This window comes from Cynara cardunculus (assembly GCF_001531365.2).
Source record: "Cynara cardunculus var. scolymus isolate 2C chromosome LG 3, CcrdV1, whole genome shotgun sequence".
Taxonomy (NCBI): domain Eukaryota; kingdom Viridiplantae; phylum Streptophyta; class Magnoliopsida; order Asterales; family Asteraceae; genus Cynara; species Cynara cardunculus.
The window spans coordinates 39,554,928-39,605,709 of NC_037530.1; the positions used below are offsets into that span (position 1 = coordinate 39,554,928).

At 30.9% G+C, this 50,782-nt stretch overlaps 4 protein-coding genes across 5 annotated transcripts; 3 read left to right on the forward strand and 1 right to left on the reverse strand.

Moving 5' to 3' along the window:
• The first annotated feature begins 6,475 nt into the window (after nucleotides 1–6,475).
• Nucleotides 6,476–7,643, forward strand: LOC112510074. Its single transcript, XM_025115358.1, has 2 exons — nucleotides 6,476–6,795; nucleotides 6,908–7,643. Exon 2 carries the CDS (start codon nucleotides 6,910–6,912, stop codon nucleotides 7,423–7,425), a length of 516 nt encoding a protein of 171 aa, XP_024971126.1. The 5' UTR covers nucleotides 6,476–6,795; nucleotides 6,908–6,909; the 3' UTR covers nucleotides 7,426–7,643.
• A 13,280-nt stretch (nucleotides 7,644–20,923) lies between these two features.
• On the forward strand, nucleotides 20,924–25,089 carry LOC112510343 (guanine nucleotide-binding protein subunit gamma 3-like). 2 transcript variants are annotated; one of them, XM_025115740.1, is made up of 5 exons: nucleotides 20,924–21,222; nucleotides 22,892–22,944; nucleotides 23,250–23,294; nucleotides 24,571–24,618; nucleotides 24,718–25,089. In XM_025115740.1, exons 1-5 carry the CDS (start codon nucleotides 21,073–21,075, stop codon nucleotides 24,944–24,946), a joined length of 525 nt encoding a protein of 174 aa, XP_024971508.1. In that variant the 5' UTR covers nucleotides 20,924–21,072; the 3' UTR covers nucleotides 24,947–25,089. The 2 variants fall into 2 exon arrangements, with proteins under 2 accessions (XP_024971508.1, XP_024971509.1); XM_025115741.1 differs by having other exon boundaries at nucleotides 24,574–24,618.
• A 713-nt stretch (nucleotides 25,090–25,802) lies between these two features.
• LOC112509462 (RING-box protein 1a-like) lies at nucleotides 25,803–30,071 on the reverse strand. Its single transcript, XM_025114433.1, has 5 exons — nucleotides 29,850–30,071; nucleotides 29,709–29,759; nucleotides 29,575–29,634; nucleotides 26,504–26,575; nucleotides 25,803–26,144 (listed from the first exon to the last, which is right to left on the reverse strand). The coding sequence occupies exons 1-5, from the start codon at nucleotides 29,995–29,997 to the stop codon at nucleotides 26,107–26,109; spliced, it is 369 nt and encodes a 122-aa protein (XP_024970201.1). The 5' UTR covers nucleotides 29,998–30,071; the 3' UTR covers nucleotides 25,803–26,106.
• Nucleotides 30,072–33,992: 3,921 nt separating this feature from the next.
• LOC112509780 lies at nucleotides 33,993–34,830 on the forward strand. Its single transcript, XM_025114924.1, has one exon. The coding sequence runs from the start codon at nucleotides 34,111–34,113 to the stop codon at nucleotides 34,477–34,479; it is 369 nt and encodes a 122-aa protein (XP_024970692.1). The 5' UTR covers nucleotides 33,993–34,110; the 3' UTR covers nucleotides 34,480–34,830.
• The last annotated feature ends 15,952 nt before the right edge of the window (nucleotides 34,831–50,782 follow it).

The window sequence follows — 50,782 nt, forward strand, 5'->3', positions numbered from 1 at the left end:
ATCGACTGAGATAAAGAATAAAAAAAAATATTAAAATCATGATGTATCTCGCTGCATTGCGCGAGTACGCTTCTAGTATATATAAAATGTATGTAACACATAATTAATGGATTGGGCCAAGAAAATGTGGTAGTAATAGAAGAAGAAAGTTGATGTAGAAGTCCCTTTCAAAATGAATGCAAAATAACTATCAAAATCTACAATCAACATAATGAAAATAGTTATATGCATATTTATGGAATTTCAACAAAAAAAAAATGCAATATTGTGTTCTTTGTTTTCTTTTTGGATAATAGTGGGTTTTCAGATCAGCTTACACGCATCGGTTAGTCTCTCTAGTGACCACGGATGGCCTAGAGTCGTTGCTGGTGAACAACCACAAGGGTATTGACAACGTCTGGATTCAAACTCGGGAAAGATGAGAAATCCCATGAGCCTTAAATGTTGTTTTCTTTATTTTGAACGATGGTTTTTTGAGAAGGCAAACAATTCTCCAGTTATAATTAGAGAATTGCTTGCCTTCTTAGTTTTCATATTGGTACCAAAATTTTAGGAAACAACTGACTTCCTTTGTGGACCAGTAAGCAATTTGCTAACCATGAACGATTTTCCAAAATCCAACTTACACAAATGATAATCAACACAATATTGTGATTTTATGGACTTTGTAATATTATGAAACTCTGGGAATTTTTGGAAGTATCACTTCGATTGCATAATTTGACTTTGTTCTATTGGCAGCTAAAGAAAACGCCTAAATCTAGCATTAATACAGGGCGGTATAGTCGCTCATCACAGTAAACCAGGACCCAATGGGGGCAGGATATGATCAAGGTAGCAAAAAGCAACAATCGATCAAGGGAGTAGGATCCAATATGGGTAGCAGGAGACAGGAGATGAACAACGATGTAAGGAGAGAAGACTGAATCTATGATTGGGCGAGAACAAGGTTGAAAAAAAACCCGAAGAGAAAATGGTTGAACGAGGACGATGCATCCATTCTAGCTCATCTGGCTCTTTTTTGTCACTGTTTATCATTAGGATGTGGACAAACATCAAGATACGCTTAGCGAATAAGCAATCCAGACCATTATGTCAGCAAGTTAAAAAAACAACCACCCTTGACTTTATACGGTATAACGACATGTTTATTTTTAAAATAAAATGCTTTAACAATTGAGAGAAAAGGCACTCTTAGGAAGATTAAGAGGTTGTTTAACAGTTGTTGAATGGTTTGGTATACAATGATTAAAAAGCTCTTATAATACAGTGCAAAATGAGATATAATTTTTTGATAATTATTCAGAATGAAATTAAAGTGTTGAATGGTTAAGAGATACCCAAGATACAAAATCATTCAAGGTTTTAGAACCATTAAGGACAATTTTTTTTTTTTTGCCAAATAAGATTCATATTTTAGCGATTTAGAGGTTGTCTCTTAATGGAACTATTGAGAGGTAAACAAACATTTCGTAACATGAACCACAAAAGAGATTTTTAGTTTTTAGCATAATTGAAAATATGAGTTTTGTATCATGATATCGTGAATAACATGATAATTACTAGGGGTGAGCATAGACGGGTACCCGTCCTTTTTGACAGGAACCGGAACCGGCGGTTCTTGAGATATTAGAACCGGAACCGGAACCGGAACCGGTTAGAGCGGTTCTTAAATTTTTGGAACCGGAACCGGAACCACCGGGAACCGGTTCCGGGTACCCGCTTCTTAAAATATTAAAATTTTATTGTTTAAAAATAAAAAATAAAACATTGCCAAAACACTAAATAAATAAGCAAGAATACAAATTATATAAAATAATTGTTACAAATATTGTTTAACGATTACAAACTATAATAGACTAATAGAAAATATTCAAAGTTTAACGATTACATATTATAATGGTAAATGTTCAAAGTTTAACGATTACTAGTATGAATCCAAGTGAATACACAATTTGAAAAAATACGAATCATTTTATATGGAGAWTTTAGATGAAGAATGAAAATGACGACGTGCTTTCAAGATGTAAACCTAATATAAATTTGGTATTAAAAAATAATAATTATTTTTTTACTTGAAAAATACCGGATACCCGGCGGGTAACGGTTCCGAAAAATTGAGAACCGGAACCGGAACCATTCTCAATCGGTTCCGTATTTTAGGAACCGGAACCGGAACCATTCTCAATCGGTTCCGTATTTTAGGAACCGGAACCGAAACTACTCATATCGGTTCCGGTTCCGGAACCGGCAGTTCCAAGGCGGTTCCGGTTCCATAACCGGGTACCCGGTTCCGCTGCTCACCCCTAATAATTACCGTTGTGTCAACCCTTAAGATTTTAGTAATTCGTTAATTAGGCATAGCAGCGTTTTTCTTTTTATGTTTTAACAATTACAAAACTAACATCGTGAAAAACAATGTTTTACAAGCATTTATGCTTTCATAAACCAGATAAATTTATAAAAGCAGGTAAAACGACAGTAACATTTGATTTTGATGTTTTTATGATTTACCAAAAAGACAATTCATCTCATCGCCTGTTTAATTGTAACTGTAAGATAATAAAACTTGCAACCCTAACAAAACAAGGGTTTTTCCTTCGTAATTTCAACCTTTTTTAAGAAACACAACTCTCAAACCAGCTTCAATTTTGTTTTATGACAAAATTCATAACTTTAACCACAAGGGTGGTGCCTGATTGGTTTGAACTTAGCTCCAAAAGTCAAAAGTACCAGAAGGTCCCAAGTTCAAATCCAAGGAGGAATAAAAAAAATCCTCTTATGGCCACGGAGGTTCAAATGCGGTGACTCCGGGCTATCTGCAAAACAGGTGGTCGCCCAAGAATTAGTCGGTTCACATAGCGGGTTGGATATCCAGGTTAATAAAAAAAAACATAACTTTTTTCACATGATATAATTTTAAAAATAAAAATAAATGATATCAAACAAATAAAACAGTAAATTATTATTTGTATGATTGATCGTTATATGATAGCAACGGCATGGTCACTCACTCTGATTCTATGGCAACGCAACGCCCCTACGCCCCCACCTATTTCTTCAATCATACTCCACGACTCCACGTACCGTCATTGCCCGTCTCTCGTTTTCCAGTGTTACAAATAACAAGTTATTATTCATTCAAACAAATCTAGAAAGTACGATTCGTTTCTTTCACTTTATTATTTAATAAAAAAATATTTTCAGTACAAATTCATAATTCTCAGTACTTTTCCCCATAGGGTTAATAAATTTTGTACTACTCTTTTTACAGATTTTCTACCCACGTCACTGCATTTGTACGATTAATTTTTTAGTCAACTGTTTTTATTTTTGTAACAGGTATTCAATAAGTTTGTATATATATTAGGCATGGTTTTTATTTTTATTTATAAAATAGAAAATTATTAATGAGAAATAATATTTAATAAATATTTATTGTTTATATTTAATTTTAAAAAATAAATTAAATGACATGAAATTCTACATAACATGACACATTGGCTATAAAAGTCCATATACATTAAAAATATTAATTATAATAAATTAAAATGGAAAATATAATTAAATATAACAACTTCCAACCAAATCATTACTAGAATAAATATGATTGGTTATAAAGTAAATGCAAGTATCATTAAATACATACTACTTTTATAAATACAACATTTTATGGTCAAAGAAAATATACAAGTTTTTAATTGGCAAAATAAAATCAATATTTTTTTTATTAAAAAGAATTTGTATCAATAGTTACATTGTTGTACTTAGGGTCACGTGAAACCAGCTTGTTTTTGTGAGATCCGTGAGACTATTTTTTTACACTTGATACTTCACAGCAAAACACTGTAAAGGTAACATTCATAGTGTTTTTGTTGTGAGGATTCAGTTTTTTTTTTATCTTCACAGCGTTAGGCTGTGAAGTTTCAAATGTAAAAAGTGGTCACGAAAACAGTCTGGTCTCATGTGAATCCAACCATATATAAGACTAGAAATGAATAAGAGTCGGATAGAGTAATAACCGTTCTTCATTTTGAAACGTGAGTTCAGACTGATATTTTGATCCTTAACCACTCCTAGTTAATATATTATAAACTTTAATTTTAGATTAATATGAGCTTTTATATTGTTAATCATGGGTGTTTCTTTTTGAAGTATATAATATTTATATATGACAAATGCAACAAAAAAAACTCGCACACTCTCCTCACATTTGTTGAGGTTTGAACCCCTGACCTTTTAGGAGAACAAAAACTACGATACCGCTAGGACAAAAGCCATTTAGTTGTTTATCATGGGTGTTCGGGGAAACTTGTGCACACCTTGACTATTTCCAAAGGCCTTGGAGAACAGTCTGAAAGATCTTCAATGGTTTTACAATACTTGAACAAATGACCTCTGAGGATGATCCCTAAAAGCCCGATCCTTACTGCCACTTGGACCATTGACAAACTTATTAACTGGGCTTCGACCATACTTCATAATAACTGGTCCTTATTCGATTCTCCATAATAAAAAACACTTCATAAGTCGGTACCGGTCCTTCAGTTTATTTGTGTATTTTTAGATCAATTAATCATAAAATAAAAACATGGCTCTGAAATCGACCTAAATTACAGTTGATAAAAATCAAATTAGATTTTCAAAAACATTTATTTGATTATAAGTTGTTGTGTGACGACTTAGGATCACATCAACCCACCGTGTTTTCATAAAACCTATATGATCATTTTTTTACACTTGAAACTTCACACCAAAAAACTGTGAAAGTAACATCCATAATGTTTTTGCTATGAAAGCTTGGTTTTTTTACTATCACAGCGTTTTGCTGTGAAATTTCAAGTGTAAAAAAATAGTCTAACGAAAACAAGTTGGTCTCACGTGAACCTAACCCGTTGCGTGAATCCATTAAAATCTGTAATTGATAAAACGTACAACACAAAATATCAAAAGATTTGATAAATATATAATTAATAATAAATTAATTAATTAGAGAAAAATAAGGAAATAGATTTAAATTGCAATTATAAAAATAGAAAGATATCGTACATTTAAAATATGCTAAATCATGGCTTAAAAAATAACCAAATGGTATTATTATTTATTATTATAATTATTGCCACCAAATAATAAAATAATTTCCTAAAAAAATAGTTGTCATGCTGAGCTGGATAACTGGATGTACACGTTGGCTATGTCCACGTGGCTTTAAACGAGTGGAAATTAGGTAACCAAAATGGAAGGAAATCTCCCATAACAAACAATACATTCACTGAAATTACGAATTTATCCCTGGACGCGGTACTTATACAACTGGCAAATCTCTACATTTATACAAGCGTAATTTGACAGCCCCTATTTGTTGACGTGGATTTTATTCTATTCCCATTTTCCAAGTGGAATATACTCCCTTAATCATTGAGTATTTTTTTAGTATATTACGTATTTAGTCCTTATGGTTTGTTAAAAGTTGTGATTTTCGTCCTTATGATTTTAAAATTGATAAAATAGAAAATTTAAACAAATTCAGACATTTATCAGTTACATAAACAAACAGTCTTATTGATTCATATTTCAGACTTCAACACCACCTCTTATTAATCAGAAATGAAATAAAAGTTTAGACTTCAGCATCACTTAAAAAACAAACGTCACCTAAGTATCCACCTTCAAAAGTAATGTTTACTTTCTTATTTACCATTAATTATCAGATGGATAAAATCTTTTCTCTATAATTTAGGTTAAAATTAGTTTTTTGTTAGTTAAAAAGTGAATTAATTACAGTTTTTCTAAAACCGTGTCTTTTACATTATGAACATTTATTTTGGAAATAAGGAATTAAATCATAAAAACAAAAAAACATCGAATTGTACTGCGTCTCAAAATAAATGTCCGCGGTAAAAGTGACAGTTTTAGAAATATGTGATAAGGGTGGTGCCTGATTAGTTTGAGCTTGGCTCCAAAGGTCAACAGTACTAGGAGGCTCCAGGTTCAAATCCAAGTAGGAATAAAAATTCCCTTGTGGCCACAGAGATTCAAATGTGGTGACTCCGAGTTATCTGCAAAGCAAGTGGTCGTCCTGGGATTAATCAGCTCACATAGCGGATTGGATATCCAGGTTAATCAAAAAAAAATATTATACTTTTCAATTAATCAAATGACACTGTTACCTTTGATAACAGAGAGATAAATTTTTTCCATCTCTTAATTAAAGACAGAATGAGAAAGCGTAAAACTTATTCTGTCATAATGATGAAAAACATAAATTAAAAAAATACAGGGACCAAAATAGAAAGTTTTAATAAACTACAGAGACTAAAAACGTAATTTACTCCTTTGTTTTTCATTTCACACCCCTCTACAAAAAAACCCACCATAAATTTATATCTCTCTCTCTCCTATTCCAACTATTTGCCTACGTCCCCCCCCTCTCTCTCTCTCTCTCTAAAACTCCCCTGTTTTCAGTCATCGTATTGTCTTTGGTTGATTCAGAGGTTGATATTCAGATTTAATATATTGGTTTTGATCATCGTGTTGAGATACAAGTTGGTTAAGATTATCTGAAATGTCTTTCAGATTTTTCTTTCTTTTTCCTAAGAAATCCAAGGTTGAAGAAGGAGATTGGGAAAAGAAGAGATAACTCAGTGTAATCGTTGTTCTTCAACACGAATTTTGGTTGTGCTATATATATATATATATATACATACACATCGATATAAGTATATATACAACTGTTTTTGTATATCTGAAGTGAAATTGTTGCTGTTGATCCATCGAACTTCTCTCCTTCTACTGGTAATTTGATTTTGTTTGTTGTATGTATTTGATTTTGAATCTGGAATTTGGAATTTGATGTTAGGTTTTGGTTAATGTTGATGATGATTTTGTGGTTTTATTTTGGTTTTAGGGATGTCGACTACGGTTATGAGTGATGCGATGATGATGCCGGCGACGGAGTCGCCGCCGGTGACGGCGAATCTGAGTTCTCAGACGACGGAAGTAGAGTTTGCCGTTTGCGATTGCTGTGGATTAACGGAGGAGTGTACGCCGGCGTACATGGAGAGGATTCGAGAAAGGTATCAAGGAAAATGGATCTGTGGATTATGTGGAGAAGCGGTGAAAGATGAAATCGTTAGAAGTGAAAGGCTGATCAGCACCGAAGAAGCTATGAATCGCCATATGACGTTTTGTAGAGCTTCTAGATCATCAGGTCCGCCACCTAATCCGGCGGTGCATTTGATCGCCGCCATGAGACAGATTCTCCGGCGAAGTTTGGATTCACCTAGATCTCTAAGGTCTATGCCTAGTAGTCCAACGAAGAACATCGATAGCAGTTCACTTTCTCGATCTGAAAGCTGTATGCCAAATCTAACCCTAGCTGTTGATTCATCCTCGTATCCTGAATTGAAAGAAGCTGATGAATGATCCAACAGAATCCGCCATGGACGAACAATGTAAGCTTCAATTCCTTGATCAAAAAAATCCGCCATGAATGAACAATGTAAGCTTCAATTCCTTGATGCTGCAAACAGGATTTGGGAAAAATTAGATGATTAATTTAGATTGAGACAGTAATTGTACCCAAAATCATCATAATTACTAGAGATTAAGAACGGTTTCATCTTATATTGTTCTTCCTGCAACTTCTTTCACTTGAATTTTTTCTTCCATTTTTGAAATTTATTTCTTCAAATCTTTTGGGTACTAAATCGCATACTTCTTGCATCAATCCAAAAAATACCCAACTGATTTCATCGAATATGTGTCACAAATCACTGCAATTTTCGATAAGATTTTGTGCTAAAATTTAGTGGTTTAGTTAACAAAATAGGAAGTCTACACATATTTACAACATATTGAAATTTTGCATTTAATTTAAGATATTTTAAACATTTAATTTCAAGATTTTTTACTGGTGAAATATAATAAAGAAATTATTTATCTGTTTTGAAGAATCTTTTGTTGAAGATGCTCTGATAATCTTCAAACGGGAATAATCTTTTTGGCTTTTCTTGGACATACATTTTGCCACGAGATGAGATTCTTCAATTTTTCTTACCGTCCGGATTACAAGCTAATTACGTTTCATAAAAAGAGGTGGAAAGACGATGAACAGTGGTATTTGTAGATTCATATTTTCGACCACATTTAACCGAACATATATGCTTTAAAAAATATTAAAAGATAGTTATCGGGTAAGAATTTGTATTCTATATGTATGTAAAAGACAAGAAAGTGTGTCAAAAAACCCTTGAACTACATGGTAATATGGGAGGTGGTATCATGCCAAAAGATGTTTGTTTGGAATCTTTATCGGACCCTTTTTATCGTACATCTTGTGACAAGGCTAGAAATGTAATTTGAGATCGAGTCGTATAGCGGAAAATCACTATTCGGATTTAAAAAATACAGATTGGAAGATATCTATGCTATATTATAAAGCATTTGACAATTACTTTTAAAAACCATTTTTTATGTAAGAAGTATTGTTTATTGATGTATATTACTTAAAATTCAAGGTTACAAGTAAATTGTATATAAGTACAACTTATTAAAGCTACATGTTTGAGTTCGTGTAACTATGTATAGATAAACATAATCAACTACAGAATAAACATCTCATTTTAAATATAAAAAATGTAAAATATAATTAAGATAATTATTGAGTTATGCTTATAACATAATACATAATTATTATCATTATAAAAAATTATATTATTAAATCAAAATAAATTACTTTGTTATTAAACCTATATTAAATTACCTCGATCTATCTCACTGCATTGCGCGAATATCCTTCCAGTGCAAAAAAATGATTATAAGACATGTAAAGATATAAATTTTGTAATCCGTGATATCAATTTAGACTGTGATGCCAACTCTTCGGTTCTTGATCAAAAAAATGGTGATGGTTGTCAAGATAAAATCAAAGGCGAACTATATATAAATAGAAAAGCTATCTATATATCATATCACAAGCTTAGATAGATGCAGAGGCGGAACGCAACTTGACTGGATCAGCAATAGTGGAGGGACCCAAAATAATTTTATACTTAACACCTTAATGGACCGGAGATGTTTCACTCTATTGGGAAAAAAAAACCCACGGGGCAAGGTCCCTAAAGTCCCCTGAATAAAAGAGAATCAAAGGATATGTATCTAATATCTTCGTAAATAGAATAAACAATAAAAAAAGTATCTTTAATCCATCCAATCGTGCATACATGACTATATATATAAAGACATCCACCATCAGACAAAACTGCACACATACAGCTTTCTTTGAAATATTTTCTCGATTGTCTCTCTAAAATAACCCTATAACTACGACACTGGAATATCAATGTAGAAAGGGTTTGGAAGAGTCTCGTGGCAAATGCGACATGTTCGACATCAGTAGTCAGCATGTACCTTTAATCCATTCAATCGTGCATACATAGATAGATAAATAAAGACAATCACTACCGTTCAAAGCTGTACACATACAACTTTCTTTGAATTATATTTTCAACATTCTATTTTAAAAAGAAACCTTGTACCTCTAATACTGGAATATCAACACAGAAGGGTTTTGGAAGAGTTTCGTGTAAAACCCCGACAAATTCATCGACAGCAGTCGGCAAGCATCCCTTTAGGAGACACATAAAATCGTTATCGAATTAATTCGAGTGCAAGAACATCAAGATGTCTATACTATCTTATAAAGCAAATTCAACAAAAGTCTTAAAGTCTTGAAATACTAAATGACCAATATAACTTTTATATCACTTTTTCACCCCATCCTCTTCTCACATACACTCACCCTCTCACAACCCATTTTTTTTTTTAAATTATAATTTTAAATTTATATTTTATACCCCTATAATTAGTTAATTAATTTACATTACGTCCTTTACTTTTAAATGTTTCATTTTAAACTTTTATCAATTAATATACATAATCGTATATCGATTAAAACATGTTTAAAAAATACATTTTTATTTTAACAAGTTACACCATTATAATCGTCTCGTTAATACCTTCGAAATGAGTCCAATATTGAATAGTTTTTTACGTAATTATATTATTATATATTATATATATTGTGAAAAAATATTTTTAATATTTACGATTTATACTTTTATAGTTATTTTATATATATATATATATATATATATATATATATATACTATATATTTTGGGGTTAGGCTGTCCAAATTGCACTGTATAATATGTTCTAAATTAATATGTTATTGGGTTTTTTTTTTTAAATATATATATGTACATGTATTAATTCAACCTTAATCTGAGTTTCTGGACAAGAAAGAGGGTAAGCAGTTGAAATTTCATTCTAAAACCCATCTTTTTTTGTCTTTTCATGGCTTATGATCTGTTAAAATTGTAGTTTTCTTTATTGGTTTTGAGTGTTTATCTTAAAACTCAAGTTTCTTGGTTCTTTGCTCTTTGTGTAAATCGAACACATTTGTGGAGTCGTTTAAATATGTTGGATTTTAAACTGTCATACAATTTTTTTTCATCGATAGTCTGTAATTGGAACCATAATTCTTATTTATTCAAATTGTATTAATATGTAAAGACCAAGTGTAACATATATCATCGTTAAATCTTATCTTATAAAACCAATGAAACTTCAAAATCGTTAAATTCATAGCTCCCGTCGCATCGCACAGTTACACAACTAGTGTATGATATGAAATATGACATGAATTGCAATGAAAAAGTAAAGGTTGAAAGAATGCAAATAGTTTTTGTTTGTTTGTGTAGGAAGGGAAGGCCAATGCATGTGATGCCAAGTACAAAGGATCCAAAGAGTGCATATGAGTGGATCTAGACAAGGCCCTACTCTTATGTATAATTTCATTTATTATCGGTTTTTTACTGATTGTAAACTGGTTTATATTTAATGTATTAACTGTCTGGTGTTTTCGATGATTGTAAATTAGGGGTCGTTTATCAAACACTTACTCGGTAAGCGTTTGCCGGTAAAATTTAACACTATCATTTACTTATCGGGTAAGATTTTAGTCCAACAAAACGACATCATATACAACCATTTACCCGGTAAGCACTTATCATGGTAAGAGTTGTCGTCCTCACTTACCGGATAAAACTCTTGGTCTTTGTCTCACTCTTACCGGGTAAGATTCTTGATCCTTAACATATTCATTCGATAAGGTAATGTGATTTTGGTAAGCGCTTATCCGGATATGCGTTTGGTAAACGGCCCCTAAGTGATATATAATAACGTTAATTTTAGAAACGTGTATTTTCGACAAGTTGGTTTTACAGAACTTGTACTTAGTAGTTGTATCGGCCACGGGTTTTGGCATCATCATACAGAACTACAGGTGATGACAAATCTATTTATTTTTTTAAAAAGAGTATTTATTTCGAAAAGTTATTTGTTTTTCTATAGGAAGAATAAGGCAGCGTTTATTTTTTAAGAGGTATTAAAGTCTGAAATCTTATTTCACTTCAAATTTATAAGAGGTGATGCTGAAGTCTGAAATCTGAATCAATAAGATTGTTTGTTTTTGTAGACTGATAAACGTCTGAATTTGTTTAAATTGTCTATTTTACCCATTAAAAGTTATAGTGTTGAATTTATAGATAAATTTATACAATTTCACATATTTATTCATCATCATTACTAATTTTACATATAAATTATATAATTAACATTCATTTAAACGAAAATATGTCATTAACGATATTTAACACATTTACATCTTATTAAAATACATTAATTGAGAGAGGTGAGAATTGGTTTGGTGATGATCTACTGAGAGAAATAATCGATTAAGACTAATCGATTGAGAAATGCTGTTGTTGAGAATTTGAAGAACAATAAGAGGTTGGTTTACCTCTTACCAGATAAGAGTAAAATAAGATACAAGTTCCTCGAAAAAATTGAAAAAAATAAACAGTCTGAATGACCTTACCTCTTAACGATTCAACCATAAAAGGGTGATAACAATTTTTTTATGAAAAACAAACAAGGCCTAAGAAAACAAAATCAATTAATCAGTTACGATATAAAATATGTAAACCAGATATAAAAAGTTGTACTGTTTTATGTCATGGTACTCTAGGCATGTAGTAGGTCAAAAGACTAAGAACTATACCAAGACCATGTTATGAATAGTTGGATAAGTTTATACCTTATCATCGAATATCAGTTCTGTTACAACTGGAAGTGCTCAAAAACCCGATCAACCCGGTTAATCCGATCAACCCAATTCATTAATTTTACAACAGTGGTTTGCTGTTTGTCAAAATAGGATCTGTCAAATTTTATAAAAAAATGATTATTATGATTTTAAGCTTATTTGCAACATAATCGAACATTTATTCAATTCTATCAGCGAGTTTATATCTGTATAAATAAGTCAACTCAGATATATATTTTTTGCATTATAACTGTATTCATTAAATTTTTGTCCACTCATACAACAACCCAATAATTGGGGGATTTGGTTTTTTCTATTGTCACTATGCCAATAATTGTCAAATTAACTATTCAATTTACACTAATCAACCTGTGTTTTATTCATTATTTTTTGTTGTTTTGTTATTATTGAAAGTATAAATCAGAACCGTTTGATTGCCGACCAATCATTGAAAAAGTAATACTAAAAAACGTGAAATAAAGTTTTCAATCTTATAAAAGTAAACGATTTTTATATAAACTAAGACAGAGTATGCCAAACTCCAATCTGCGTTTAATCCTCAGGGCATGCACATTACAGATGTTTGTCAATCGTGATGTAACAATAATAAGATTTTGGGTCCCTTTACCAATGTTTACTAAGTCATATTACCTTACTGGATGAATATGACAAATACTAAAAATCTTACCCGGTAAGAGCAAAGTCATGACCATGGGTCTTATCCGGTAAGTGAGTGCGACGACTCTTACCACGGTTAGCGCTTACCCGGTAAATTGTTGCATATGAAACCAATTTGTTGGACTAAAATCTTACCAAGTAAGTAATAATGTTGATTTTGCCGATAAACACTTATTCGGGTAAACATTTGGTAAATAGCTCCTTTTATGTCTTTCTAAATCCAGATATATGTTTTTAATGGGTGCTGTTATTTATACTCTTTTTAATAAAACGAAGTTATTGAAAATATAAAAAAACACATTTTTATTTGAGAAAAATTTATTAAAATGATATTCAAATAAAAAAGCACAGTTTTATATGTTGAAACTCTAATCTGCGTTTAATCCTCAGTGCATGTACATTGTAGACTTTTGTCAACCATGACCTGACAATAACAAATTTTATGTCTTTCTAAATTCAAATATCTGTTTTTTAAGTATATAATATTTATATACGGCAAATGCAATAAACTTACACATTTTGCTTATCTTTGATGAGGTTTGAATCTCAACCTTCTAGGAGGTCAAAAACTACAATACTACTAGACCAGAGACCTTTTGGTCAAATATCTGTTTTTAATGGGTGGTGTTATTTTTACTCTTTGAAAAAAAAAAGATTTTGGAAATATTAAAAAACACATTTTTATATGAATTTTTTTAATAAAATAAAAAATAAAGAGAGTACCAATTTGGGTGATTATTTTGAAGATGGAGGTGGATGGACCATATGTATATGGTTAGGACAATGAGTCTAAGCCATGGGTTAGGTGGTGTGCACCCAAGGACCAATGAGTCACCACACCTATATGGTGGCATGGTCCGCACAAGCTATGTTCAATTCCATTCAGTACGAGTGTACTTGAGCTTACAAATTTTACCCCCTCCCCTTACCTATCTATCTACAGACACATACAGTAGAAGGTACTTTTGTAATGGAACGAGATATATTTTGATTTTAATATTTTATTTTATTTTTTATCTCAGTCGTTGTTATAATATGGTTTTATATGATTTTGAAAAAACGATGATGTTTTTATTTTTTAATAAAATATAAATTTGAAGATATCATAAAAATTTGATAAAAATATATTGATATTAGTATCAAATTAACTATTTAAAATTCATATTTTTTGTATAATTTTTTAATTTACTTTTTTTATTATAATTTAGGTTCAATAACAAAGTAATTTATATTTGATTTAATAATATAATTTTCGTATAAAGATAATAATTAATTTTTTTATTAGAACTCGATAATTATTCTAATTATATTTTAGATTTTTTATTTTTTAAAATGAGATGTTTTTCCGCAATTAGTTACACGAATTCAAACATGAAGCTTTAATAAGTTGTACTTATACATAATTTACTTGTAATCTTGAATTTTAAGTAATATGCATCAATATACAGTACTTCATGCATAAAAAATGGTTTTTAAGAGTTTTTGTCAAATGCTTTATAATATAGTATAAATTACAAGCCGTACAAAACCATTCAATCGTTCGTGCAAATCATCAAATCAATGTCAACGACGTGGATTAAACCGGTTCCAAAATTTGCTCTCAACATTATCTGCAACTGATTTGATAACTGCCTACAAATTTCAAAATACACATAATCAAGAGGCGGAATTTTTTTGTACAGTGTGCTTTAGGCAGTTTGCGATCAATTTGTCCTATATGCTTTAGTTGAACGGGTGCACCTTTAAGATGAATCAACAACATGCAAAGTCGTCCGATATGTTTTTAGCCGAATTTTATTGTCTTGCGGATTTTTTAAGTTGCTTAATTGATTTCTAGAGATTTTTAAGTTTTTTGGTTGATTTCATAGAATTTTTGGGTTCTTTTTCTTGATTTCGTTAGAATTTTTGGGTTTTTCTGGTGGATTTTTCGGAAGATTCTTTTCCCTTTTTTTGTTTGAAGCGTGAGGCTGATCCGTAACACCAACTACAGAAGAATGCAGTTATAGTTGATGAACAGGAGAAGGCCACAACAGATATTCCTTGTATTTTCTAAGATTCCGGAGCACCCCTCAAAGTCCAGACCGCATTTAGGGATTAGTAGGTCCACTTTTAAGTTTTTTCATATTGTAAAACAATGCATGTGGTTATACTGTGTTTTCAATCCGAAACAAAAAATCACAGAAAATATACATTAAAAAGATTAATATTAAACGACAAAACTGTATTTTCATATGCATTGTTTCACAGTCTGAAAAACATATAAAAATTGGTTTTCACGATCCTCAATCTCTTTTTCCAAGTTAAAAAAATAGGTTCTTAAAACATCTCCAACAAATATGTTATATTTTTTCTTGATTTTAAAATAAAATTTAACATAACTGTTGTAGCAAATCTTTTATAAATCTGCAAAAAAAAAAAAAAAAATTAAATAACAAAACCGGTGAAGATACTTTTTTTGATTCACCTGGATATCCAACCCGCTATGCGAGCCGACTAATCTCAGAGCAACCACCTGTTTTGCGGGTATCACGGAGTCACCGCATTTGAACATCCATGGTCACAAGGGGTTTTTATTTCTCCTTGAATTTGAACCTGAGACCTCCTGACACTTTTGACATTTGGAGTCAGGGATGGACCCAGATTTTTTTTTTCAAACGGTGGTACCATTTGGCTATAAGAAATAAATATAGGGGGGAAAAATCAAATTGTGACACCATTTGACTATAAGAAACAAATATAAAAAAAAAATTCAAAGCATAACACCATTTTCTAAGAAAATGACACTATAAGATTCAAACTCATGTTCTTGGATGAAATAAAAGTCTTGCAAACTAACTCTACCAAAGAAAACTTGTTTGCATTGTAGTTTCAAAATACATACGGTGACATGCAACAAATTAATACCAAAGTATCAATCCGACCAGGGAAGGGTGCAGTGGTTTAAAGGAGGGGGAAGGGACCCCAGTCAAAAACTCAAAAAAAAAATTCATAAGTTAAAATTTAGGTTTTACATGATTTACCTTTCACTTCCTCCCATTATATTTTTCCACGGGCCCCAACCCCAATTGAAACTGTTACTCTAACAAAAAAAAAATCTGTTGAAATCAATCAAAAAAACAAAAAAAGTTATTCGAAATCGACAAAAAAACTAAAAAAATCCTTCGAAATCAAGCAAAAAACTTTAAAATTCCCTCGAAAACATTGTAATTAGGTTAAAAATACATCGAAGGATTTTGCGGGTTTTTAGTCTACCTTAAAGGTGACGCCACTGAACAAAAATCCTGAATCCGCCACTGAACCCGTCCAACCTGTACGAGTTGGGTTGGATTGAGTTGAGTCGGGTTAAAAAATTTCAAACCGTAAACATTGAATTGAGTTGTTCAAATGTTTTCAATCCAACCAACTCAACCCATATACATCCCTAATCATCTTGACGAAATACTTTTGCATGCATTAAAAATGATCTGAATCAAATCTCTTGTGTCTTAATTATGTTCTGAACCTGAAGATGATAGCGACTGTAAATGATGGTGAGGGTGAGATGGTAATCAGTGCCAACTGAGTTGAATTCTTGTTCAGACATGAAAAAACATTCACATGTCTCTTATATATATATAGGGAATGGTTCAAACGAGAACCCCTGTGATTTACGAGAACGCAAGAACAACCCAATAACCTCATATTGTGATAAAAAATAAAATTAAAAGATTTTTAAAATTAAAATTAAAATTTAAAAAGATTCAAAAAAATTTAAAATTAAAAGGGTAATAATGGAAATGATATCATCAAATCTTTTAAACACGATCATTATCTTTTAAACACTCATTATTATCATTATATAGTAAAACGGTTACGAAATAGGTTAGGATTATACTAGGTGTGATAATCATGTGATATAGGTGTGATAATCATGTGATAGAGGTGTGATAATCACCATTATACATCACTTGGGTTATCGTTTTGGTTAATAAGTTAAAATTTTGGTGTAATCATGTGATAGGGGTGTGATAATCATGTGATATGAGTGTGATAGGGGTGTGATAATCACCATTATACATCACTTGGGTTAACGTTTTGGTTGATAAGTTAAAATTTTGGTGTCATCATGTGATTTGGGTGTGATAATCATGTGATAAGGGTGTGATAATCACTGTTATACATCACTTGGGTTATCGTTTTGGTTGACAAGTTAAAATTTTGGTGTAATCATATAATATGGGTGTGATAATCATATGATATGAGTCTGATACTTATGTGATAGAGGTGTGATATGAAGAAAAGATGTTAACGAGAAGAAGAAGATAACTACCAAGAGTAAAACGTGGAACGTGAAAAGATAATTATGGTTAATTAAAATAAAATATAAATTATAAAAATTACTTAATTACATTATTGTCCTTATTAAATTATTTATATATAATAAAAGTTAATTTATTAATTAAAAAAGTTTGAGGTTACTGGGTTGTTCTCGCATTTCGTAAATCACAGGGGTTCTCGTTTGAACCTCCACCTATATATATATATATATATATATATATAATTTATTTTAATATTTATATAAGAATATAAAATAATATTTATTTTAATTTCTCTTATGAACATAGTTCTGGAAACCCATCTCATCCTTATTCATAAAAAAATGAATACATTTTATCATATATAATCATTTATGTAAAAATACAATATGAGTTTTTAAATTAATTTTATAATTTTGTTCTTTATTTTGTAAATGTGGGTTTTCAAACCAGTTTAGAAGTTTATGTGCACTGATTAATCCTTCAGACGACCATAAATAGCTTGGAGTCATTGCATTAAACCTCCATAACTATAACCTTTGACAACACTTGAATTCGAACCCGTTGTAGATAAGAAGATTTCCCTCTACATCACTACGAGGGTTAAGTGGTGCGACACAACCCAACTCAGGCGGATGTAGTGGAAATCTCATCTTTCTTTTGATTCGAATCATGGCGTTGTTAAAGCCCTTGTAGCCATAGAACTTTACCTACGATGACTCTAGGGTTCAGGCCATCTACGATAACTCGGAGAGTTTAGGGACCGTTTATCAAACACTTACCTAGGTAAGCACTTGCCAAGTCACATTATCTTACCAGATACATATGGTAAGGACTGAGATTCTTACCCGGTAAGAGCGAGACAAGGACCATGAGTCTTACCCGGTAAATGAGGACGACGACTCTTACCACGGTAAACGGGTGAATTGTTGTACACAATGTCGTTTTGATAGATTAAAATCTTACCCGGTAAGTAAATAATAGTGTTAAATTTTACCGGTAGGCATTTACCGGGTAAGTGTTTGGTAAACGGCCCCTTAGTCAGTACGCGCAAGATGACCTGGATGACGATGTTTACCAAGAAAAAATATTTATTTTTTCAAAATATTCAAAATAAAAATATTTAATTTAAAAGAATTATCCCTTTTTTTTAAGATTCTAATATTGATTTACACATCTTTCTAACAAGATATATATTCTGTTTGTAATTATGATATCCAATATCTTTAGGATAATGTTATATGTTTCAAATCATGTGGTACCAGCTTGTTTTCGTGAAATCCGTGCGACCATTTTTTTACACTTGAAACTTCACAGCAAAACACTGTGAAGGTAACATTCATATTGTTTTTGCTGTGAAAGTTCGGCATTTTTACCTTCGCAGCGTTTTATTGTGAATTTCAAGTGTAAAAAAGTGATATCAAGGATATCACGAAAATAGACTGGTCTCACGTAAACACAACCCTAATGTTATATGTATTTATTTTTATGTCAAAATCAGGTTAAATTATACATTAAAAATGTAAAAAGTAAATCTTTATATTAATGTGTATGAAAAAGAAACTAATAAGTAGGGGCGCATTTAACCCGCCCCGATTTTTTTAATCAAATTATACAAAACCCACGTATAGACCGGAACATTTCGTCCATTAAAACGTAAAGTCTTAAACCAAAGTTCAAAATTGGGGTAAAAATTAATAAAGACCAGTAAAACCGGATAATTAAACCGAAACAGAAACAATTATATTCAGTTCATTCATAGCTTTGCTCTGAAAACTAGTTTCCGATATCTTTTGGTCTCGATCAAGTTCCGATCGAACCAGGTCTTTTCGATCTAGTTCGAACTCAAACTCCGGTTTTATGTAGGAGTGTAAATTATACGAGATAACTCACGAGCTACTCGAGATTGACAAGGCCAAATCTTGATTCAAATAGGCTCGGCTCGGTATATTAACGAGTCGAGTCGAGCTACCAAGTACTCGATTAAAAAAAACTCGTAATCTTACGAGTTTTTTTTATATATAATTAGTTTTAAAATATAATCGGTTTTATAATATAATTAATAAAATATAATATAATAAAAATGTCTTATATTTTTAGATATTTAAACTTTTAAACCGTAACTAATCAATTATCTTTTTACTAAAATCATAATTTAAAAAAAAAATAAAAAAAAAACTACAAAAATGTCGAGAAATTGTTGCATATTGGAAGAGAGATTATAAACAGTAGAAAAGTGAATGGAGCTTCTAACTTTGTCTTTTGACGAGGAAGTTTGAGGTGCGTCTCTTTAGTTTATAAAGTTTAAGAGAACACCTTTATATTTTATGATTCATATGAAGGCCATAAAATTTCATAAATTTCAACGGGTGAATTTGGTTCGAGTTTGATTCGAGTTCGAGATTGGTTTTAAAAATTGTAATCGAGTTCGATTCAAGTTTAGTTCTCAACTACTCATGAGTTTTCGAGTCGAATTCGAACTTGAAAAATAACTGTGAAATTTGAATCGGGTATATATTTGAGCTCGACTGACATTAGAGGTGTACAAAAAATTGTCAACCCGTAAAATCCGCCCAACCCAACCTGCTAACAACTCAATTAAACTCAACCTGCCAAACTATCAAACCGTTCACCCATCAATTAAGAGGGTTGAAATTTGGTTGGGCCTAGCTCAACTCACCCAACCCGTCGTGAATATATAATTTTTATACAATTATGTATATATATATGTTTGTTATGTATATAATATATATTAATAGTGTATAAATTTTATATAATTTTTATAGATATTATGTTTGTATTTCATTTTAGCTAAATCGTACAGGTTATAAAAAAAATTCAATCAAATAATGATGACAGATAATCTAATTAATAAGAGAAAAATATTGAAATCTTTTTTTGCAGCAACAATAAAATATGTCAAGAATATAAATGATATTGATAGATATTTGGTTGACAAATCAATCAATCTAAATATCTCGTCATTTTATGTTGTACTTTAGCGGAAAGAAAATGCTTAGTTATAGCAATTTACTACAAGAACATTAGATATTATAGGATACTTAAAATGTCTAAGCGTCCTAATATGATATTTTATAAGACAAAACAAGAAAAACGTTCTAAAAAAGCTACAATATGTTTATGGAATGATTTTGGGCGTCTTAATAAATTATACGACGCTTTTAATATAAAGTGTTGTATTAGTTATTTTATACGACACAACTTGAAAAAGTGTTATATGAACATAAGTGTCTTATAAATCGATGAGTTTATGAGACATTTCTCAAAATGTTTCTATAAAATAATTAATATGACATTTTATTTAATAATCATTTTAAAAAACTTGTTGAAACGTTCAAAAACGTCTTATAAAGTATAAACCTATTATAACCTTTTTAGATAAGATCCTTTATAGTATGGTCTATAAACTTAAGTTTTATGGATTATTTCATTCGACAAATTTATGTAACTGCTAACCCGTCAACCCAACCCAACCCGCCTCAACCCGCAAGAGTTGGGTTATACTTTTGAATGAATTGGGTTGAATTGAGATTTTTCCAAACCATCATAGTTAAATTGAGTTGTAAAAATGTTACAAACCGTCCAACCCAACCCGGATACAACCCAAACAATATCATTTACACGCGGGGTTTGAATCATGAATGCTAATTGCAGAAAAGAAAAGACGAGGCGAAGCACGTGACCCATGCACATGGCCTCGAGAAGAAACAAAGCTGAACAAAAAAAGCTTCAAATAAACCTCTCCAGTCTCCACTACCTTCTCTTACATCTCATCAATGGCGATGGTAGGTATCCACCATTTCTGACATAGATTCACTCACCTTTCAAGCTCAATCACACCACCACCACCACCTGCTGCTGCTATTTTGCTGAAAAAAACAAGCTAAAAAATGGCGTAGTAGATTCGAATGGGCGGGACTTCAAATGATTCATCTTCTTCTTCGTCTTCTATGTCGCCTCTTTCATCTCCTTCTTCGATCGTCTATGTCGATTTGTACGGGAAACGACGTCAAATTGCTAAAGTTCAGGTGCTCGAGAGAGAGATTGGATTGATTCAGGTATTGATCTTGTTCATATGCTTGATTTAGTATCGATTTTGGACCATATTTGATGGAAATGGTGGTTATATTCGATTATCGTATTGTTCGTAACGGTTGGAAATTGGAAATTAGGGTTAACTGGTTGAAAATGTGCAACTCGATTCGACATTTTACCCCCAATTCGCTAGGGTTGAATGTTTTTTGGTGGTATATCGGTTTATGATTTCATGAAAACCACATATTTAGGTTTAATATCCATAGATTACTTAGTTTTGCAGCTGGTTTAAGGAATTTGATGAATACTGCTCACCATGCTTGCATTTTTAGGTACGAAACTGGAGGTCTTTGTATTTAACCAAACAACTTCTTGGTTAGCAGTTTAATAAGTTTAATAGACTCATAGCTTATACTATTGATTATACCTGTTTGATAATGGCTTAGGAGGTGTTTGGGATTGTTTATTTTAGGTGTTTTTTTTACTTATTCTAGTCTGACATCAGTGATAAAGCTAAATGTTATAAATGCTAATGTTTAGATGAGGAAAAATAAAACTGCTTATATCAGTATCAAACCAGTAATAAGCAGTTTTTGATAAGTTAATCCTTCCTGACTTATGGAAAAACTGTTTATTACCAGTTTACTATTTTAACCATGTTTTATTAATATTTGTTAATTATTAATCTTATTGATATAAATTTTTGTCAAAAATATTATTATAAATGTTGGAAAATATATTTTTACATGTTAAAAAATCAAATAAGTTAATAAGCAATCACAAACACTCCCATAATTCAATAATACGGAAGATTGTCTTTTTTGGTTCTTTTACATATATAAGCAAAATTTGTCAAATACAAAAAAACAACTTATCAGCTTATTGTTTTTTGGTACCGTTATAAGCTAATCCAAACACTTTTTACAAAACTCCGATTTGATACCACATAAGTTAATAAACACTTTTACAAAAAAAACATAAGTTGTTTTAAATAAGCAATCCCAAACACCCCCAAGTTTTTATGGGACTGCAGAAACCCAAGTTTCTTTTCAAACATGCTCCTCTCGATTAAAAACCACGTTAATTCCAAACCTTCTTGATCTATAAAGGCTCCATAATTTGAACAAATTCATAAACCGGTTTATAATATGTGAAAATACAGTGTTTATACAAAGTTGTTTCATATATGAAACGTCCAAAACTGTTTTATTCACACACAAGAGTCCAAACTTGATTAGACCCTTTTTCAACCCTAAAGCCCGGTCCAGCTTGAGGAAAGAAGGCTTTGCCTTTTTCTTGTCACTAAAAACGGGCTTAAAAGGCCCGTCACTTGGTGCATCTTTCGTTAAATTGCATGTTTTTTCTACTTGAAACATGATCTTAGGGGGATTTTTTCATTTTTATAAGTAGGTGAGAGAAGGTGAAAGTACCGAAATATTGTGTTTAATGTTACATTATACTGTGTGAAGGTTGTAACCTTCATATGACCATCAAATGTGTATTGAAACGATATACTGTATTTGCGTGAAGGTGGTAACCTTCACAAAATATAAGCGTTCCTTCACACAGTGTAAATGCATTTTCACCTGTTTTCACGTTCGCACGAAAATGGGTTATTCTCGGTTCTCACTTCTCACCGAAACCCAACTTTTTTCTACTGATGGGAATTTTGTTAACATTGTTGGTTAACAGGAAGAGATAAAATCACTTGGAGAGGTAGAACTTGCATCAAGATGCTGCAAAGAGTATGCAAATCTTCACTCTTTTAATCAATTACTTATGAAGTGTTTGGTTCAAGCAGGGAAATGAAAATGAAAATGACAGAGAATTAAAATGGAAGTAAATTTTCATTCCCCTAATTTAACCGAAATAAAAATTTGGGCATATAAGGGAACAGGCTCATTGTATTATATAAAATCAAACAGTTTCTTTTATTTTCATTTTCATTAGTTACTGCTTAATATTCTAACCATACACCTCCTTATACATGATCATGCCGAATTAATATACTTTGCTTTGTTCAAACTCGTGTTGATGGGAAAACGTACAGAATTGATGAATATGTAGAGGTGACGCCGGATCCGCTAATAGCACTGTAAGATTTCTTCACCCATAACCCTTGAGTTGGAATCTTGTGAGAACACTTTTGAGTTTTTTGATGAGTTTTTTTTTATCTAACGACTCGCAAGAAATATGGACCTTTATTTGATGGCTTGCAAAAAACCTATGAACCTTCATCCACCTTCACGAACTTTTACGTTCGTTTACACCTCAAATTGTTACAGTTTCAGTCATGGTAATAAAAATAGGAAGGGGAAAAGTTTTCAATATGGAATGATTAAGTTTCTAAACTTTTTTTTGAATAAATAAATAACTAAATTTTTCCATTTTGAATGATCAAGTCCTTGAACATTTCTTTTTCTTATTATAAAACCAGTAACTTTTTTAAGTTAAAACAATGTAGTAAACCAATTTCTAAAAGCTTGATAGTTTATTTATTGAAAAGAATTCATTCATTCATTCAAAAAGGAAAGTTTAATTATTTATTCATTCCAAAAAAAATAGTTTAGAACATCTTCAACAAATTCTACAAAGAAAATTTATATTCCATCTTCAATAACTTCTCCTTTTTTCGGAGATTTACAATATTTTAATTATATTGTTAAAGTATTCAAATATCTTACATAAAATATTATTTTTATCCCCTTTTAATAGATAATTATTTTTCAAGAGTTCTCCACATTCGGAGAAATGGAGAATTTTATTGTTTTTTACTCTCCTATTTTATCTAGTTTGAATATTTTAGATATAAAAAAAAGATGAATTTTAGATTTAAAAAAAAAATCTATGTCACTAATCACGTCAGCAAATAATATTGAGTTGGATACCATATCGCTCGCCACATCAATATAATAACCGTTTAATGCTTTAACCGGTTACTCGGATACTTAAAATGAAAGTTTTAGAAGTATGTTACCCAAAATGAGAATCAAGTTAACGTACGTTACTTTTTCATGCAATTTGCCCTACGGAATAAGGTTTACCCAAAATATAAATCAAGTTAAAGTACGTTACTTTTTCATGTAATTTGCCCTTTGGAATAAGGTTTTGGAAATCTATTGGAGAAATATTCCAACATCTTCATTTTGTATAATCTGTTGGAGATGGTATTAAACTAGGATTTAATCATCTAAAATGGAAAAGTTTAATTGGAATATCCTGAACTTTTCCCAATAGGTGAACGAAGGTGTGAAAATGCAGGTGGATGAAGGTCTGTGTTTTAAAAAAAAAAAAGTGTTCTCACGTGTTCTCGACCAATGAAACTTGATGTTAATAGTACGTTGACGCATTTTTTCATCCACGTCTTCAAGCAGAAATCAGATTCGTAATCGATCCAGAAACTTCTGGAAGAATCTTCGGTAAAAATTATGTTGGATCTTTCATTGATTGCTTAGATTTGATTCAAACAAGCTCCCTTTTATCCTAAATCTTCTGTTTGAAAAATGTTATAAAAGCAGGAGAAAGATTGGTTCTATGTTGTGTTGTTGTGGTTGTTGCAAGACAACAACAATCTGTTGTTCATGCCGCTCGGCGGCAGACGGTGGATGTTGTTGCTGCTCGGGTCACCAAGAGAAAACACGTACCCCGGAACGTTGCAATTGTCCCAGGATTTCATGCCACTGCAGTTGCAAACCGTCATGTCCAAAATGTTCGGTTTGTTGTTGTAAACCATGCTCATGCTTTTAAGTGTATGATGAATGTATCGATAGCACCCAGATACATGTAATGGGTTATTATGAGTAGGGGTTTGAACGATTCCAGTTTGTAACTAGCTACTCGAGGTCGAGCTCAAGTCGTTCTCGAACACAAAACAAGACTCGTTTAAATTTACAAGCCGAGCCTCCTAACACCAATGTTCGACTCGGCTCATTCGAAAACACAATTAAAATTTTCAAGTCGAGTCGAGCAATTCAAGGGTACACTTTTTCGAGACAAACATGTTAATATGTTCATAAATGATAAAAAATAATATGAATATTATCGAGCTCGACCAATAAACGGGTCAATCGATCACAGATTTGAACCCTTAAACGAGCTTGAATCCTACATTGAAAAAATTAATCGAGCTTGAGTCGAGTCTAGCTTGACCCTTGTAATGTTTTTCTGGCCAAGCTTAAGTAACCTACCACTCAATATGAACCCATTCACAGTAGATTTCTAGTTTATCACGTAATAAATGATAATCTAGAGAGCATTTGTTGATGTCGTTTAAGGTTTGCTTACCTATGCATTTAGGATGCGTTTGGTAAACAGGCACGACAAAAATTAGATAGAACAAAAACATGTTATCCACGTTTAACGCAGTAATTAGACCGGGACCTGGCTGAGTGAGACAAAAATACCATTTTTTTTGTACCACCAAAATAATTGAAATAGGACAAGATGGATAAATTACTAAATTACCCATATCAAATTAAAACTTCCTACAATTTTTTCACCTGTGTACCTCATTTTCGTCTGTCCCATCCAATCATGTCCGGTCGTTTACGCCTACCAAACACACCCTTACGGTCCTACTTAGACGTAAAGATGAAGTTATGTACACAACAATTTGGACAAGGATTAAATTGAACAAGTCCCTCAATCGTTTAACCAAACACTAAAGAAGAATCACCAAATCCATCTAAGAAATATACTTTCGTAATCATAGAACATGATACACGTTCCGACGATATTCCAGTATAACTTTAAGAAACGAACACGATCCCAGAGTCTTTCCTTATAATTCCTTATAATTTCCAGAAACTCGTAACACGAAATTAACATAAGTGTCTCTTTGTTCCATGTTTACCTTAGTTTGCGGAATTCCATCGACAGTAAGAATGTCCCTAGCCCGATACCATTCTCTAGTGCCCGTATTTCTGGAACTCCCACTCGCTATTATCTGCAGAGAACCGAACACCCAACCGATTATCCATGTTGCAAAGATTGTTACAAACAGAGGATGATAGTTAAAAAAGTAAATTACGATTTTTGTCTCTGTGATTTAGATATTGCAATTTCCATCCATATGGTTTGCAATGTATCATTATTTTCGTCCCTGAACTAATTCCTTACCTTTTACAAGTACAAACGACGAAAATAATAAAGAATTGTAAACCACAGGGACTGAAACAACAATAGATTACAAACCATAGGGACGAAAACCGCACTTTCTAAACCATATGGACAAAAAGCGCAATTCTTAACAAACCACAGGGACAAAAAAGGTAATTTACTCTAGTTAAAAATGCAGTTGTATACCTAGAGGACAAACTTGACGAGTCTTCAGCCAGCGGCTGATGCAGTGGAAATGGAAAGCATGGTTGCAGACACCTGAGAGAACATATAATCCATTAGAGATGATAAGATGAATTATGCACATGACAAGAATGATCGATAATGACCGAAAGATCATTGGCTCAGAAGTATCCGGGTTACTGGTAAATCCTGGACTCCTAAAAGTCATGGGGTTCAAACGTTAGACGTGACCAAAAGTTTTTGGTTGATTTGGTTAATCTCGAGACTTTTTTCGGTTTTTAGTTGATATTTCTTGTAATTTCTAATATCCTGAAGCACCCCTCAAAGTTTATCATGGTGCACCTTTCATACCCCAAAAGAAATCTACTTGTGGAAATTGGTTGAGCAGGTGCATAAGACCCCTCTCAGGCCTTCATAGACCCGTCCCTGTCACCAAATCTTACAACAAATCCATAAAAATTGGTTTAAACAATAAATCTACTCAAACGGGTAAACACCAAATCTCACCCAAAAATGTAAGAATCTCATTATATTCTTTTATCTTTTCTTATTCGTGTAAATGAATAGTGTTATACCAAATTTGGTAGTTAGTATTAATTACACCAAATTTTGTATCACCATTGGAGTGATTTGGTGTAGGATTTTGGGATTTGGCGTCCTCATTGCACATGGTCTTAGAAAATGCAAATATTCCTTTTCATCCATGGTCATGTTCACTTAAATTTCAAGGAATAAAAAAAAAACAAAGATCTAACTGCCCATCTTTAAGTTGCTTACCAATATAACGAACTGGTTACCCTTAATTTGAGCACATAAGGTTCTCAATAGCTCTTTATCAACACCTATAAGCATCTAAAGATGTGCAGTCACAGCATCACATTCATACCATCATATGAAACACCAGCAAGTCACAATAAGAGTCCATATTTCACGCTCAAGATATAACTACTACTTTATCCTTTTCACAAGAATCAGAAATAAAAAGTCATAAACGTATTGTAGCACAGTACTATTTCTATATCAATTAACATTACAAAAAGGCAATTTGTCCTTTGTATAGCCCTATCATTTTTTTATTAACCTGGATATCCAACCCACTATGCGAGCCGACAAATCCCAGGGTGACCACCTGCTTTGCAGGTAGCCCGGAGTCACCGCATTTGAACCTCCGTGGCCACAAGAGGATTTTTAGTCCTCCTTGGATTTGAACATGGAACCTCCGGGCACTTTTGACCTTTGGAGCCCAGGCTCAAACCAATCAGGCACCACCCTTGTGGTTTGTATAGCCCTATCATTTGTGCAACCGATGAGCAAAACTCTGTTTAATGGCATTTAACAGCAATGATTTTGATTTCAAGCAGGATTGCATCCCTATGGTTTTCTGGGCCACCTATGTTGGTATAAAATCATTAACACTTCCTACTAAAGAAGAACCAATGTAGGCTACTCGAGAACATTATAGCATTACATATAGTCTAATGGTCCTTATAGTTACCTACTTATGCGTCCGAGAGAGGCTTGTTCTTCACAGCATGGATTGTTGACAATGGATTTATACATAAGGAGGGTGATGTAGAGGGAGCAATGAACTCTGGACCAAGGATCCTGTGAAAAAACCTGAAAGGGGGAGCAGCAGAGGTATTTAAAAAGAGGGTTGTCCTGGAGGTAGGCAATGTCGTTAGAGTAGTGACCAAGCTTACACTAGAAGTATCGTCAGGGAGAACTAGGGACGAAAATGAATGTTGGTGGTAGAACGAAGACATAGAAGCGAAAGTCAGGGTAAAACAAGCATACGTTATGGAGCTCATCTGTACAGGGAGGATGAGGAAAGAAGTAGGTTGAAGGAATTACACTAGGAAGCAAAACGAGGGGCGAAGAATGTGGTGACTATGGCAAAGGATAAGGCCTATGAGAAGATGTACAAGAGGTTAGACAGCAGAAGATTAGAGATTGGAATATACAGGCAGGCAAAAGCATAAGGTGCATTGAGGATGAGAATGAACGTGTCTTAATTAAGGATGATGTTATTAAGAAGAAATAGGATAATTATTTTTGTGAGTTGTTTAACGAGGCAAAGGGAAGAAAGAGTGAGATAGAGGGAGTATGGGACATCAATGACCATGCAATCTAGGTGTAGGGACAAGGGAAAGGAAGGTTAGAAAGCCGACAGATTAGTCGCCCGAGTCCTACAGTAGATATAGGGATGTGTAGTGTTCCTTACCTTTCCTATGTTTCATAATCATCATACCTACTTTTCTTTTTGCTTACTATGAACTCAACCCCGAGCGCTACTTCCAAGGATATACTATGGGTTCGTTTGATTTGGTTTAGCTTCATGGAAAATATGACTTGTTTAAGTATCATTCTGCCCATGTGAACTCCAATCAACCTTGTCTCACTAAAAAATGAAGTCCAAAGTAAAAGCATGTTACCTAAGACAAAGACAAGCATAAAACCTATTAAACTCACACACAACAAGCCGTTCCAAGAAAACATCTCATCCTAAAGAAGTAACACTAAAAACTAATTATACATCATGCTTCAGAAACCAATGTGTAGTTTTGACACGCATGACACCTTATTATTTGCAAATCCCCTAGAATATTTTCATCTAAGCAGTTGTCGGAATTGCTTGTAGAAGCACTGACTAGGGCTTCAAACAAATATGATGGAGCAAAATGTTTTAGTTCACAAGATACCCGTTAACAAATTCCCAAAGATACGAGCTCATGTAGCCCTACAAAGGTGACAGTACTTATCTTCCAAGTCATCAATCATGAACATATTTATCCACACAGGTTGAGAGAATGATGGAATATTTGAGAATCAATTAGATAACACGTTTCTTTTGTCTGAGAACCACATATAGTTACAACTTATTCTAAAGGCAAAGAACCAGCAAAAAGTGAAGAGATCCTGCAAATTATCCAGAGCATTCCTCCCTTTTTGCAGATATTGGGTAAACAAACACCCGATAGCATAACAATTTTACGACTCCCAAGAGAACTCACAGACATATAACAGTACTATTATTCGTCTAGGAACAAAATTAGGGTTAAGGCCCAACAGCTTACCCCAAGCCACAGTACACTCCTCGCTGGTGGCGCTGGCCTGATTAGCTTGGCACTCGATGCCTGATTGAAACAAAAACCACATAAGACTACATCGAACAATATAAGTGCACCTTATGGTAAAAACAAACACTCACATAGATCCATGATGTGATTTCTACAAATCGCGCAATTGTCAACCACGATATCTGCATCAATTAAAGCACGAAGAACATCAAATTATTGCTGTAATAACAACATACTAAGAACTAGGATTATGAATTTGCAATTTCTCTGACCCCAAGCCCATAGAGAGACGGCGTTCCACTTTTTGATTTCGAAACGCTTCGGTTTCTTTGAAGAAGAAGATGCCACAGGAGAAGATGAAGAAGGTCCGGGAAGACTCGATGCGTCACTGGCGAGAACCATCGTCACGTCGGAATCCATTGACGGTAACCAAAAGTCGCCGGGAAAAACTTGGGTAGGTAATGAGAGATGATCCAACGAGGAAAAAACAGTAATCCCTCTTTCCTGAAAGTGGCTTAAAACCTTTACCCCCATTTATTTACAATAATGGCCCCTGAACTATTTCTCAATTTACAATTTCGATCTTTGATAAACAACTATTGCAGTTTGGCCCCTGACTTGGAAGAAAAGATGTTGATTTCTTTAAAATTTTCTCTGTAATTTATTTTATTTTTTCAGATAATTTCATGGAACCATTTATCCAAAAAAAAAAAAACTGAAATTAAAAAGATTGTAATGTTAATAATTAAAATGTTGCAATTTTGTCTCCTCAAATAAGCGATAATTTTCGTTTTTAAACCATAAGGGTGGTGTCTGAATGATTTGAGTTTACACTTAAAAAGGTAAAAATGTCTGGTCTTTAATGGTTAGATTTACCAACAATAACCACAAGGCTGTTGACTGATTGGTTTAAGTTTGGCCTCCAAATGTCAAATTGTCTGGAAGTCTAAAGTTCAAATCCAATAAAGGATAAAAAATCTCCTTATGGTCACAGAGGTTCAAATGTGGTGACTCCGGGCTACCCACAAAGCAGATGGTCGTCCTGAGATTAGTTGACTCGCATATCGGGTTGGATATTCAGGTTAATTAAAAAAATATTTACCAACAAAATGTCATTAATATATATTTTTTTAATATTCGTAAATAATAAAAAAATTGTAAAGTCAAAAAATGGGTACCATAAATAAATTATAATCAACGACATTAATATATAATTTGAATATTTATTTCAAGATTAAATTATTAGCATTATTTATGAATTTTTAAACGTTTTTTTTTTTTAGAGGAAATAATTATACGTCTGTTTTGGACAACTTTTCAAGATATACCAAAAGGGCATTTTGGTAATTCATTTTCTTTTAAATTTTTGTAACATTAAGGGGCCGTTTACCAAATGCTTATTTGGGTAAGCGTTTACCAAGTTATATTACCTTACCGTATGAATATAGTAAGGACCAAAAATCTTACCCGGTAAGAACGAGGCAAGGACTGAGAGTCTTACCCGGCCGGTAATGAGGGCAATGACTCTTACCACAGTCAGCTCTTACCGGGTAAATTGTCGCATAGAAAACCGTTTTTGTTGACTAAAATCTTATCCAGTAAGTAAATAATAGTATTGAATTTTACTGGTAAGTGTTTACCGGATAAGTGTTTGGTAAACGACCCCTAAGTAATTTTTGTTTTCGAAAATTAAAATCTAGACTTTAAAACGACAAATTAAATGAGCGGTCTTTATAAAAAAAAAATAGGTAAGGATAGATTAAAATATAACTAATGAAAAAGCTTTTGAAAGGGTTTTTGTATTGTAGTAGATTTTAAAAATGTTTTTTTGTTAAAAAAAATATAAGTGGAAAGCTGATGTGACAAAAGTAAAAAGCTGTTGAAAGACTTGCGTATTACGGATGCTATAAGGGTGCATTTGGTACACAGAACTAGACTGTAACAGAACAAAACATAGATCATCGTTTCATATTTGACATGACTTTTATGTGGAATAGACAAAAACAGAGTGAGTATCCACCCCCACCCCGTGGAACAAGCGAGCACAAACTTTTTTTTACCAGTACAGTCTCAAAATAGAACTTAATTATCTTCCAAAACATCAAATACGCCTTCATTTTTACATTTTATTCATTTTAAAAAAATCATTGTATTTACGGTCTTTAAGTTTTCACTTTATTGTCCTCGGAAATATTGTTTTTATACGAGATTTATATATTTTGATTAATTTATATAATTTATTAAATATTAAAAATAAAAATCGAAAACTACATATTTTTTTTATTTTTGTGTTATTCTAACCGTGTTGATGAAAATTTTCTACTGACATGTTTTGTTATATTAAATATTTAAGGGATTTTGGAGGGTTTTAGTTTTTGTTGTTACAGTAAAACCCTCAAAATAGTTCTGATTTGTATAGTGAGTACCTGGTTATCTCATATGATACGTACATGCCATGTTGGTGAATAAAGTCGTAAGTTATCTGGATGTCGTATGTTGTGACGGATGTTTGCATTTATGGGCAGTGAAGGACACTGGTTTCGATTGTGACAATTGTGGAATCATCGATACAGAAAGAACGGTGAATATGAAGAGATGTTTAATGATATTATCGATCAAACTGAAATACGTGTAAAACTTGATTGCTATTTAATGATGTTGGTCACATCGTTAATGCGTAGATGACCAAATCATATACCACAAGTTAAACGATCGGTTACAAAATTCCTATAATATTTAAACATATAGGAAATACATACGAGAGGGAAAGTCAGATATTGTGAGAAATGAAGGTTTATTTGTGAATAATTGAAAAAATCTATTTGAAGATACATATCGCATTACATAGTATTCATATATATTCACATATGAATATTCAAAGCGAATTTCGATAATTCACTTATAAACCTTTTGTTAATATCCAAATCGTTTTTTCAGTCATTCAGATACAAACTTTCCGTTAACTTTCTAATACTTTTATGATATTTAATTTTTTTTTTTTTATTAAAACCCTTTGTGATATTTTTTTAAAAACTTAAATTTATGTCCCGTAAATTTACAAAGGAGTCGTTTATCAAACATTTACCCAGTGAATGCTTACCGGTAAAATTTAACACTACCCCTTACTTATCGGGTAAGACTTTATTCCACCAAAACGTCATTGTATGCAATAATTTACTCAGCAAGTGATTACTCTGGTAAGAGTTGTCGCACTCACTTGTCGGGTAAAACTCTTGAATGTTGTCTCACTTTTACCGGGTAAGATTGTTGATCCTTATCATATCCATCCGATAAAATAACGTGACTTGATAAACACTTATCTAAATAAACATTTCGTGAACCGTCACAAAATTATATGAGGTTTAAATCAAATTCCATTGAACGATTGATGTAATGGGAGTGGAAATAAATTCAGAAATATATCGGTTTTGATAAAAGATGACGTGGTGGAACCATGGGAACCAGAGGTATTTGGGCCCACAACTAACTGGTCCCCATGTGGCCGGTTCGTTATAAAATTAAGAAGTAAACATCAATTTTGCACCCCAACCTTTGTAATTTTTGTAAAATACAGCCCCTAAACCTTACAAACTCGAATTTTCAACTGTTTTGGTTTCTTTGTCTGACGGTTGTTAACCTTTTTCTGTCAAAGGGTTGTGTGACAGTTGCTGATTGGTTTGGTGCAGAATGATTAAATGGTCAGAATGATTAAGAGACTATCATGATACAGTGCAAATGAAATATAATTATTTACAACAAAATTATGGTGTTGAATGGTTAAGAGAGGTCCATGATACAAAATCATTCAGATGGTTTTAGAACCATTAAGAGACATACTTTTTTTATCAAACAAGATTCACCTCTTAACGATTCAGATGTTGCCTGTTAATGGAACTATTAATAGGTAAACAAACAACCCTTAAATTTAGTTACATGAGGGGCATTTTAGTTATTTTTATTGATATCATATTAGAATTAAAAAATATATTGTATTTTTAATTTTAATTCTTTTTTTCTGTTTAAGATATGATTGGTTTAGGTTGGAAAATGAAAACAAAAATGTCAGAAAATAAAAACGGGAATGACTTTTCATTCCCCGAGTCTAATTTAAAATGAAATAGTCTCTTTTATTATCATTACTGTTGATTACTGCTTAAAGCCTTTAATCAAACATTTCCTTAAAAAATATGATTTAAATAAAAAATACATTACGTTTTTATTATTTTAATATAATAAAAATAATGAAAATGACTAAAATACTCTTCATTTAATTGGAAGTAACATATAAAGTTAACAGTCGTTAGATAAATGGACCAAAACTGCTTAGAATGAACAAACATGAAGGACCAAAAACCGAATTTTTGAAATTTAGAGATAATATTCATCAAAAATTACAAACATTAGGGACCAAAATTAAACTTTACTCTAAATTTAAGCAACCAAAATTTCAGATCACAGAGAAATGGACGATCGATAATCGTGCGTGATTCCTCAGAAATCCTCGCCGGCCACCGGAATCTCATCATCATCATCATGACTTCAATCGTCAACATCACAACCTTCAACGAAGTCAACATCGCCGAAATGGATCAGAAACAGGCAATTTACCGGTGCACAATCCGCCGCAGAATATGGCCGTTACGGCGGAAGAAGAAGAAGCTGCCGACGGTGAGACTCGGCGGAAAACGGCAGTTACTGGTAAGAATGCTTAAACGGATTCGAATCAGATGGCTGAAGTTGAAGAAGGCATGTACCTTGAAGAAACTGAAAGAATACTACTCATCTGTTCTGAAGGACGTAATTGAAGCCGGTGGAACCTTCGAGACGTTTCAACAGAGGCTTCTTCTAGAAACTTCTTTCGCCGTCCCTGTTATGGGCCTTTCCTTCAATACTTTCCATTGATGCAGATTCATCGATCGCCATGGCCGGATTTGGGATTTCTCGCCGGAGATCTTACAAATTTTCAATGTCCACAAGAAGTTTTGGCGGATTGCGTGCATTAATTTTCCACTTCTTCCCCTCAAAAGAAAGTGAATTAATTACATGGTAATTATGGAATTAAATGTGTTCATATTTTTATATTTCTATTTTTTTGGGATGTGTTTTTAATTAGGAATTCACAACAAAAACAAAAACAAAAATAAAAACAAAATGTATTTAGGGGCCGCTTACCCTATTATTATCTGGTAAGTGTTTACTGGTAAAATTCAGTACTTTTATTTCCTTGTTGGATAACGTTTTCGTTAATCATTGATAAGCATCTTTTATCTGATATTGGTATCGCTTACTGGGTAAGAGTCTTATATTTCACCTTATATGTTTATATGTCCTTCATATGCCTCTTACTGTGTAAGAAGCTTACTTGGTAAAGGCGATTACAGATAATAGTCATAACTCTCAAAACTTACCTTATCGTGTAATATTCTCGTTCATCAAAAATGGATTGTAGATATACGTCTTTTACCCAGTAAGTGTTAATCGACCATGAGTCTTCTCTCACACTTACATGTAAGATTCTCGATACTTGCTATACCTCTTACCGAATAAGAAGTTGACCTGATAAAAGCGCTTATTGACAAGAGTCATTACCATCACTTACTTTATTGTGTAACATTCTCGACCACTAAAATAGATTATTAGTAAGCGTCTTTTAACCGGTAAACCCTTATCTGGTAAGAGTCTTCTCATACACTTACTGGTAAGATTATGTCTTTGGGGTTATTTGGTGGTTGTTGAATGGTTTGGTGCAGAATAATTAAGAGACTTTCATGATATAGTGCAAAAGGAAATATGATTGTTTGGTAATTGTTTGCAATGAAATTATGGCGCTGAATGTTTAAGGGAGACCTATAATGCAAAATCATTCAGAGAATTTTAGAATTATTAAGAGGCAGACTTTTTTTTGCCAAACAAGATTCACCTCTTAACGATTCAGATGTTGCCTCTTCATATAACTATTAATAAGTAACCAAACAATCCATTTGTTATGTTTCTTACTAGTAATATTTTCAGTCATTATCATACTTACCCAGTAAGATACATAACATATGATAAGTATTTATCTGGTAAACGTTTAATAAACAATTCATAAATGACTGGCTTATTAATGTCATAATAATATGATTTATAACACATTCAGATATATTAATAAATAATATTTTTTTATATAAGATATGGAAATCTTTTATTCTGTATTTTTAATTTTTAATTATTTGAAAATTGTAATATTTTTCTTGTATTCTGGAATTAAAAAATAAAAAATTAAACCCATATAATTGTCATGTGCCATTTGTCTGGCGAAACCATTAACGTGCGCATAAATCCATCAGATACGTCGTCGTATCATCACCTTCGAGTGGGTTAATATTAATTATTCTTTATGAATTAATTAATAATTATTATATATATATTGAAGAAGATTACAAGAGATTGTGTAATATAATTTTAATTCAATAAATATTTAATGAATTTTTTTAAATAAATAATAAGATGTTGAAATTAGTTACTAAAATCATGTTTGACTTTGGTTTTTTTATGATGAAGATATAAATCAAATACAATAAGACAAATTACATGAGAAAGTAACGTACTTTAGTTTGATTAATATTTTAGGTAACGTACTTTCAGAACTTTCACTTTGGTATCTAAAATGTAAAATTTTAAACATTTAAGTATCTAGGTAACGGATTGAAGACTAATCTATGTTATATTATAAAGCATTTGACAAAAACTCTTAAAAACCATTTTTTACGCATAAAGTACTGTATATTGATGCATATTACTTAAAACTCAATATTACAAGTAAATTACGCATTAAGTACAACTTATTAAAGCTCAATGTTTGAATTCGTGTAACTAATTACGGATAAACATAATCAAATAGAGGATAAACATCTCATTATATAAAATATAATTAAGATAATTATCGAGTTTCTAATCGAATGTTTAATTATTATCTTTAATAAAAATTATATTATTAAACAAAAAATAAATTACTTTGTTATTATACATAAATTAAGTTATAATAAAAAATTGAATTAAAGAAGTTACACCAAAAAAACGAAAAATATTAAATAGTTAATTTAATACTAATATCGATTTTTTTATAATTTTTTATGTTATTCTCAAATTTATATTTAATTCAAAAATACAAACATTATCGCTTTCTCAAAACCACATAAAATTATATTACATCGATATAGACAAATAATAAAAATTAAACATTAAAATAGAGATTTATCTCGTTGCATTGCGCGAGTACCCTTCTAGTATTAATTAAAAGAAGACTAATTTTAGATTCAAAAAAAATTATGTCACTAACTACATGTGCAAATAATACTGAGTTGAAAATTACTCGTCACATCAGCATGATAACCGGTTAAGGCTTCAATAGATTACCCGAGTACTTATATGTTTAAAACTTTACATCTTAGGTACCAAAATGAAAGTTTTGAAAATATATTATCCAAAATAGGAATTAAGTTAAAATACGTTATTTTTTCATGCAATTTATTCAATACAATAAAGCTAATACAATTTTTTTTATAAGATACTGAAAAACCTAGTAAACGAATCACATAGCAAACAAAACAGATAGACAACAAAGTTGGTTCGAAGCTCGCATTCAAATGCAACGTAATGAGCCACGAAGACACAGATCTCATCGAGAATCCAATATCCGCTCGTAGTTTTTGTTTTCAGTTTACTAAAAGAGTCGTTTATTGGATTATAAACTAACTTATAACTACACCTACAACGGGTTTTTTAAAATGGAGGAAATCGAGACTTTCGACAAATTTTTGCTCGAAAAAATCCTGCAAAACTTTCTCCTGAATGAATAAAACTCGAGAGAGCGTGAAATTCTCCGAATTTTGATGACACTTTAAAAATGATTAAAAAGGTCATTTGAAATAATTTTTCAAAATGGTCGGACAGTTTTTTGTAGCTATGTCCTTGTACTTTATAATGGGTAAATTTTAAATATGTTATTTTTTTATTAACCTGGATATCCAACCCGCTATGCGAGCTGACTAATCTCAGGACGACCACCTACTTTGCAGATAGCTCGGAGTCACCGCATTTGAATCTTTGTGGCTACAAGGGGGTTTTTATTACTGTCATAAAGTTTATAAAATATTTTTTTTGTTAGAGTAAATTACGTTTATATCCCTGTGGTTTGTTAAAAATTTTGGATTTTGTTATTGTGATTTTAAAATTTTGGTTTTTATCTATATTGTTTGCAATTTATTTCTATTTTCGTCATTGAGGACAAAAACATTACTTTTAAGTATAAAGAACTAATTATAACTCTAATCATATTCTGTAACTATTTATATTATAATAAATAAACTTTCATCATTTCCATAAATATTTTATTTAATTGGTTTGTGTGGCTTGGACTGTTTGGCAATTGTTGAATGGTTTGGTGCAGAATGATTAAGTGGTCAGAATGATTAAGAGGCTCTAATGATATAGTGCAAAATGAAATATAATTGTTTGGTAATTGTATACAATGAAATAAGGGCTCTTAATGGTTAAGGAAGATCTAGGATACAAAATCATTCAGATGGTGTTAGAACCATTAAGAGGGAGATTTTTTTTTTTGCCAAACAAGATTCACCTCTTAACGATTCAGATGTTGCATCTTAGTGGAACTATTAAGAGGTAAACAAACAACCCCCTTAGATGATTTATATTTGAACCTTGTTCATTATATATATACACATATGTGGGATCATGTGAGACAAAGTTGTTTTTGTGAAACATGTGAGACAACATTTTTACACTTGAAACTTCACAGCAAAATATTGTGAAGGTAACATTCACATAGTTTTTGTTGTGAAGGTTCATATTTCTTTTACCTTTACAACACTATGTTGTGAAGTTTCAAGTGTAAAAATTTCGTCTCATGTGTCTCATGAAAACATGTTGGTCTCACGTGAACCAAGCCCTACATATATATATATATATAGGAGCGATCAAATGATAATCACCCTCATTTGTAAAAACCGTAGAAACCACCCTCATACGTCTATTTCATTGTTTAATCTTGTGAAATTTTTCATATAATACTTTTTTGATGAATTTGTTTCATATATGGTTATGAAATTGTTTCATATAATACTTTTTTGATGAATTTGTTTCATATATGGTTATGAAATTGTTTCATATAATATTTAATGAAATTTTAATGAAACAATTTCATGTATTTCTCTAAAATTAAAATAATGAAGATGATAATATTCATGATTAACACCTTCCACAATAAAAATAGTTAATCAACCTCTCATAATTACAAAAAAAATGAACAAAATAGAAAATTATGATTGGTTGAATGAGTTTTTCATGGTTTTTACAAATTAAATGGTTTTTATTTGAACTCTCCCCTATATATATATATATATATATATATATATATATAGAGTATATTTCAAATGCAACCATATTCATTTTTACAACCAATACAACCCAATTAATTAAGATATTTATAGAAAAAATGAGAGTTTATTTATTATAATTTAAATATTTATGAAAGATGAATAAAGTTCATTAATTATGATCAATATTTTATATTAGGAAACAATCAAAACTTTTATGAAATTACATGTTCATCAAATTAAATGRACGRTTGAGATMGAGTTRTATTGGTTGTACAAATGTAAGGGGTTGTATAATAACCTACCTATATATATATATATATATATATATATATATATATATATAAAGAGAGAGAGAGAGAGACATATGGAGACATATGTGTTAGGTATTTTAAGCCGGAATTATCAAAAAGTACAATCGAAGATGTTTAACGTATAGTTTGGGCTTTATATTCGGTTGCAAAAGTTATTTGGAAGCAAATGTGAGCCTTTTTTTTTTCTTCATATGATGACGATGTTTTACGTACGTTGAAAATGATATTCACCATTCATAATTATATATATATATATTCAAATGAAAGCTATGTTTAGACTTCTAACTATTATTCCACGTAGCTGGAACTGGAAGGACGGTTGTTACAACTTCAAATTTTTATTAAACAATTAATCACGTTAATCAATACTATAATGGTACTTGCATAATGCAGCGAGATACATCTCGATTTTAATGTTTTGTTTTTTTTTATCTTAGTTGTTATTATAATACGGTTTTATGTGGTTTTGAAAAAACGATAATGTTTTTATTTTTGAATAAAACATAAATATGAAGGTATTATAAAAAAATGAAAAAATATATAATGATATTGGTATCAAATTAACTAATTTAAAATTTCTCATTTATTTGGGTATCTGTTTGATTCATTTTTTATTTTTGGTTTAATAATACTAAAGTATTTTGTTAAAACTCAATTATTATCCTAATTATATTTTGGATATTTTATAATTAAAATGAGATGTTTATCCTCTAGATCATGTTTATCTGCAGTTAGTTACACAAATTCAAACATGAAGCTTTAATAAGTTGTACTTACGCATAATTTACTTGTAATTTTGAATTTTAAGCAATATACATCAATAAACAGTACTTCATGCATAAAAAATGATTTTTAAGAGTTTTTGTCAAATGTTCTATAATATAGTATAGATTAAACATATCATAATGTAATATGGGCACGTACGTATATATAGTCTCAATAATACACAACAAGATATATACACATTACCAAACGGCCTTTAACCAAGCGGTAATGTAATCTTTGACCTTTTAGAAGGTCAGAGGTTCAAATCTTACCAAAGGTGAGGAGGATGTGTGAGTTTATTTGTTGCATTTGCCGTATATAAATATATATACTTAAAAAAATATATACACATTCGAAATCAAATGAATTGATGTTGACATCGATCGGATAGTTTGAACAAACCCGACTGCATATTTTATATGATAAGTTTCTTAGTTTTATTCGTTTAAAAATATTTTTATTTTATGATGTTTTTTTTTTCTCGAAGATGGTTATTTCGCGTCTAACCTAACACCAAAAGCAGTAAAAAAAAACTCAAACACTAACCAGTTATATCTACTGTTTGGTTATGAATATCATATATCTGTTGTTTTACGTCTACTGGAGAAATTCATTTTACATTTTGACTAGAATCTGATTTTTTTTAAACATTACCTATAGGGTTGGGTTAACGTGAGACCACTTTTTTACACTTGAAACTTCATAGCAAAACGCTGGGGAAGGTAAAAAAACCGAGCCTTTACAACAAAAACACTGTGAAGGTTATCTTCACAATGTTTTGCAGTGAAGTTTCAAAGGTTAAAAAAATGGTCTCACAAAAACAGGTTGGTCTTACGTAATCTCTAGTCATGACTTATATCTGTAACTTATATGTTCTTTTAAAAGCAAATTTTTTTCTTTCCATGTTTAAATTCAAGCGTCGGTAAAATTCTTATGGTCATGGAGGTTTCTCTATGACGACTTCACGTCGTTTGTGGTCGTTCGAAAGATTAATCAATGCATACAAATTAATCTAGGAACCCACGATTACCTAACAAAGAACATCCATTTTCTATGTATTACGTAAATTTTAGAGGGCAAATTGCATGAAAAAATAACGTTTCTTAACTTATTTATATTTTAGGTAACATACTTTCACACCTTCTATTTTGGTACATAAGATGTAAAATTTTAAACATTTAAATACCCGTGTAACCGGTTGAAGCACTAACCGACTACCATGTTGATGTAGCGAGTGATTTGGTATACAGTTAATGCTTCACCAAATAATACTAAGTTGGATACCACATCATTCGCCATATCAACATGATAGCCGGTTAATGCTTCAACCGATTACCCGGATACTTAAATGTTTAAGACTTTACATCTTAGGTATTAAAACGAAAGTTTTGAAAGTACATTAACCAATATAAAAGTTAAGTTAAAGTACACTATTTTTTTCATGCAATTTACCCAATTTTAGATGCATCAGTTAATGGTCTGTTTGTTAATAAGCTTAATGGTACTCACAACTTAATATATCAAATATACATAAATATTTGGTATTGACTTAATGATATAGAAAATGACTTATTCAGTAAGTTTGTAGAAATCCAAGTTTTTTTTTCCAAACACATCCATTCCAGTTGAAAAACACACTTGTTCCATCTCTGAAAAAGCCTCTAATCCAAAATATCCTCAATCTATATAAACAGATTAATCCATACAGACAACTTTACTTATAAATGATTTAGGGGTCGTTTACCTAAATGCTTACCCAGTAAGCACCTACTTTAAGAGTCAACACTATAATTTATTTTACTGGGTAAAATTATAGTACATTAAAATGATATCGTATGCAACAATTTAACCGGAAAGCATTTACGCGAGTAAGAGTCGTCACCCTCACTTACCGAGTAAGACTCTCCATCTTTATCATTGCTCTTACCGGGTAAGGTTTTTGACTCTTTCCATGTTCATCAGATAAGGAAAATTACCCAATAAGCACTTACCAGACAAGCGTTTAGTAAACGGCCTCTTAATAAAAAAAAAAAAAACAATAAATTCGTATAATTTAGGAATTTTTGGTTGTTGATATTCCCTAAACAAGATGCCAAAATCCCTTGTATTAAGCTTGGGTCGATCATTCAAGACAATCGTTTTTAAAATATAAAATTACATTGGATAATATTTATTAATATTTAAATAATTTATAAAAAATGCTTAAAAACGTGACGGATTCCATGACGTGGGTCTATATTAATATATTATTTATTTATACTATATTATAAAAAATTTAATATAAACTTTTAAAAACTATTTTTTAATGCATAAAGTATTGTTTATCTAAAACTTAAGATTATAAGTAATTTTGCGTGATTATAACTTATTAAAGCTCTATTTTTAAATTCGTGTAACTAACTGTAGATAAACATAATGAAATACACAATAAACATCTATTTTAAATATAAAAAATCTAAAATATAATTAAGATAATTATTGAGTTCTAAACATTTTTATTTTTATAAAAAAAATTATATTATTAAACCAAAAATAAATTACTTTGTTATTAAATCTAAATTAACTTATAATAAAAAATTGAATTAAATAATTTACACCAAAAAAATGAGAACCATTAGATAGTTAATTTGATACTAATATCGATTTATTTATTTTTTCAAATTTTATATTTCGTTCAAAAATAAAAAACATTATCATTTTCTCAAAACAACATAAAATCGTATTATATTGATAGAGACAAAAGAAAAACTAAATATTAAAATGGAGATTTATCTCGCTACATTGCGCGAGTACCGTTATAGTATTATAAAGTATTTGATAAAAACTCTTAAAAACTATTTTTTATGCATGAAATATTGTTTATTGATGCACGTTATTTAAAATTCAAGATTACAAGTAAAATTGTATATAAATATAACTTATTAAATCTCCATGTTTGAATTTGTATAACTAATTGCAGATAAACATCTCATTTTAAATATAAAAAAAATTAAAATATAATAAAGATAATAATTGAGTTCTAACAAAATACTTACTTATTATTTTTATAAAAAAATATTATTAAACCAAAAATAAATTCTTATTAATCTTTAATTAAATTATAATTAAAAAATATTGAATTAAAAAAATTATACAAAAGAACGAGAACTTTTAAATAGTTAATTTGATACTAATTTCAATGTATTTTTTTCAAAAATAAAAATGTTATTGTTTTTTCAAAACCACATAAAACTGTATTATAACATCGACGGAGACAAATAAGAAAACAAACATTAAAATCGAGATATATCTTGCTGCATTGCACGAATACTTTTCTAGTTTAATAATTAACATGATAACTAATAAATGAAAAATAAGCCAGGTCAAATGAGTTAAGTAATTAAAAAAAGAACTGGTGTCAGTATTAAGTATTTATTTTAACATATTGAATCAGATCGGGTTGATTAAATCAACAAACCATTTTTCAATATAAGTGGTTTTAAGCGTACTGATCAAGCTTTAAGCGAACGTAATGGAAAGTATAATCTATCACGGGTTCAAATCGCATGACTGTTTGTGATCGTACGAAAGATTATTCAATCCTTGTAAGCTAAACCGGAAACCTATAGTTATCCAAAAGACAGACCATCAAGTCATCTGACAAAACTTTTGAACGTTATTATTACAGTATGATGTATGCATAATGAATACAACAATTATTTTCAACATGAATATACAACTTGCTATGCGAGCCGACTAGACTCAGGACGACCACCTGCTTTGCGGGTAGTCCAGAGTCATCACATTTGAATCTCCGTGTCCATAAGCTAATTTTTGTTTCTCCTTGGATTTGAACCTAAAACCTCCAGACACTTTTCAATTTTTAGAGCCCAAGCTCAAACCGGTGAGACATCGTCATTGTGGTTTCATCAATAGTTTTTATTAGAAGCAAGAGGTGATAAATGCTAGAGTAAAGTACGGTTTTTGTCTTTTTTACCCAACCGAAATCCACACGAACCAAAATCATAAAATCGATTTTGATTGAGAAAATGACAAAAAGATCGATAAAAAGATGAATATGTCACTTATTTAATAGAATTTTTTAACGGCTGTTAGAGGAAAGGGTAAAACCAGGACATTTTTATAAACCATGATAACTATCTTGTAATTGTGAAATTACTGAGACGAAAAAGTGTTATTTTTTGATGAACCACATGGACTAAATTTGTAGTTTACTGTAGAAACTTAACAATGATACAACTGTCCATGAGGAGGGTATGTGAGTTTATTTGTTGCATTTGTCGTACATAAATATTATATAACTTAAAAAAATTATTTTGATATTGAAATATTATAAAACTTAAATTATTTAATCAAACATATCCAAACAACACATGGATTATTTGCACAAGACAATGTCATATTGTTGGATATGGAGTTGTTGGCAAATCACAACAGATTTATTACAATTTATTTTGCAATAAATGGTAATATATTACATATTTATTTACAATGTTTTTCACAATTAATGGATAATTTTAACAAAAATATATATATAATAAACATATAAAATTAAATAATCTTATAATAATTTCTGAGATCATCTCCAACAGATTCTTTAAAATACAGATTTTGAAGATTTTTATTTTAACAGATTCTCCAAAACTTTTTTCAAAATGAAGAAAATTTGAAGAACTCTCAAAAATAATATTTTAATTACTACAAGGGTGATTTCTGATTGGTTTGAGCTTGACTCCAAAGAATAAAAGTGTCTGGAGGTTTTAGGTTCATATCCAAAGATGAATAAAAATCCTCTGTGGCCACGGAGGTTCAAATGTGGTGACTTTGTGCTACCCACAAAGCACGTGGTCGCCATGAGATTAGTCGGCTCACATAGCTGGTTGGATATCCAGGTTAATAAAATAAAATGACATAATTAATATTATAATCTTCAAAATAGAAAACTGTTGTAAATGATCGTGTATTTCTCTCATAGATTTTTGATTTTTAATTATTTATTTTAGAGAATCTGTTGGAGATACTTCAAAGACAGTTGATAACATGTATGCTGTATTTTTTTCATTCTATCTCGTTTTTTTCTCTATTTTAAAGCAAAGTTTAACATAATTGTTAAAATAAGTTTTTTTTTTTTCTCTCGAATCTCTAAAATATCTATAAACTTGAAGGTGTTTTTTTTTTTCTCATATTTTAAAATTCTACAAATATTATTAATTTTTTATTGGTCATCTATACTATATTATAAATTATTTAACAAAAACTTTTAAAAACCATTTTCATGCATGGAGTACTATTTATTGATGCATATTGCTTAAAATTCAAGTTTACAAGTAAATTATGCGTAAGTACAATTTATTAAAATGCATGTTTAAATTTGTGTAACTAACAACAGATACCCATAATCATAACAGAATAAACATCTCATTTTAAATATTAAAAAAATATAGAATATAATTAAGATAATCATTGTAACAGAATACTTAAATATTATCTTTATTAAAAAAATATTATTAAACCAAAAAAAAAGTTACTTGTTTATCAAACCTAGATTAAGTTATAAACAAAACTCATTGAATTAAATTAATTACATAAAAAAGATAACTTTTAAATAGTTAATTTGATACTAACATCAATATTCTTTTTTAAAGTTTTATGATATCTTTAAATTTATATTTTATTAAAAAATATTATTGATTTTTTAAAACCACATAAAACCGTATTATAACATCGATACAAAAATAAAATGAAACATTAAAATCGAGATGTTACCCTTGTAGTAAAGTTTGAATTTGTTCAATCATTTAAAGAAAAACATGGGCCTTGTGGTTTGTGATATTGGATAAGTTAGGGGGCCAACTTTTTGAAACAAGATTAAGATTTGGCCCAAATTTCCCATTTGCTTAATAAGTTTTAGCCCAAATTTCCCATTTGCTTAATGAGTTTTGGCCCAAATTTCCCATGTGCTTAATGAGTTTTGGCCTAATCATGAATTCAAGATGGCACTTCAATCTATATATATATATATATATAGGGTTAGGTTCATGTGAGACCAAGGGTTTTTCGTGAGACCCGTAAGACCAATTTATGTTCATTGATCAACTTTATAATCTAATAATCTAATGGTCTAAAGTTGTAAGGTGGCAATTTTGTAATTATTGAGAAGTATCGTGGCGTTTATGAATGTTTAGATCTGACGATTGTAAATCTAATCCAAAGGTTGAGAATTGGTCTTTATGGGTCTCATGAAAAACCATTGGTCTCACATGATCTCAAATATATATATATATATATATATATATATATATATATATATATATAGGGGAGCGTTCAAATGAAAACCACTCAACTTGTAAAAACCGTGAAAATCTCATTCAACCAATCATAATTTTTTATTTTGTTCATTTTTTTGTAATTATGAGAGGTTGATTAATCATTTTTATTGCGGAGGGTGTTAATCATGAATATTATCATCTTCATTATTTTAATTTAAGAGAAATACATGAAACAGTTTCATTAAAATTTCATAAATATTATATGAAACAATTTCATAACCATATATGAAACAAATTCATCAAAAAATTATTATATGAAACAATTTAACAAGATTAAACAATTTCATGAAAAAATTTCATAAGATTAAACAATGAAATCGATATATATATATATATATATATATATATATATATTCTAGAAATGTACATGTGTAATATAAACCGATATGTCTTAAATCAAGAACTTGTATCTTTTTAATTTAAGTTCATGTTTCATTTTATTCTATGTTCTTCTTAGTTTTATTTTATCGTTTTTTATGTGGTTTTGTAACGAGGGAGAGTCTTTGGTTGTTTTATGCAGTATTTTGATATATCAGTTGGGTTCAATATTCAATTTATGTATCTGAACACGTTTAAACGATAATTTTATGGAGTACACGTGAAAATTTATAAATAGAACCCAACCTAAAAGTATACTAATATCACTATAACAACATATGCCCCACATGGATAGAAAAAGTAGATTTGTGAGCTTCTTCTAAACTTAAAGTTGTGGGCTATCAATAACTTTCAACATGACTTTAAATAAAATTAAAGGTTATTGGACTAGTTTGTTGCTTTGAGCTCGAGATGCTGCAATATCCCAACCCGAGCAACTTAAAAGTCTGTTCAATTTATAAAATCCCAACCAGTTACCAGGTTTTTTATCCAATCATGTTTTTATTCTCTTTCACCCACAATTCAATGCGTGTTTTATCGTATTTCTCTCATTTCGCTTTCCATCCCTCGTTCTAATTCTGTTAAAATAATCAGTTAGATGAAATAAAATATATTTTGTATTGTTAATCAATTGAAAATAAGCCACTTGATTTTATAGTCAAAAGAACCATAACGTTTTTTACGTTTGATTTTTAAAAAAGGCACAAAAAACTTATACATTTTTTTTTGAAGTATATAATATTTATATACGGCAAATGCAACAAATAAACTCACACACTCTCCTCACCTATTGTGAGGTTTGAACCCTTAACTTTCTAGAAGGCCAAGGGCTACGATACCGCTAGGCCAAAGGCTCTTTGGTTAAAAAAAAAAAGACGTTACTGAACAAGAATTTAGAAAAATGCGATAAAGACAAAGAAAAAGATCAAGTTCCGTTTTCCACGATACGTACAGTTTTTAGCCAAAAAAAATACACATGTATCGAACGTTTCTAATAAAATTCAACACCAACCGAACAATGTTGACATGACATGAATAAAAATTAAAATAATTTCATAAAGATTTGAAAAAGAGGTCGTTTACTGGAAAAAGTCATCACACTTACTTACTTTATCGGGTAACATTCTCGTTTATCAAAATTAAATTGTTGATAAACATCTTTTACCCAGTAAACGCTTACCAAGTAATTTTCCTCACTTACCAGATAAATTCTTGGTACTTATTTATGTCACTTACTGTGTAACATTATCGATCTTTATCATGCTCACATGATAAGATAAATGATATCCAGTAACTGAATCAAAAATCGATAATGTCAACCGATTAATGAGAAAACAAGATACTTATCTGATAAGTGTTTAGTAAATAACCGAGCCGATAAGAAACATGAAACGAAATTTCGGTTGACCGGTCAAAAAACAAGAAAATAGAAAAAGCAAAAGGAATTGCAATTTGAAATGTTAAATGGGAATTGAGGGGAACTTTCCAAACACAAAAAGCATGGAAGCTACAACTTCTTTTCAACTTTTCCACCCTAAAAAGTCTTATTTGTCTAATACTATTTAGGCATCTTCATAAAAGTTCTATACCACTGCTTGAAAATCCGACCAACCTGATCAACCCAACTTAACCTAATACGAAATAACTTAATCCGAAGCAACCCGATATCTAATCGAGTTGTAAAATTTTCAAAATGTAGGTATTGGGTTGAAATGGGTTACTATTATTTAAACTCAACTCAACTCGATATCCTTCTATTGCTTGGATTTAGTATGATTGTTGAGTTTCTATTAGTATATACATTACACAATTACACTATCACGTACCATATTCATATACACATATTTTCAATCTATTCTCTATCTCTATATAACTCATTCTTATATATGTTAAGTAACTGTGAACATATATATGTGAATTGAGAAAATTAATTGAATGTGATATACGTAAGATTTAAGAAGTATATCATAAAAACAACTCATACAAAAAAAAATTCTTTTAGAAAATTTTACATTCAACTTCAACTTGTTTATTTTAAAGATTACAGTATTAACCACAAAGGTGGTTTCTGATTGGTTTGAGCATGAACTCCAGAGGTTAAAAGTGTCTGGAGGTCTCAGGTTCAAATCCAATGAGGAATAAAAATCGTTTGTGACTACAAAAATTCAAATGTGGTGACTTCGGGCTACCCGCAAAGCAGGTGGTCGTCCTGAAAATAGTCGGTTCGCATAGCGGGTTGGATATCCAGGTTAAAAAAATGATTACGGTCTTAATTAAATTATTTCATATATTTAATAAAATATTATTTTATCTGCTAAATATTTAGTTTCAAAGTTTATCATTTATGAGAAAAAAATAAATTAAATAAGGTAATCAATTTTGGGGTGTAAAATTTCACAACTTTTCTCATACATTCTCTATATTGAAAAATCTGTATGAATAAATATTTTTCCAAAATATATGTTTTTTTCTATCTTACAGAATTTATTTGAGATACTCTGATTCAACCCTTCTCATATTTGGTGAGGTTTGAACTCTTGACTAACTAGGAGGTCAAAGACCTTTTGGTGCCTCTTACATTTTTGTTAAGGTGATTTTACATTCCCATCTGCCTTATCATCTAACCGTTACCAAACATGATCAACTTATCAACCAACCTTTTTTTTTAATAATATATAATATGTATACACGACAAATGAACTCACACACATACCTAATCTTCGATGAAGTTAGACTCTTTGATCTCTAAAAAATCAGAGTTACCAGATACCACAGAGCCAGGTCAACTGACTTGTTATTTACTGATTAATCTTGCAGTTAACTACTAACTTATCAACAATCATAGTTTATCCAATATAGACCATATTTCAGTATTTCTTTTTACCAACAAATTATATTCACAACAATTGTTACAAACCCGATAATGTTTTTTTATTTTATATTATACTGTAACATTCCAAGCCAACCTTATCTACCATTTATTTAAATGAAAGTATGTCATTAACTGTATCTAACACATTTAAATGTTATTAAAATACATCAATTGAGAGAGATGAGATTGATCTGGTATTAATTGATTGAGAAACGCCGTTGCTGAGGGTTTGAAGAACAATAAGATACACATAAGAGGTTGGTTTACCTCTTAGCATATAAAAAAACAATAAGACATAAGCGTCTTTGAAAAAACTGAGAAAAACAAACAATCTGAATGACTCTAGCTCTTAACGAATCAGACATGAAACACTGATAACATATTTTTTTAAAAAAAAACAAGACCTTATTGTATTTCGACCATAACAATTGTTTTATAATTCCAAATTTAATTTCATGTTATATAAAATGTACACGTTTAAGCACCCATAATCTCTTATTTGGTGGTCCAAAGTCCAAACCATAAAAAAGTAATCAAAATGGTTGGTGGGAAAACTTGAGAATTAACCACCGCCGGCCACCATTCAAGGCCCCCACAAAATCTAAAGCGACGGCCGGTGGATTACTCCGCCGTGTCACCACCACGTGTGAAGCCAATTGTAGGCGGAGTCAACCTGTTTTCCTACCACACCGGTCGCTTTCACAGCATCGCATCTAGAACTAATTTCGGATTTCCGGCGACAAAAAGTGGACGGCGTTTGGCCATGAAAATTTGGAAAGTCAAAGTCAAAATATATAATATTTTTTTATTGATCCCTTTATAATAAAATATGGGGAAAAGTACAATAAAAACCAATGGACTTTCTTGTTTGGAATGATTAAGTCCTTAGACTTTTTTTTTTGAAACAAATAAGTCATTGGACATTCCAAAACATGTTAAATAAGTTCCTGGACATTCCAAAATATGTTAAATAAGTCATTGGACAATTTTTGGAACAAATAAGTCCTTGGACATTCCAAAATAAATTAAATAAGTCCTTGGACAATTTTTGGAACAAATAAGTCCTTGGACATTCCAAAAAATGTTAAATAAGTTCTTGGACAATTTTTGGAACAAATAAGTCCTTGAACAATCCAAAACATGTTAAATAACTTCTTGAACTTTTATAAA

Coding starts and splice junctions, on each gene's coding strand:
- LOC112510074 (XM_025115358.1), top strand. CDS start 6,910: ATGTCGACTACGGTTATGAGTGATGCGATGATGATGCCGGCGACGGAG.
- LOC112510343 (XM_025115740.1), top strand. CDS start 21,073: ATGGGCGGGACTTCAAATGATTCATCTTCTTCTTCGTCTTCTATGTCG. Junction 23,295..24,570: donor CCGGATCCGCTAATAGCACT/GTAAGATTTCTT, acceptor CACGTCTTCAAG/CAGAAATCAGATTCGTAATC. Junction 24,619..24,717: donor AACTTCTGGAAGAATCTTCG/GTAAAAATTATG, acceptor TTATAAAAGCAG/GAGAAAGATTGGTTCTATGT.
- LOC112509462 (XM_025114433.1), bottom strand. CDS start 29,997: ATGGATTCCGACGTGACGATGGTTCTCGCCAGTGACGCATCGAGTCTT. Junction 29,635..29,708: donor AAATCACATCATGGATCTAT/GTGAGTGTTTGT, acceptor TGTTTCAATCAG/GCATCGAGTGCCAAGCTAAT. Junction 26,576..29,574: donor GGAGTGTACTGTGGCTTGGG/GTAAGCTGTTGG, acceptor ATGTTCTCTCAG/GTGTCTGCAACCATGCTTTC.
- LOC112509780 (XM_025114924.1), top strand. CDS start 34,111: ATGACTTCAATCGTCAACATCACAACCTTCAACGAAGTCAACATCGCC.